Raw genomic sequence first — 70,821 nt, 5'->3', positions numbered from 1 at the left:
TGAACTCCTGGAGACTCTGACTCTTCTTATAAGTCCTGTTGGAATTAGAGTCCCACCCTCATTTAACCTTAATTCCCTTCTTAGTCACAATATGTTAGAGCTTCAACTAGTGAATTGTAGGAGAAAACAATTCCATAACAATGTTGTTGTAATGGTGAAATGATATCCTGTATAAAAAGTACTTGCTATTCATTAAAAACTTAAGAGTAAAAAAATAATAATACATTACAGGGAATCAATAGTGGAGTAGATGATGCAGAAAATCAAATCAGTGATTTGGAATCTTAGGAAGCAAAAAACACCCAATCAGAACAGCAAAAAGAAAAGAGAACACTCTCCACAAAAAAAAAAAAAAAAAATTATGATAGTTTAAGTTATTCTTGTATAACTTCAAGAATACCAACATTTGCATTATGGGGGTGCCAGAAGGAGAAGAGAGAGAACAAGGAATTGAAAACCTATGTGAAAATATAATGATGAAAACCTTTCTAACCTCATGAAGAAAATAGATATTAAGGTCCAGAAAGTGCTGAGAGTCTCAAACAAGATGAATCCAAAGAGGCCCCCACCAAGACACATCATAATTAAAATCCAAAGGCTAAAGACAAAGAGAGAATCTTAAAAGCAGCAAGAGAAAAGCAGTTTGTTAGCTACAAGCTAGCTCCCATAAGACAGTGAGCTAATTTCTCAACAGAAACTTTGCAGGCCTGAAGGCATTTGCAAGAAATATTCCCAGTGATGAAAAGCAAGGACCTACAACTAACATTAATCTACCTTAAAAAGCTATCACTTAGGATCAAAAGACATATAAAGAGCTTGCCAGATAAGAAAAAGCTAAAGGGGTTCATTACCACCAAACTGGTATTATATGAAATGTTAAAGGGCCTAGAAAAAGGAGGAGAAGGAGAGAGAGGTGGAGGAGAAGAAGAAGAAGAAAATGAACAATAAAATGGCAATAAATACATATCTGTCAACAACTGAATCTAGCCCTGGCTGGTTTGGCTCAGGGGATAGAGCATTGACCTGCGGACTGCAGGGTCCCAGGTTTGATTCCAGTCAAGGGCATGTACCTTGTTTGTGGGCACATCCCCAGCTGATCGATGTTTCTCTCTCATCGATGTTTCTAACTCTCTATCCCTCTCTCTTCCTCTCTGTAAAAAATCAATAAAATATATTTTTTAAAAAAATGAATCTAAAAAAACAAAATAAATGAACAAGCAGAACAGAAAAAGACTCATAAATACAGAGAACAAATTGATGGTTGCCAGATGGGAGTGGGGTTATGTGATACGTGGAAAAGGTGAAGGGATTAAGAAGTACAAATTGGTAGTTACAGAATAGTCACAGGGATGTAAAGTAAAGCATAGGGAATACAGCCAATAATCTATATATATAAAAGCCTAAGCGACCAAACAACCAGTTGCTATGACACACACTGACCACCAGGGGGCAGATGCTCATTGCAGGAGCTGCCCCCTGGTGATCAGTGTGCTCCCACAGCAGAGTGCCACTCAGCTAACAGACCCATCCTGGCAGCCCACCAGCCCAGTGGCAGCCACTCCCTCCATAGTCCTGCAGGTCCAATCTCCAGAGAATGGGCCAGGCACCGACAGATCAGTGCTGCCTGCACAAACCTGACAATGCTGCCAGCCTCCTGGAAGTCAGCCTCGTGGCTGCTTCCCTGCCCTAGATGCTCTGCAAGGAAGAAACAATATAAAAGCAGCCACCAGGTGGCTCCCAACAACCGGTGCGAACGTCAGTGGGATGGATCCGGATCCTGGCAGGCAAGGGTGTCCCACGGCCCACCTGCCCAGAGGGCTGATTGTGTCCCAGTGCCCCCCCACACCACCACCACACACACACATACACACACACTCCCCTTGGAACCGGCACCAGACGCAGGGCTCATGACTGGGCGTGAGCTCGCCGCAGGCACAGTGGGCCAGGCTGAGTAGGAGCAGCAGGCAGGATCAGCAGGCAGCATTGGACTGCCAGTTTGGGCCCAATCCCCGCAGGCCACACCGAGGGACCCCACCCATGCATGAATTCGTGCACCAGGCCTCTAATATTCTAATAACTATGCATGGTGTCAGATGGGTATTAGATTTATTGGGATGATCACTTAGTTACATAATGTCTAACCACTGGGTTGTACACCTGAAACTAATATAATATTGTATGTCAACTGTAATAAAAAATATTTAAAGTCCCAAAAATTAAAAATTAAAAATTGTTCCTGTTATTTGCAGATTTTTAATATTTCCTACAACTTTTGTAATATTATACTATGTTAGTACAGTTTTGGTAATATTATTATATTTAAAATCTTTTTTCTTAAAATATTAATATTTATTGAATGTAATATTTAAAATCATGTTTCTTGAAATATTAATGTTTATTGCATGTAACATTATATTTAAAATTATTTTTCTTGAACTATTAATGTTTATTGCATGTAAATGGCTAATTATTTTATATCTACAATCTGGTAATAGATTTATTTTGTATATTGTAAAAAAAATTAATTTAAAAAAACATAAATTTAAAAAAATTTGTCCCTCTTAGAAACAGAGTAGAGTGGTGGTTACCATGTGGTAGAAATAGGGGGAAATGGAGAGATACCAGTCAAAGGGTACAAACTTTCAGTTATAAAATTAACAAGTTCTAGGGAACAAATATATAGCATGGTGATTAGAGCTAATAATACTGTCACGTGTACTTAAATGTTGCTAAAATAGCAGACCTTAAATTTTCTCACCACAAATTATAAATGGTAACTATGTGACGGGCTGGAGGTGGTAGCTAACACTAGAGTGGTCATTCTTTTGCAATATGTAAATATATAGTAAAATCAACACATTTCAAACCTTAAACATACAAAATGTTACGGTATACATCAATTATATATCAAATTAAATGAAAAATTTGTTCCTCGCCAAAACCGGTTTGGCTCAGCGGATAGAGCGTCGGCCTGCGGACTGAAGGGTCCCGGTTCGATTCCGGTCAAGGGCACGTACCTTGGTTGCGGGCACATCCCCAGTAGGAGGTGTGCAGGAGGCAGCTGATCGATGTTTCTCTCTCATCGATGTTTCTAACTCTCTATCCCTCTCCCTTCCTCTCTGTAAAATATCAATAAAATATATTTTAAAAAAAAAAAAAGAAAAATTTGTTCCTCTTATATCATCACATTAAATTAACTCTTTTCTACCACTCAGATAGCTAAGCAGCAATTTCATTTTTAAAATTGAAAACTGGGCTTAGCTTTTCTCTACAACTCCATATAAAGCCTTTTAACTGTGTGATCACTCTGCCATCTAGCTTCCTAAGCCTATATAGCTGTTCGTGAGACTCCTGGGTCATATTAGAGCTAAACACTGCTTTGGTTTAAATGAACTGTTTTAGATCACTTAATAAATGTTCAATGATCACACACACACACACACACACACACACACACACACACAAACGTATTTCTTCCTTTTGAGGCATCTAGTTCTAAAATGTTTTCCATTTAGAATGGGTGAGGGGGGACAGGGGGTACACATCTCATTCCATAATCAGCTCTCAATGATAAATTATAATGGAAGAGATAAATATAAAATAATCAGATATGAAGAGAAACCAAGATGGCGGCATAGGTAAACACCTAAACTGCTGCCTCGCACAACAATTTCAAAACTACAACTAAAAGACAGAACGGACACCATCCAGAACCACAGGAAAGCTGGCTGAGTGAAAATTCTACAACTAGAAGGAAAAAGAAAAGCTCACAGAGAATTGCAGGTACAGCAAAGGGGCTTTGTGCGCGCAGAGAGGAAGGGCGGCTGAGAGCCTGGCTGACTTTCTCTGGCGGAAGGGGGAAGGAAGCCTCCGACCGCACTGAACCCCAGTTCTGACTGCACTGAACCCCAGTTCTGGGCGAACCCCTGGGGACCCACGCTCTTACGGGGGGAGTCTGGACTCTCGGGCGGAGACTCGAGCTGGGAAAGGCAGAAGTCTGAAGGCGCACGCGGGCCAGTGCGCACAAAGGCTGCGGAGGTTGCCACAGGCTTTCCCTAGTGAAAGGGAGTCAGAGGATCCTGACTGCACTGAGCCCCAGTTCTGACTGCACTGGACCCCAGTTCCAGGCGAGCCCCTGGGGACCCACGCTCTTGTGGGGGGAGTCTGGACTCTCGGGCGGAGACTCGGGAGCCAGGGAAGGCGGAGGACTGAAAGTGCGCACGCGCACGCGTGCCAGTGCGCACAAAGGCTGCGGAGGTTGCCACAGGCTTTCCCTAGTGGAAGGGAGTCAGAGGCTCCTGACGGCACTGAACCCCAGTTCTGACTGCAGTGAACCCCAGTTCCAGGCGAGCCCCTGGGGACCCATGCTCTTGTGGGGGGAGTCTGGACTCTCAGGCGGAGACTCGAGCTGGGGAAGGCGGAGGACTGAAAGCGCGCATGCACGCAAGGGCAAGGCTGACAGGAAGCTAAGACTGAGACTCCACCCCATCCAAGCTGAGCACAGAGGCTATTGCAATTTGGCAAGTCTAATCCTATAAGGCTGTCTCCAGCACCGAACTTCTCCCAGCATAGACACAGCTGATCCTTACAGCCAACTGGCCCGGAGGTCAATTCTTCCCAGTGATACCAACAACAATAAAGACTTAATTACAACAAGGCTGTACACACAGTCCACAAAGGGGTGCACCAAGAGTGTCCACCTCAGGTTAACTGGGGAAGCAAACCCACTGGGCCATATTGGAAACCTAGCACACAAATCTACCTTACCAACTCAGGGAATCAATGAAAATGCGGGGTCAAAGAATCAGATCACAAACGAAAGAAATGGAGGAAAACAAACGACTGGATATAGAATTCAAAACTACGGTGATAAGACTTTTTAAGAATATCCTAGAAAAGGCCGATAAATATAACGAGACCCTCGAAGATATGAAAAAGGACCAACTAGAAATTAAACATACACTGACTGAAATAAAAAATATTATACAGAGACCCAAAAACAGACAAGAGGAACACAAAAATCAAGTCAAAGAATTGAAATACAAAGAAGCAAAAAAAACTCAACCGAAAAAGCAAAAAGCAAAAAAAAAAATCCAAAAAGTTGAAGATAATGTAATAAGACTCTGGGACAACTTCAAGCATACCAACATCAGAATTATGGGGGTGCCAGAAGAAGAGAGAGAGCAAGATACTGAAAACCTATTTGAAGAAATAATGACAGAAAACTTCCCCCACCTGGTGAAAGAAATAGACTTAGAAGTCCAGGAAGTGCACAGAACCCCAAACAAAAGGAATCCAAAGAGGACCACACCAAGACACATCATAATTAAAATGCCAAGAGCAAAAGACAAAGAGAGAATATTAAAAGCAGCAAGAGAAAAACAGTTAATTACCTACAAGAGAGCACCCATACGACTGTCAGCTGACTTCTCAACAGAAACTATGCAGGCCAGACGGGAGTGGCAAGAAATTTTCAATGTGATGAATAGCAAGAACCTACAACCAAGATTACTCTACCCACAATGCTATCATTCAGAATTGAAGGGCAGATAAAGAGCTTCACAGATAAGAAAAAGCTGAAGGAGTTCATCACCACCAAACCAGTACTATATGAAATGCTGAAAGGTATTCTTAAAGAAGAGGAAGAAGAAAAAAGTAAAGAGAAAAATTATGAACAACAAATACATATCTATCAACAAGCGAACCTAAAAATCAAGTGAATTAAAAACCTGAGGAACAGAATAATCTGGTGAATATAATAGAATCAGGGGCATAGAAAGGGAGTGGACTGATAATTCTCAGGGGGAAAGGGGTATGGGGGGTTCATGAAGAGAATGGACAAAAATCATACACCTATGGATGAGGACAGTGTGGGGGAGGTAAGGGCAGAAGGTGGGGTGGGAAATGGGTGGAGGGGAGCTATGGGGGGAAAAAGGAGAAATAATTGTAATAATCTGAATAAAGATTTATTTTTTAAAAAAATAAATAAAATAAAATAAAATAATCAGATATGCAATGTGGCCTGTCAGGAAAAATCAGGGAAGACTTTGAAATGAACCAAAAAATCGCTGGGTGGAAAAAAAAAACATAGCTGGGTGTTTTCAATGGAAAATCTATGTTGTTTACAGCACTCCTTTCTGGGTTATCTGATATGGGGTTAGTTATGGGGTTTTATTGCCTTTGCTCTATTCATAAATCTGTAAATAATTGATAGCAGTACAAAGAATTCTTGGCTACAGACATGCAAATCAATTCTGCCTACTGGAGGCACAAAAGATTTCCTTCCACCCATAGAAAAAGCCAGTTAGTTTGCATCTATTTGTAAACTTATTGCATGGCCTATTTGTGCCTCTGCACTTTGAACTGATTATAATATCTTACTTGTTCTCTCATTAATTAGTTATACCTGTAAGAGAGTCATGAATTACCTTTTTTTTTATTATCCTATAAGAGAACTTAATTTCTTTCCAGGAAGCTTGGGAGAAGACTGGAAACCGGTTAGCAGGAGTAATAGGGCCATATGTCCCTTTGGATTTCTCCAAACTCTGAGACTCAGTCTAAAAGAGAGGCAGCACAGTTTTCCAGCCAGGTTTTCAGATCCAGGTCTGAGCCACATAAGCCTGAGTGTCGTTGAAGGGAGACATGCAGGCCGAAGGATCCCTTTGATCTCCTAGTTCCCTGATTAAACCAGCTGGGAAGAATCATGCCTTTTTCCAGCACGGTCAGCAACCTCAGATACTACATTATAGAGTGGCCCAGTGCACAAATTCAGGCACATTGAAAGGAAATTAATTAGAAGAAATATTTTAATATTGCTATTCGCCCTTTCTCTATAATAGACGTGTCAACCAAATTCACGATCGACAATGATAGATCGAAACACACACGTGCGATTAGTGCCAGTGAGAGCTTTAGAAAACCTATAATGAAGGACCCAAGCACAAAGCAATCATTGTTATAATATGCTCCCTTGGTAACAAAGAAGCTAGAAAACTCAGGAATCAGGTAATGAAGACTCCCAAACATGTAGAAAACTTTAAAAGAAATTGTGTTTAAGGAGATCACCTATCAAAAAATCTCCCATAAAACGTTCCAAATATGAATTTATTTTCACAAAAACTTTTCTGTTCTGATGACTGACTACTGTGCTAGATGTGTCCACACTTAATCTTCATGAATGGTAACAGGAGTTAATTAGCATAGAAGGACGAACAGATGCATGTGTCATCATAAAATGGGATTTGTGGATGTGAAGAGAAAACAAGGTACACCAGATTCAGTCTATGAACTTAAACTATCTAAATTGCCAAAAAACAGGTTCCATTCCTTATTTTGAGCTTTTATTGATTTGTCTGTGTTGCCATGAATGCTTATCACTCTGTCAACCAGTCCTTTAATATACTTCTTTTCAATTTAATGTTAAAGTATTACATGTCTCCTTTTTTCCCCAATTAATGCCCCCCACCACCACTCCCACCGAGGTCAAGCTAATATATTCTTTTTATTATTTAGGAAATAAAACTTCCTTTAGCATTAATGTATTATTTTTCATGGGCAACTGTTAGTTTTAGTAATCTACATATCCAGTTCCCTGGAAAGTCTTATTGATTTTTCTAGCCCCAACAGTTAATGCTTGATGTTTGGCAATAGAAGCTCAGCAAGCCTATCTAGGGGTTCTGTTTACACATTCAGCATAATTATTACTGGGTTTATAATGTGCATAAGGCTACCAGTACTTATACTCTTACAGCTTTATTAAACAAAATTGCAACATCTAAAACCATAAACACCCCTACAGTGGTCCTATTCTGAAACCTGGATTACACGCAGTAAGAAGTTACAAAGGCAGCCCTGACTGGTTTGGCTCAGTGGATAGAGCGTCGGCCTGCGGACTGAAGGGCCACAGGTTTGATTCCGGTCAAGGGCATGTACCTTAGTTGTGGGCACATCCTCTGTAGGGGGAGAGGGGTGCAGGAGGCAGCTGATCGATGTTTCTAACTCTCTATCCCTCTCTCTTCCTCTCTGTAAAAAATCAATAAAATATTATTTTTTTTAAAAAAAGAAGTTACAAAGGCAGCCTCTGGAATCCATATGGACCTGTCCTAAAATGTGTTCAGAAAGATCAGTGGAATCATGTATTATGAGGTTGAGAACCCAAGCAGAAAGGTGGCATTTTTCTCGTAACACTAACCTCTTTTCTCCCTTCCTTCCAGACCTCAACAACTCTAGTTAGTGTCTGTCAATGGAAATTCACTCCCCCCGCTTCTTTTTTGTTAATGCTATTGTGTTACTATTTTAACGCTATGAGAATATGTGTCCAGGGAATAAGGAGGCTAACAGGAACAACTGGGTGGGGGCAGGGGGGGGCAGGGGGCGGTGATGAAGTGGGAAAGGCATTGTGGTTCTACAGGTCTTCAGTTCATGCCAGAAAATCCAGCATTTGTTTGCAAATCAAATCAGCTCAATGGAGTGTCACCACTGACATACATAATAGGCTGAATTTAACAAAAAGATTTTTAATAAAAAAAGAAAGTCAGTCCTAACTTGTACTATCAATACACTGAACCTTTAATTTTCTAGATAACCCTTGAGAAACATCTAGTAGCTCAGCCTTCTCTTCCTTTTTTCAACTCATGTGGATATTGAGGAAATACACATTGTTGCACCCTTCATCATAACACTAGAAAGGCTCTGCTCTACTTACCCAAAAGCCCAGATCTCTAAGGCACCATTTATTAAAGATAGTTTTCTACAAGAACTATTTCCTAAGCAGAGGTTGTGCAAAGCAGACAGCTGTCAAGGTCATTAGCCATGGAGGTAGCTGTCAAAGGCCAGGGTCTCTGGACTTTCTATAATGGTGAAAGAGGACCCATAAAAAAGTAAAGTACTGATGCCCAACCAAATTCAAGTCATTACCAAATCTGCTCATTTATTCATTCAACAAGTTTTACTGCATGCCTGCCCTGTGAAATGCTGTCAGGCACTCTCAGGATCCAAACAGTGGAATCAATTCAGAGACCACTAAAGATGGCTCTAAATCAAGCATGTCAAACTCAAAGGCTAACATGAGCCAAATAAACAAGGTTTAAGTTTATGTGGGCCGCATAAAAACAAAAGCTTCAAATTTCATACAAATGTAGGTTTATTTCAAGAGAGACAGGCTGAATACAAAGAGCTGAAATAAATGAGTAATTGTTAACATAAAATAATAGAACATTTTAATGAAAATTAATATTTTTTCTTGAACATTAACTTACCAGACACTGAATAACTGCACAAATTAATAAGTGCAACGCAAATAAACCTATTTTTCTTGTTCTCCAAAAGCGATATATTCCCTGTTGCACATACCAAACAAGTCAGTCCAAGACTAATGACATGGCAATCGGCTGCTAAAATATTCGCTGCTAGTATCAGTGGAGAGAAATGGTGCGCCTGCGCGTAAGGCATGTAAGGGAAATTAATGCAACACGATTATAGTAATCAGTCATTAGCGAACATTGTAGTTCATTATTAATAATATGTATAACAGGATATTATAAAAATTAAGTTACAAAATTTTTATTAAAACGTTTCATACTGTTATACTGGCTGGGTCGCAAAAATATTCGTTGTGGGCCACATGCAGCCTTGTGGGCTGCGAGTTTGACATGTTTGCTCTAAATCATGTCCTATGAGGAACGGTTGAAATAATCAGGAATAGTTAGCCTGAAATAAGATTATGGGAGAACATGAGAGCCCTCGTGCCTACACACTTAGCCTTTTTTCTTATGGAAAATGCATTAGACTTGTTTTGTACAGGACCACATAAAATATCAAAGGGTGTAAACCAGTGGAAGGAAATCATAGCAACACTAAGAACACACTTGCTAATAGTGCAACCTAAGAGCTTTTGGCAGAAGAGCAGAAGCCTAATTAGCAATATTGGTACCCGGGACAGTCAATTTTATAGTCACTGCATACCGTACCCCTAAATAAATCTCACCTGACTACTGCAAATCAAATCACCAGTAATTTTATCACTTCAAGGCAATCACCGCTAACACACCAGCAGGGTGTTTTTCTGTGCATTCTTTTAACAGTGAAATTGTATTACATACACAATTTTCCGGTTTTTGAAAATTATTTCTTTAAGCTATTTTGTAGACTACCAGTATTTACCAAAGCTTTCTCTAGTTGTTGGACATTTACAATTTAATGGTAATAACAGTTCTCAAAGCACACTACCTTGGTTCAATCTCAGACTGCGCAATCCTGGGAGAGTTATTCCTTGTACCTCATTTGTAAAATGGGGTTATACCTGAGTTATATTAAAGCTATTCAAGTAAAGCAGTTAACAGTGCTTAGCACAGAGCATGCACTCAAAAACTTAATCAATATAGGTAAAAGCCTAAAAATCTCTGGAGAAAAATTTTGACTTAGAAACAAATCAAGATTACTGGGTGTCTTTCATGGAAAATAAAGCTTTGTCTAGCACAATCTTGGGGTGGGCGGGGGACTCTGAACCTTTGTGTTTGAGCTATTTTACAACTTTGAAAGTTGTATATAAATGATTTTTTTAGTAGAAAAAAAAGCAATAATTTATTGACTGCAGCAAAAACACGAAAGAGTGAAACAAGAAAGGGCTTAGAAGCAACTGGAGAGCCAAACCTAGGCTGGCTGCTTAGGCTCACTGGAAAGTCCAAGAAAAAGGCCCTTGGAGACAGGTTCAGGGGGTTAGCATGAGATGAGCCCCTGCCCATTGCTCCCCTGGTGAGGGGTCCCTTGGAGTTCAGAAGATATTTGTCAGTGCGGGGAGGGGAGAGGGAAAATAATGGCAAGTGCATGCTCCCTGGAGGGTGAGCCCACAAATGATTCTTGTCCAGACACCCAAATTCTGTCTGGTAGATAGTAACTTATCTCCCCTGCTGAAAAAGCCAATTTTAGGTGTACTTGTAAATTCATTTCCACATCCCTGATTCACATATTGTGGTGCTTTGAACTCCCCTTTAAACGAATTGAAACATCTTATTGGTTACAGGACAAGTCATTTAACTGGTCCCATTCAGCCCTAATTTAATAATTCAAGGCAAGGGACCCACGTCTAAGACTCTGTGTTCCAATGGTTGCTATAGTACTTTGCCATCAACACTGAACATTTTAGGTAATTTAATTCAACTCAACAAATGAGGACCTACTATTAATATACAAGGCATCATGCTATATGTTGTAAATATGGAAAGAAACCACAGTTCCTGCCTTCCCACTACCACCACATATACACAAGGCCAGGGCATGCTAGGTTTTCCCTATTACATATTCCCTCAGGTAACACACAATTATTACAGCATTTACACAGCAATTCTAGACCAGTGGGTTCATCCAAAACTCTCATGCTCAAATCAAACACAACAGGGATCATTTACCTAAATCGCTAGATATGTAAACCTCTGAATTTTTCACAATTTTGTTTTGCCTAGCTGACCAGCTTCTTACCCACCCTACCTGCAAGATCAGCTCCATTACAATACCAGAAACTTTACACCATCTTCAGCCTCTTCTCTGAATATTCTTCCCACCTCCTTACCCAGACTGAACGCTGGATCTTCCTATTCCTGGGACTCAGTATAAGGAGCAGAAGTGGATTTCCTATGAAGCTCTTAAAACTTTAACCTGTGTTCCTAACTTCCATAAGCACCTTCAAAGGCCCTAGAAGGTACACTAGCAATGTGTTGCCAGGCTTTCAAAAATTTTGCAATGATTAACTGCCATTGGTTAAGACATTTATTCCCTACTTCAGCTTCCTCTCTTTCAAATAATGTTATAGTAATAAATTGTATCAGAGGCACACTTAGACTTGATCACTTCCTGCTTGGCTTCTAGTATGCCAATTTTTTGGTCCTTTGGTCTATGTTGCTGTATTCCCACCTATTCTTGGAGTATCTCAGGAACAATCTTCTTTTCCATGTATTTACTCCCTGGACTTTAGGGCAGCCGTGGGCAAACTACGGCCCGCGGGCCGGATCCGGCCCGTTCAGCTGTTCTATCCGGCCCATGGAGCCGAAAGAGCGGAGGGTTCTCTTGCTCTCCCCTCCGCTCCTTCACCAGCAGCAGTGTTAACACGGCAACGTCGGGAAACATGGCCGCAGCTCCTTCTTCTGAGTGGGCGGATTTATATCCGCCCATTCAGTAGAAGGAACAACCTCTCAGTCTTCCAGAGGCTCCTTGTAATGCCCGTGGACGCGTCCCCCGACATCACCCTGTGAATGCGTAGACACGTTATCGTGGTGATGTAGGGAGACACGCCCCTGGAGAGCACAGTATCAGAGCATTAGCTAAAAAGGAGACCAACAACACTGTTCCCACTGAAGTTGATGTTTTAAAGACCAAAAACCTTTCAAACCAGTCTACATTGCCATCTACATCTACGTCCCGGGCATAATTTGGAAGTTGCACTAAAGAAAATGTTTAATTTACTGTTTACACATTTTGTTCTTTTCCATTTGTTTTAGTTTTAAATTATTTTATTATATTTAAGTTTAATTTGAAAGGCTTTTGTACCTTTCCTTTGTTAGGCAATTTTATTTTGCCTTTGCCATCTTCAATATAAGGTATGTTATTGTGCTGATTCCTCCATTTTTTGAAGTTTCAAATTATAATAATTAGTGTTTACATTCTTCTTGTTAAAATGTTTGAAATGAATAAAACTATTGAAATAAAAAAAAAAAGACCGTACCCTTTTATGTAATGATGTTTACTTTGAATTTATATTACTTCACACAAACACTCCATCCATGCTTTTGTTCCGGCCCTGCGGTCCAGTTTCAGAACCCATTGTGGCCCTCGAGTCAAAGTTTGCCCACCCCTGCTTTAGGGCTTATATTTCACCATCACAGGATGAGATCCCAAAGTACCAGATACTAACTCACATTGAGCACAACCAAAGTTGCATCTCCAGTCCCAAGCTCCCATGGATTCCAGAGGAATTTATATCCAAGCATACTTGAGAACTCCACACAGATAGTTATCTAATTCAAGTTTTAAACTTATTTTGCCCCAAATTGAACTATTAACCTTCCCTCAAACCCAATTTTCAGTCCTAACTCAATCGCAACTCTTGCCTTCCAGGTGCTCAGGCGCAAAACCCTTGGAGCCACCATTTTTAGTTTCACCCACATCCATCTTCTCGAGTCACTGTTCTTGATTACCTTAACCACTCCCTTTTATCCAAGGCAAGATCAATTGCCTAAACCCGAGGTCGGCAAACTGCGGCTCTCGAGCCACATGCGGCTCTTTGGCCCCTTGAGTGTGGCTCTTCCACAAAATACCACGGCCTGGGCGAGTCTATTTTGAAGAAGTGGTGTTAGAAGTTTAAAAAATTTGGCTCTCAAAAGAAATTTCAATCGTTGTACTGTTATTTGGCTCTGTTTACTAATGAGTTTGCAGACCACTGGCCTAAACTACTCCAATAGTGGTTTCCCTGCTTCCACCCTTATCCCACTAAAATCTATTTTGCCCACAAAAATCTAGTGAACCTTAAAAAAAAGTTCATAGCACTCTCATCTGTTCACCAAATGGAACAATACCTCAAATTATCTAACCATGTCCTACAAACTCAACAATTGCTAATTTCCAGCTTCTCACTCTGCTCCAGCCACAACTTTGCTGTTCCTACAAAGCTCTATGAATTCTCTCCCCCATAGGACCTATACTTACCTCTGCCTGTAAGTTCCTAGCCTACACAAGCATGACTTCTCAGCAAATGGATTAAGACTGTAATTCAATTTTATACAATCTCCACCCTCACCCCTCCACATGCTCAGAAATTACTGCTTTTCTCAGCAATTACACACTTGACATCTCTAACCATTGCTCCCTTTTGCATACAGCTGTTTGAGAAATTTACAAGCTTTGCTGCATTATCCCAGAAACTAGAACTGCCACCTCTGGGCAAATGCTCAAATTTTAGTGATAAGATTTTTACAATCACGTGACTGTTCCATTCACACAAAAAAAACACTTGTATTTGAAGGGTTTTTTTTTATTATTATTTTATGTACAAAGAGATAGCATTGTCATAAGGTAGATGTCTTGAATGACCCATTCACGGAAGTTCACTTAGTCCAACTGAAAAAAAAAGCAGACAGAAAATGAATTAATTCAAATGCTTTAAGTATCCACTTTACTCACAAAAACTGGCTCATTATATTAGAACTAGAGGCCCGAAGCACGAAACACATGCAAGAGTAGGCCTTCCTTCCCCTGGCTACTGGCACCAGCTACCCTCTGGCACCAGGGATGGGGCTTCCCTGGTGGCCCCAGCTTCTTCCCCGTCTAATGAGCATATTACGCTTTTATTATCATAAATTATTATTATAGATTATTATAGACAGATGCCTACTACAAGCTGTTCCACAAACCTCAACAATTACACTTTCAACTATAAATTTCAGAATTGGTATTCTCACTTCTTCCCTAAAAGATAACTTACCACTAGAGAAATACTACTATAAGCTAGGGAGCAGGCCTGAGTTCATTATCTCATTTATTTGAAATTCCACATTAACACCAAGTACATAGTGGTCAAGAGTAAAAGTCTAAGCTAAGATATTTTATGTCTGCCACCAAAATCTCTCATTAACAATTTATACTTCCCATGTCACTAGTTTTCATCTAAAAAAAAAAAAAAAATCAACTCCCAGTAACTGATTATCAGGAGTTAAGCTTCACATATACATTAATATTTATAGCGCCCCAGTTTATTTTTCACAGGCGGAAACTGAGCTTTAAGTTTTCATCTGGCTCCAATCTCATGCTCACTGCAGTAGAGAATCCTATCCAACATTTCAGGGCAGTAGTCAACACACACATGTATGTGTCTAGGCACAATTAAAGATATCTACAATCCAATTACAGTGGTTCTGAAAAGTGATTTTTATCCAGCATAATACATGGCACCTAGAACTGGCAGAGCTGGGTAAAATGGAGCTAGGGCCTCACCCTCCCTATTCTATTAACCTGACTGCCAGAAGGCTCAAGTGTCACCCGTTGCCCTTCTAACTAAAGCAGAGGAATGCGCTGCTAGTCGGCTGCTCACTAAGGAGCGACCCGCACATTCGCCGCCCAGCCACAGGAGTAGGGCGTCTGCGGACGCGTACCTTAATGAAACCTATGTCCTTCGCGTACTGACGGAAACACTGGCGGCACATGTTGAGGCCGTACTTCCGGATCAGACCGTGGCGGTTTGAGCAGACGCGGCTGTAGGAAGAGATGGCATTACGACAGGTCGCAGAAAAGGAAGGATCCCGCACTCGGGAGGCCACCATCCGCACCGCCGCCTTCCCCGAGGCCTGAAATGGCGGCAGCCCGGCTCCGATTGGCCTCCCCGCAACGCGCCGCCTGCGAGTTCTACACTCGACTTCAAGCAACGCCCCAGAACCAACCTTCTCTAAAACCACATTCTCTTTCTTACCAGGAACGAGAACCCTGGCCGAATTTCCTCGGATGGCTCCAGTAGAGTTGCTGGTGACCCATCTTGCTCACTCCGTAGCAACGAGGCAAAAGGAAAGAGGTAGTGCACGCATGCGTTCTTGATATTTTGGGGACAGTCTCCCAGAATGCAGTGCTGACAAACGACGCATGCGCGATGTCTAGGACCACATAGCTGATGACGTCACCGGCGCTCAGCCTCTAAGGCCGTCTCGCGCCGCTTGCCAGCGCCGGGCGCGGTGGCGCGCGCCTGTAGTCCCAGCTACTCGGGAGGCTGAGGCTGGAGGATCGCTTGAGCCCAGGAGTTCTGGGCTGTAGTGCGCTATGCCGATCGGGTGTCCGCACTAAGTTCGGCATCAATATGGTGACCTCCCGGGAGCGGGGGGCCACCAGGTTGCCTAAGGAGGGGTGAACCGGCCCAGGTCGGAAACGGAGCAGGTCAAAGCTCCCGTGCTGATCAGTAGTGGGATCGCGCCTGTGAATAGCCACTGCACTCCAGCCTGGGCAACATAGCGAGACCCCGTCTCTTTTGAACCCTCAAGGAAAAATAATACGATAGTGATAACTATCGCCTTTTCATTACCTGAACTCCTCATAATTTTTAAATTATTTCTTTTAATTAAAATTTTACACTTGGAAAAAGAATTTTGCCTCAACTCAGCACTGACTCCTACCGGGATAAATTATAAAATAACTTAAAGTCAGCTGTAATGATTAGAAGTCAACAGTAGGAGTTTCTAGTTTGTGAAACAGTATGTTTTCAGTTGTTTTTATAATTGGCATGCTCCTCCTAGAAATACACCTACACCATTCCAGAAAAATGATGCCAGACTTACTATTTGATATTTACATGGAGTTGATTGAGTTTGAACTGAGAAACAAGTAAACGTGAAATGTATATGGCTTTGGCCAGATGATTTAGTGACCAAAAAAAGTGAAAACCAAGTGCCATCTGATAATCTGCTGAAAAATGTCTATAACCACACGGTCATTTATAATGTCTCTAGAAACTTAAAACTGTATATACAGGCTCTAGAGCAGGGGTCCTCAAACTACAGCCCGCCCGCTGGGTGCCGCTGCCTGTCCTGCTAGCAGCCGACTGGCCCCCGTCCGCAGTGCGCATAGGAATTTGTTCATAGTGGTTTTTTTAAACTATAGTCCGGCCCTCCAACGGTCTGAGGGACAGTGAACTGGCCCCCTGTTTAAAAAGTTTGAGGACCCCTGCCTGGAGTCATAAAGGATTAACTTGGCCTATAAACTGTACCACAGGGTATAATAATCCAGGAAACTTTTACACATGAACTCATATTAGAACTGAAATATAACACTTAAAGGTTGTATTTCTTCAGTATTCTGGTGGGATGCCCCTCCCAATCATTAAATTCGGCACTCATTACATAATGAAGGAAGGAAGCAAATCAGAGATTTAAAAGCCAGATATGACTTGATTCCTGCCCTTAAAGCTTGCAGAAGTGATGGAAACAGGATTGTCTCAGCCCTTCCTTCCATTTTCAACGTTTGTGACTCAATGACTTGTATATAGCTAAGTAAGCAGAACATTCTATATTCAACCATGGATGTGCTCATGGAGTACAAGAGGAGCAAAGAAGAGAGAAATTAATTCTAGCTTGGTGCATTTCAGGGTCCTCTGAGGGAAACCTTGAAGAGTGGGGTCTCTACAGACAGCATTTGATGAAGGGAATGCCTTGTGAAAGGAAGTTTGAGCCAAAGAATGGAGTTGGAAAAGACTTGGAGAAAGTGAACAACTTTTGTGTAACTAACTGGAGTGGATGATAAACAAAAAAAGCCTAGTGGTAGGTAAGATTAAAAAGGTATTTTATTTTAAAGCCTGATGATGGAGGGTCAATGTCAAGCTTCAATAGTTTTCCTGGAATTTCTATCAGTCATTGATGTTTAGTTAACAGAATCAATGTGCCTCTCAAAAGCTAATCTATCATTTCCTCACCTATACTGTATACTCCTCTCAGGCTTTACCTAGTTGGCTTCCATAAAAGATAACAATAGTTCTGAGATCAATTCCATAAATATTTTCAACACTTCATATATAATCATTTGGGCCCAGAGATGTGAACTCAAACGAAAAAAAGGAGGAATAAGAACCAATTAATTATACTTGAATAATCTGTTCAACTATCTTAATATTCAAGTAGTTTCTAATGTTTTCTCTGGTCTTGAAAGTTGTTTTTGATGGAGAGATGATTGAACTGCAGTTGAGAAGTTGTACTTCCTCTCAGTTTTAAGATAATATAGCACCATCACAACCAATGGAATTATAACTTTATTTTTTCAATAAAGAAACAGAGTACAGCTTTAAAAGTCCATTTCAACCAAATGTCTATAAAGAGTTTATAGCTCCTAATACTCTTTTGAATTTGGCTTTTAAATACTTTTTTATACACATTTTTTTCCTAATACAATACTTAATGGGTTTGGTTCTATTTTTTTTAATACAACAAAATGCAAAGAAAAAGAAAAAAAATGTGCAATAATCTTCTTGCCCAGATAATCCCTATTAATATTTTCTTTAAAAAAACTCATAAGATTGAAACAACAATACAGAGTATAGACATTATTTTTTAATGTAAGCAAATTAGACTGATCTGCATGTTAAGACACTATTATACAAGATAACTCCTGTTTCCACCCTCAAATTACGTTTGCAATCATTTGGTATTGTATAAGCAAAATTTTATAGTTTAAAGGTCTGCATCTCTCTTGAATTATCTTCAATTTCAGAAGTTTTAGGGATGGAATCATACCTTTTCTCTAAACTTGTAAAAATCAATTTTACTACAAACAAGATCTAATATATATTTTTTACATGTTTGACTATTACAATAATATGAACACTTCAGCTTCATCAGCCAGTTCTTTCCAGCTGGTGAGAATTAATGAAAGTCCAACATTTAATAGTCTGTATAGCCATACATTTCACCAAATATAGATATTTTAATGAACTATATGCTCTAAACTAAATCATGCATACATACATACAAAAATATATTTTTAAAGGTAAATCTCACCTGGCCAGCATGGCTCAGTGGTTGAGTGCTGACCTATGAACCAGGAAGTCATAGTTCAATTCTCAGTCCAGGCACATGCCCAGGTTGCAGGCTCGATCCCTGCTGTGGGACATGCAGGTGGCTTCCAATCAACAATTCTCTCTTATCATTGATGTTTCTATCTCTCTCCTCCCTTCCTCTCTGGAATAAATAAAAATATATTTTTAATTAAAAATAAATTTAAAAAGTACGACTCCAACACAGACCTCTATTTTCTTCAGTCTTCCTGTCTAGAACAACATGTAATCAGTTTTGAGAGGGAATCCCTAAAAAAAAAAATCGATCTTTCTATGTACACTTACACACAAATATATACATATAAGGACATATATATTCATAAATGTGTCCACATGCATATGCTTGTATTTATAACTATATACATTTTTGCATCTCTTTTTATTTACACAAACAGAAGCATACCCTACCCAATGTTTTCACAAATAAATAGATAATAAAGCATCTTAGAAGAGTACAAAAGCTACAGAGAAATATATAACAAAAAATGAATAAAGATGAATTAAAATATCCTTGGGTAAACATTTTTTGCATATTTACATTATATCTATATTTATATAGTATATCAACACAATAATGTATATCTATAAAATAAAATTCTGGAAATGGGACTGCTAGGCCTAAGGATAGTTTTCACATTTTTTAGATATTACCAATTTGCCCTCTACAGAAATTATAACAACTCAAATTCATACCATAGAAAAGTATATTTTCCCATAATCCCCAAACAGCAAACATTTTTTAAATTCTTTATTGTTGGAAGTGTTACATATGTCTCCTTTTACCCCCATTGACCTCAACCCAGCCACGCCCACCCCACAGCACATGCCCTCACCCCCTACTGTCTGTGTCCAGTGGTTATGCTTATATGCATGCATACAAGTCCTTTGGTTGATCTCTTATCCCCATCCCCCACCCTCCCCTGCCTTCCCTCTGAGGTTGGACGGTCTGTTCAGTGCATCTATGTCTCTGGATCTATTTTTGTTTATCAGGTTATGTTGTTCATTATTGTCCACACATGAGTGAGATTATGTGATATCTATCTTTCTCCAACTGGCTTATTTCACTTAACATAATAATCTCCAGCTCCATCCATGCTGTTGCGAATGGTAAGAGTTCCTTCTTTTTTACAGCAGTATAGTATTCTATTGTGTAGATGTACCACAGTTTTTTAATCCACTCATCTGCTCATGGGCACTTAGGCTGTTCCCAAATCTTAGCTATTGTAAATTGTGCTGCTATGAACATAGCGGTGCATATATCCTTTCTGATTGCTGTTTCTGTTTTCTTGGGATATATTCCTAGAAGTGGGATTACTGGGTCAAATGGGAGTTCCATTTTTAATTTTTTGAGGAAACTCCATACTGTTTTCCACAGTAGCTGCACCAGTCTGCATTCCCACCAGCAGTGCACGAGGGTTCCTTTTTCTCCGCATCCTCGCCAGCACCTATCCTTTGTTGATTTGTTGATGATTGCCATTCTGAAGGTGTGAGATGGTACCACATTGTCGTTTTGATTTGCATCTCTCGGATGATTAGTGACTTGGAGCATGTTTTCATGTGTCTCTTGGTGTTCTGTATGTCCACTTTCAAAAAGTGTCTATTTAGGTCTTTTACCCATTTTTTTATTGTATTATTTATCTTCCTTTTGTTAAGTTATATGAGTTCCCTGTAAATTTTGGAGATTAAACCCTTAGCGGATATAACATTGGCAAATATGTTCTCCCATGCAGTGGGTTTTCTTGCTGTTTTGTTGATGGTTTCTTTTGCTGTGCAGAAGTTTTTATTTTGATGTAGTCCCATTTGTTTATTTTCTCCTTAGTCTCCATTGCCCTAGGAGCTGTGTCAGTAAAGGTATTGCTATGACATATGTCTGATAATTTGCTGCCTATGGAGTCTTGTAGGATTTTTATGGTTTCCCATCTTACATTTAAGTCCTTTAGCCATTTTGAGTTTGTTTTTGTGTATGGTGTAAATTGGTGATCTAGTTTCATTTTTTTTTTTTTTTTGCATGTATCTGACCAAATTTCCCAGCTCCATTTATTGAAGTGACTGTCTTGACTCCATTGTATGCTCTTGCCTCCTTTGTCAAATATTAATTGAGCATGATGGCTTGGGTGATTTCTGGGTTCTCTGTTCTGTTCCATGGGTTTATATGTCTGTTCTTGTGCCAGTACCAGGCAGTTTTGAGAACAGTGGCTTTGTAGTATAGCCTGATATCTGGCATGGTAATCCCTCCAACTTTTTTCTTTCTCAGGATTGCTGTGGCTGTTCCTTTCCCCATTTTTTGATTGGATTGTTTATCTTCCTTTTGTTAAGTTGTATGAGTTCTCTATAAATTTTGGAGGTTAAACCCTTATCAGATGTAACTTTGGTAAATATGTTCTCCCTTGCAGTGGGCTCTCTTATTGTTAACAGCAAACTTTCTTACATTTGTCCTTCTGAATTTTGAATTCTGATGAAATAGATCATTTTTTCCTATTGTCGATGTAAGAAACGTCCAAACCTATAGAGAATTTTTATGAGTTTATTTCAGCCAAACTGACAATTGCAGGGAAGCAAACTCTCAATTCATTGAGAAAATGCTTTGGAGAATGGCAGTTTTGCAGCTTATTTTACACAATTAGAATCAAATGGGGAGACATAAGGAGGGTTACATGAAATTCACTTGTGGTAAATTAAGGGGGCAGGAGAAAGCAAAGTGGGGAAATCTCTGGAATTGGAGAAAAACTAAAAAGACACATACTTCTTTTACATTGGTGGGCACAGGATAGTTCACAATTAACCCTTACAGCACATGGAGATGGTATTCAGGCAACAGGATAACAATGAAGGGTTCTGTGGACTCCTTAAGGTAAAGATTTGCCTTTGTCAAGGAAGCTACAGGCCTAGGACCTGACTACCTGCCATGACTCACTTTTAGTTAGGAATGTTTATGTTCAGACCATCCTATGTGGTTACTTTCTTTGTGTGTGTGTGTGTGTTCTTTTTCTTATTTTTTGTTTTCAAACCCTTATGTCAAGGGCTGACTTTCAATAGATCGCAGCGAGGGAGCTTCTCTGCTAGGTATGAAACCCTGACCCAGAAGCAGGTCATCTACAAATGGTTTAGCACCAGGTTCCCCACAAACATGCACTGTGTGAAGGGCGAGGGGGTGGCCCCCTTTCCGGCCACACCCCGTTTCCCAGGACTATGTGGTTACTTTCAGTCACTAAGTTGTAGTGCCCACCATGCTGGCCTCTGCTGAGCTTGTCAGGTTTACTATGTGGACCCTTTTTTGTTGTTGTTTGTTTTTTGTTGTTGTTTTTATTTCAGAGAGGAAGAGTGAGGGAGAGAGAGAGAGAAACATCAATGATGAGAGAGAATCATTGATCCACTGCCTTCTGCAGGCCTCATACTGGGGATTGAGCCCATAACCTGGACATGTGCCCTGACCAGGAATTGAACCATGACCTCCTGGTTCAGAGGTCCACACTCAACCACTGAGCCACACCAGCCAGACTGTGGACCTTTTTTGGTCTACACTAAATTTATAATCCAGCCATGTATCTTTATCTGGGAATTTCTCCTTAAGTCTACAGCCCACTTTGTTAATGTGTTGCTGACTTTAGTTTATATACTTTTAAGCTTACAAGCAAGAAAATGAGCCCTTTGACCTTCATATTGGCTACACTCTTATTTTATTCATCATGTTAGATGGAACAAGGGTCTCAAGGTCTGGGCTGTTATTACTAAATACTTTTCTTGCTACATGTTAAAATGTAGCACAGCGTGCCCTAACCAGTTTGGCTCAGTGGATAGAGCATCAGCTTGCATACTCAAAAGTCCCAGGTTTGATTCCGGTCAAGGGCATGTACCTTGGTTGCAGGCACATCCCCAGTAGGGAGTGTACAGGAAGCAGCTGATCGATGTTCCTCTCTCATCGATGTTTCTAACTCTCTATCCCTCTCCCTTCCTCTCTGTAAAAAATCAATGAAATATATTTTTTAAAAAATGTAGCACAGTGTTTTGCAGATAAAGCTGTAAAAAGAATGAGCTTGATAGGAACTCAATGTGACAAGTGTAGCCAACATCAAAGAAGTCAATGTCTGAGCCTCCCTTCCAGGAGACAGAGCTTTGGATGTGAATCCCTTGTCTCCTTTACTTGCTGTAAGTAAATAAAACTACCTAAGGCAACCACATCTAGTTCTTCAATAGAACATCCCCAGGGGGAACCCCTTGAATTTGGTAACAAAGGCAATCCCGGATTCTTATTTCTTTGTTTCTGGTATATTCTTCCATATAAAACATTTACAGTTTATATATCAAAATTTATCAACTTAATACATCTTTTAGATTTTGTGTCAAAATTATTTAAAATTTCTGTATCTTATAGTACTTTTACATGTTTTTTTTATTTTAAATTAGAGGCCCAATGCACAAAATTTGCGGCCCCGCCACCCCACCCACCTTGGCCTGACGCTGCCTGCATCCGCCGCCATACACCCCAGTTCCGTGGAGCCCCCCTCCCGCGTCGATCGCCCCACATAGGCTGGCCTGGGCCTCCCTCTGCGGGGTGATCCTGGGGCGATGGCGGCCCCCCACCAATCGCATAGGACCCGTCTTGGCTGGCCTGGCACCAGTACGTTTGTCATAGTGTGGTCATCCGGAATGTCGTCCAGACGGTCGTTCTGCTGTCCGGTCTCATTCGGTTGATTTGCATATTACGTTTTTATTATGATAGATTTAATTGATTTGAGAGAAACACCAATATGTTCTTCCACTCACTTATTCATATGCATTGATTGCTTCTTATACGTGCCCTGACCCGAGATTGAATCCACAACCTTGGTGTATTGGGAAGATGCTCTAACCAACTGAGCTACCCAGACAGGGCTTTAAATCTCTGTTTCAATTATTATTATTGCTGAAAGTATTACAGATGTCCCCCTTTTTCCTCCATTGATCCCCTCCACCCTGCTCCCACCCCCTGCCCAGGCCTTTACTACAATATTGTCTGTGTCCTTGGGTTATACATATATGCATATACTAGTATAAGTTATTTGGTTAATCTCTCCCAACCCACCCTGGCCTTCCCTCTAAGATTTATCAGTCTGTTCCATGCTTCTATGTCTCTGCATCTATTTTGTTCATTAAATTACACATATGAGATCATGTGATACTTGTCTTTCTTTAACTGGCTTTTTTTTTTTTTAAATCTTCACCCATTAGTTTTTCCATTCATTCTTTCAGGGAGGGGAGGGAGGAGGAGGAGAGAGAAAGGGAAAAAAACAAACATCAATGTGAGAGCGATACTTCAATGGGTTGCCTTTCCCACACGCCCAGAGCAGGGTCAGGGATTGAGCCTGCAACCAAGTTATGTGCCCTTGACTGGGAATTGAACCATTGACCCTTTGGTCCACGGGCCAACACTCTTAACCAGTGAGCCAAACCTGCCAGGGCTCCCTGGCTTATTTCACTTAGCATAATATTCTCCAGTTTCCTCCATGCTGTCTCAAAGGGTAAGAAATCCTTCTTTTTACTGCTGCATAGTATTTCATGGTATAAATCACCACAGCTTTTTTATCCACTCATCTACTGATGGGCACTTGGGCTATTTCCAGCCTGGGTTCTGGACTCAACCTTCTCAGGGAAAAGACCCTCCCGTAGCCAAGAGTTCCCTCCTTACTCTCATCCTGCTGCTCATGGAAGCTGGGTCAGCCATTTTTAAAAATATATATATTTTATTGATTTTTTTACAGAGAGGAAGGGAGAGGGACAGAGAGTTAGAAACATCGATCAGCTGCCTCCTGCACACTCCCCAATGGGGATGTGCCCGCAACCAAGGTACATGCCCTTGACTGGAATCAGACCTGGGACCTTTCAGTCCACAGGCCAATGCTCTATCCACTGAGCCAAACCGGTTAGGGCAGCCACTCTTGAGACCTCACCCTTCCTTCCAGTCTCCAGGTGTTTTTGTCTTTCCTTGATATGTCTCTTCATCTGGACCTCAGTTGGTAATTTTGAGTGAATATTCCCTAATTTAGTTTTATTTCCAATCTGCCCCCAGCCATGCTGCCACAGCCACCTCCGGTTAAACCCAGGGCTTTAAATCTTGAATCCATCTAAAATTTATTTAACCGTCCCCGGGAGTAAGGGAGAAATCCCTTCCAAATTACTAGCTACTTGCTCCAACACAAGCAATATTAACTGAATATGAACTAATCTGTAAGCTTGCTCTATTCTATCACATAGCAGGTATTGGGCCTGAGCTCCTCTGCCAGCAAAGGGACTTCTTGGATGCGGGGAACTGAAAGAAGACATGAGCAGCCGCAGGTAGATGGAACATGCTTTACTGCAAACAAAGAAGCCAGCTACTGGTTGGTTAGTAGCACCTTTTATACTAACTCAAACAAAAGAGGCTTAGTGCCAATTAGTGACATCTGTGTTACATTAACATAAGTGGGTTATATAAGGGTGAGCCTGAGCAGTATGTATAGTCATTGCTTTCGCACATGCACATGACAAATGGGCCGTTAACATAGTGATACTGCTGTGTTATTGCCTTCAGGCAGGCATATGGCGAATGGGCCTTTAACATCAGACGTACTCTGGTCAGGGCCCCCATAGCAGGCTCTCACAAATATTTGTTAAATGAATAAATGAACAGCATTTTACTCATTCCTTCTACAAGTAACAATTGAGTACCTACTGTAAGGACAGAAAAAAAAGGCCTCTTTTTTGCTGTGACCTTCCATGGTTTGTGAGAAGCACTTGGTAATTAAACCCCGAGGTTGTTGGCTCCTCTGTTCAAATGACTGGACATAATAAGGTACTCTCAAGGTTGTATTCTTACATCCCCCTCCCCCCTGCTATTTTCTTAACTCAGGGATAATTCTCACTAAGGAGTCTCTAGTTAGTAGAAAGTTCCCTCCCCACCCCCCCTCTCCCGCAACCCCCCCCCCCCCCCCGCCCAGCTTCAAATAAGCCTCCTTTTGAACTCTTCATAACTTTTGCTCTAAACATTTTTTACAGGCTTGGGAAAAATACTGACAAGACACCTCCTTAGGACATCTGCTGGACTGACTCCTGGAATGCAAACAAATTTCTCAAGACAACCACCCTGGTATTGAAGCATCCATCTTTTTTTTTTTTTTCAATTTTTTAAAATAAATCTTTATTGTTCAGATTATTACAGGTGTTCCACTTTTTCCCCCCATAGCTCCCCTCCACCTGATTCCCCACCCCACCCCATACCCTTACCCCCCACCACTGTCTTCATCCACAGGTGTAAGATTTTTGTCCAGTCTCTTCCCGCACCCCTCACACTCCCTTCCCCCTGAGAATTGTCAGTCCACTCCCTTTCTATGTCCCTGATTCTATTATATTCACCAGTCCATTCTGTTCTTCAGATTTTTTATTCACTTGATTTTTAGATTCACTTGTTGGTAGGTATGTATTTGATGTCATTTTGTTGTTCATAATTTTTATCTTTACCTTTTTCTTCTTCTTCCTCTTCTTAAAGAATACCCTTCAGCATTTCATGTAATCCTGGTTTAGTGGTGATGAACTCCTTTAGCTTTTTCTTGTCTGTGAAGCTCTTTATCTGACTTCAACTCTGAATGATAGCTTTGCTGGGTAGAGTAATCTTGGTTGTAGGTTCTTGCTGTTCATCACTTTGAATATTTCTTGCCACTCCCTTCTGGCCTGCATAGTTTCTGCCAAGAAATCAGCTGATAGTCGTATGGGTACTCCCTTGTAGGTAACTAACTGTTTTTCTCTTGCTGCTTTCAAGATTCTCTCTTTGTCTTTTGCCCTTGGCATTTTAATTATGATGTGTCTTGCTGTGGTCCTCTTTGGATTCCTCTTGTATGGGGTTCTATGCGCTTCCTGGACTTGTAAGTCTATTTCTTTCAGGTAGGGAAAATTTTCTGTCATTATTTCTTCTAATAGGTTTTCAATATTTTGCTCTCTGTCTTCTTCTGGCACCCCAAAAATTCGGATGTTGGTACACTTAAAGTTGTCCCAGAGGCTCCTTACACAATCTTCATATTTTTGGATTCTTTTTTCTTTTTGTTTTTCTGGTTGGGTGTTTTTTGTTTCCTCATATTTCAGATCTTCGGTTTGATTCTTGGGGTACGTTGATTTACAGTTGAGTTTCTGTATATTCTTTATTTCAGACAGTGTATGCTTAATTTCTGACTGGTCCTTTTCCATTTTTTTAGCATTCTCATTAAGATCCTTAAAGGTCTCACTAAGTTCCTCAGCGGTTTTTAGAAGATTCTTGAGTAACCTTATAAATGTGGTTCTGAACTCTATGTCGTCCAGTAGTTTGCTTTCCTCCATTTCTTTCATTCATGACATGTTTCTTTGTCTCTGCATTTTGCTGCTTCCTTATGTTGATGGAGTGGCTTTGTGTGGTAGGTGACCTATAGGGGCCAGTAGCTCAGCCTCCCCAATCACCTGAGGTGGACGCCTTTGGTACACCTCTTTGTGGGCTGAGTGCAAAGTCTTGGTGTAGTTAAGCCTTGATTGCTGTTGGTACACTGGGAGGAATTGACCTCCAGGCCAATTGGCTGTGAGGACCCGCTGTGTCTATAATGGAAGAACTGCTGTGCTGGAAACACACTTATGGTGCAGGACTTGTTTCAGTGGGGCTTCGGTGCTCACTGAGTCTGCCTCTTGAATGTGTCACTTACGGATGTGAGGAGTTGAAATCTGGTGTCTCACACTGACCACTAGGTACACTGGCTTCTGGATCTCCACTGGGGTGCAGGTCAGCTACTGTCTGAGGCCACCCAGCAGGAACTACAGCGAGAACTACAATTTTCTCCTCTTTGCTTGGGGTTTGAAGGTTTTGGAGCTGTCTGACCCTGGCTGCAAGTTTGCTAGGTTAAGCTGCAATAGGGCAGGCCATTCATATGCTAAAGCCACTGCTTGGAGCTTGGGTGGGTTTGTAGGTTGTGCAGGGCGGGGTCTCAGGGCGTCACTAGGCTAGGGCGTGGCAAACAGCGATGGCGGCCAGTAAGCCGGCTCTGTGTCTCCAACTGCATCCCCATGTCCTGCACCCCAGTGCAGTAAACAATTATTCCTGCGCTCAGCCCTGTAAGCAAGCCACCCTCACTTTCCGACCCGATGGCAGACAGTCCAGCTTCTCCCCATAGGAGTTTGGGTCCCCTGCGTCTCCCCAGAAACTGGAGTTCGGAGTAATCGGGAGCTTGTCTCCCTTTGGGTTGAAAAAAGCAGTGCTCCCAGTCGCCCGCCGCCAGCCCGATTCGCACGCCTCCGTACCTCAGCTTTTCAGCGCTTGTGCATGTCTCAATGCTCTTTTCTCTTTCCTTCTAGTTGTAGAACTTCCACTCAGCCAGCTTTCCCATGGTTCTGGGTGATAGACGTTTTGTCTTTTAGTTGTAGTTTTGAAATTGTTGTGCGAGGCAGCAGTTTAGGTGTTTACCTACGCCGCCTTCTTGGATCCTCTCCACAATTCCTGAAGCATCCATCTTATATAAAAACTGCTGTTTGGCCGAAGCCGGTTTGGCTCAGTGGATGGAGCGTCGGCCTGCGGACTGAAGGGTCCCTGGTTCGATTCTGGTCAAGGGCATGTACCTTGGTTGCGGGCACATCCCGGTGGGAGGTGTGCAGGAGGCGGCTGATCGATGTCTCTCTTTCATCAATGTTTCTAGCTCTTTATCCCTTTCCCTTCCTCTCTGTAAAATACCAATAAAAAAAAATATATTTTGCCGAAACCGGTTTGGCTCAGCGGATAGAGCGTCGGCCTGCGGACTGAAGGGTCCTGGGTTCGATTCCGGTCAAGGGCATGTACCTTGGTTGCGGGCACATCCCCAGTGGGAGGTGTGCAGGAGGCAGCTGATCGATGTTTCTCTCTCATCGATGTTTCTAGCTCTCTATCCCTCTCCCTTCCTCTCTGTAAAATATCAATAAAATATATTTTTTTTAAAAAACTGCTGTTTGAAATTTTAACCCTGCTATTTTGGCTTCTGTAAATGCTTGCTTGCATAAATAATAAGGAAATAAGACTACTCCCTGTTCCAAAGAGGCCATAAACTTTCCTCAGACAAAGTTATCAGTTCTGGCACCAGGCCAAGCCTTTGGTTGAGGTCTCAAAGCCCCAGCACATAGGGCCCTTTAAGAACTTGCAAAGGGAACTGGAAAAATCCTTATTTGGGAGACAAAGAGGGTAAAAACATATAAATACCGGAAACTTCCTGTGTGACTTCACCCAGAATTTGAGAGACATTTTCCTCTGGGCCTGCGCGTAATAATAATAATAATAAATGTAACTCCCATCTCTCTAAGTGTTGCTTGGTTCTTCTCAGGTTTTCTATAACAACATCTGCTCAACATCAACACAGCCCCCCTCCCTTCCTTGTTACTTAGCAACAGCAACTGCTTAAAAGTACAGTTCACTCTATCTTTCCCACCCTGTATGGACAAGCAATACACTGGCTCTTTCCACTCTTGGAAAGTACAATAAAGTGCCTCCCTCCCTGCATCTGTCTCTTCTCTCAGTTGTGAATTCTTTCACAGCCTGTGTCACCAGCCAAACCCTAATGACAGGGTTAACTTGAAACCCAGGCAGATAGGGCAGGGGTCCAGTGGAAAACAAAGGCAGGTGGAACATAGGCAGGGGCAGCCGTGGCAGTTTGAGCAGCCTAATCACAGAAATCTTAAAACCAAACAGAAATAATAAAATGTTTCTGGACTTAAAGCAGGAGGCATGGGAGAAGAAGAGAGGGCCTGCAGCAACAAGGTGTACGAACACATAGAAACAGAGAAAGTTCAGCATAGGAACAGAGAGAGAACACATAGAAACGGAAAGTTCAGGTCCTTTGCTGGGCAAGAACAATTGAGGTGACGACACGGATAGATATAGAAACAGGCTTGTAGCAAATATATACCCCTGGACAACAAGGCTTCAGGGGGGCATCCCATCATTGGTCCTCCTTCCTGTGAAGGGAGTCTGAATCTGCTTGTACTAAATTTTCCACACTTTTGCTTAAATCTTCTGATCCATGGAGTTCATTCTTCAGTGTTGGGAGACACAACCCCAGGCTGGGGCGGAGGTGGGGGGGAACCTTGGCTCACTGTTCAGGTTATCACTAATACCTACTAAATGTGAACACTGCCTTGGCCTTGAATATAACAGCAATGACTCAGAACCTGTCACCAGGAAGCCTATAGCCTAAAGGTGAAGACAGGCATTAAATAAGTAATCATGTAGCAATATTTTGGACAAGCTAATGTAAGAATTTTCTTGCAAAAAGTGCTAGATGAAATATGTTTTCAAGTACAGAGTTGAGCCGTTTTTGGCTCACTGGATAGAGCGTCAGCCTGCGGACTGAAGGGTCCTGGGTTTGATTCCAGCACATGCTGGGTTGTGGGCTCGATCCCCAGTAGGGGGCATGCAGGAGACAGCTGATCAATGATTCTTTCTCATCATTGATGTTTCTATCTCTTCCTCTCCCTTCCTCTCTGAAGTCAATAAAAAAATATATTTTTTAAAAAGTACAGAGTTGAGCCCCAGGGAATCCTAAAGAGCAGATGCCAAGCAGGAACTGAAAAACCACAGAGGCTGCCCTGGGGCGATTTGTCCAGCTACATAATAGGACCTGGATTCCAAAGGAATAAGAGACCAGCCTTTGGGCATTTATGTTTAAATTGCAAAGAATGGGACTCCATGAGAGTTTTGGGGAAGGATTAAGTATAGTATGTAAGATGAGTTCTAGCACTATTTGTTCTAACACTATCTATGAGGTCACAGGCAAGTCCCTTTACTCTGTTCAGCCTCTATTCCCCTGGTGTAAATTGAGAGAATTGAATTAGAATATCTATCTGTAAACTATGTTTTGACTCCAAAAGTTTAGGATTCTATCTTAGGACCTCTTTTTTTAAAATATATTTTTATTGATTTCAGAGAGGAAGGGAGAAGTAGAGAGAGATACAAACATTAATGATGAGAGAGAATCATTGATGGGCTGCCTCTTGCATGCTCCCTACTGGGGATCAAGCCCGAAACCCATCTGTGTCCTTAACCAAAATCAAACCCGTTACCCTTTAGCACACAGGCCAATGTTCTATCCACTGAGCCAAACCAGCTAGGGCTAGGAGACCTCTTTAGAAATTTATTTTTGCAGCAGTGTAGATTGTGGGTTGTTGCTTTAGCTACCTGATAACTGCCTCTGGGTTTGCTCCACCTCCAAAGTAATCTCTTTACTGACCACAGTAACCTTTCCTAAATAGATGTGAATTTTACTCCTTGCTTGAAATTTTGCTTCACTGGTTTTCTAAGGCCTAGGTTTAGCGAACAAATTGTTCTCGTCATCTGGCTACTTTATACTACTCTAATGTCCTCAACTAACATTTATACATCTATATACAAAAGGCTAATATGCTAAGTGTCTGACCGACTGGTCGCTATGACACACACCGACCACCAGGGGGCAGACACTCCCCAAATCACTAGCCTATCTTGAATTCTTTTCTGCAGGAAGTCAAGAACCCACACATCCCAGACTCTGCTGAAGCAGACCTGCCGCCCAGGTCCGAGTCCCTTTCGGAGACAGAATAAGGGCTCCAAAGGGACCGCCCCCTGGTCTTTCCAAGTCTCACACGCATTTAAACAAATTACTCCATCCTAACCCCTCGCAGTTGTAAAGTGGGAATCTGTTCAACAGAAGTTGCAAAGTCAAGTACTGTCCTAACAAGTTCGTTCTGCTGTGACAGGTGTTGTCTCTGGAATGAGGGGAGCCACCAAAAACAAAATACCAGCCCAATAGGGCCAGGAAATGCCCCACCCTAGTTGGCACTGGGCCCCAAGTGCCAACGCTGGGTAAGCAAAGAAATTTCCCTCTTAACAGAGATACCTGCCTTCCCTCGGAAAACTCAGGGGCGCAAAGTGTATAAATAACGTAAAGGAGAACTCCGCCCCCAACGCCAAGCTCCGAAAATCCGGGGAAGGACCACGCCCCCACCCGTCGCTGGTTTCGGGAGGCGCCAGCTGGGTCCTCAGGCTGTCGGTGCCCGCGCCCTGCCGCTGCAGCCACAGTGAAAACTCGACCCTGAGGGAGGGCTCCCGGAGCCCCTGTGCCGAGAGCCGCGACGCTGGCGCGGGAGCAGACAGGCAGGTCCGCGGACAGCCCGCGCGTTCGAGGACCTCGGCGGCGGCGCGGCGCGGGAATCGCAGAGTTTCAAAGTGGGGCTGAGGAGCTGCCGGCCGCCGCTCCGGAGATGAGGCTGCACTGCGAGGTGGAGGTGGTCAGTCGGCACTTGCCGGCCTTGGGATTGAGGAACCGGGGCAAGGGCGTCCGCGCACTGTTGAGCCTCTGTCAGCAGGCGCCCCGAAGCCCACCGCGGCCTCCGGCAGGGCGAGCGGAGGCCCCGCGGTCCGCCTGCCTGCTCGTCGCCACCCTGAAGGACAAGCGCGGGACTCGCTATGAGGTGCGTGGAGCCAGCCGGGGCACTTCCCCTGTGCGCCCTCGGGCCTCGCCCCGGCGTGCCTAGGCTGGAGTGGGCCTGGGGCTCGTGAGCTCGGCCCCTGAGGGCCCCCACACGTTTCCGGGGCCTCCAGCCCAAGGAGGAGGGCTTCTGAGAGTGCACCTGGTGGCTATTCAACTTGCTCATTTCTGCGACTTCAGATTCACAGTAGTAATTCAGAGGTGTCAGGATGGCCGAGTGGTCTAAGGCGCCAGACTCAAGGGACTCCCTCACAGTAGTAATTCAATTCGGGGGGAGAGTAAAATAACTCTTTCCGTTCAATTAATTCTGTTTCTTCCACAAAATTTTCGCTAGCGTAAAAAAAGGAGGGCTTTAAGGAATGATGAATCGTATCGAAGGTCCTAGCAATAGTAAAGCAGTAACGCTTTGGGTTGCATCTTGATTTTTTTTTAAAGTTGGTTACTGCATCTCTCTCTCTCCCTCTGTCTTTCTCTTTCCTTAAATGTGTAATTTCCTAATACCTTATTTCATAGGTCCAGGGCTTTTTCTTATCTGTGTAGTAGTAGTAAACTCTAGAAGCAGTTGGAGGTTGAAATATAATTTTTAGAAATTCTTAAATATTTATTGTTAAAAGTATTACATATGTCCCCCTTTTCCCCCCGTGGACCCCTTCTAGCCAGCCCCCACCGCCATCTCAGGCCTTCAGCACCCTGTTGTCTGTGTCCATGGGTTATGCATATATGCATACAAGGTCTTTGGTTGATCTTGAAATGGAATTTTTAAAGCATGGGTTTTATAAAATCTTTCTCCTTCATTGCCAGGTACTGTTACTTTGTCAAAGTGACTGGACTACCCTGTGTCTATAAATAAAGTTGAGGGTGCAATTCATTGCCCACCCTTATATCAGACTCCCTTACAGTATTGTACTCCACAGGGAATATTTAATTGAGGACTATTACAGTCTCATTCAGAGACACCTAGTGCTTCATGTAAATAGTTGAAAGTGAATAATTTCCTCCTGTTGCTAGAATCAACTCATAATTTTTCAAATCAATAGGACTTTAGAAATCACCCAACATTGTAAAGCTTACAAAATTGTTAGGTGACAAAAACAAACTCATAACTAGAATTTGATCTCCCCAAGGCCTCTCTTTCATGCCTCACTCAGGTACTGCCTATTTAAAAAGTCTGTGATGATGTCTTTCTTAAAACTCCTATTGTGCCCTGGCCAGTGTGGCTCAGTTGGTTGAGCGTCATCCTGTGCACCAAAAGGTCACCAGTTTGATTTCTGGTCAGAGCACATGCCCAGGTTGTGGTTATGATCCCCAGTTGTGGTACTTAGATGTTTCTCCCTCTGCCTTCCTTTCTAAAACCAGTAAAGACATATTTTAAAAAAGTAACCTCCTATTGCACCGATAGTCAATTGCAGGAGGAAATCCTAATCAAAATTTTATTAATAAACCGCTAATTGAAGACTTATTGTGCACAGGGTGCAGTGCTAGAAACTTGGGAGATTGATTTAGTCACTGTCCTTCTGAGACTAGAAAAGAGAAAAAGAAACCATTAACAAGATGGGCTACGATAAATGCTGTAATAAAAGTGGAAGCAATGAGATGAATTCTGATTATTGGGGCTTGATAAAGTTTTGTAGAAGAGAGGTACCACAGGGCTTGGAAAATCATAGGTGCTCAGTAAACGTTTTTTGGATGAATTAAGGTGGTGCTGGTATTGGTCCTGGGCCTTGAAGGGTAGATATTTGTGCTAAGTATGGAAAGTACCATGGGCCTCTTTCTTACACTTACTTTTCTGTCCTATGACTTCAGCTACCCTCCAATTGTGATATCCAAATTTATATCTTTGGCCAGTCTTCTCCTTTAACTTACTTTTTAAAAAATTATTATTGTTTTATTTTATTATTAGTTATTGTTGTTAATCTCTTACTGTTCCTAATTTAGAATTTAAACTTTATCATAGGCATGTATACATAGGAAAAAACATTATATGAGTTTGCCAGTCTCTGTTGTTCCATACATTGACTGGGCATCTTGGAATGTATCTCCCCCTTAGATAAGGGGGGCACAATCGTATCTTAGAGGTGTGTGTGTGTGTGTGTGTGTGTTTGTATGATGTGATGTGATGTTTGCCCACCGTGGCACACTTTTTTCATATTACTTCTTTTTTCACTTAAAAAAAAATGCTGAACAACATTTAGCTTTTTCCCCCCACAGAAATAGTCATGACTCACATCTGACTTTCTAAATCTGCATGACATATTGGTGGAGGGCAGCAAATTGGTGGTCATCAGAAGGAATAGATCTTAGAAGAGCAGTGAGAAACATACTTTTCATCTTATCCAGATAAATATATAAATCCCTTAACTTCTGACTTGAATCCGCTGTCTACTGGAAATCTTCACTTGAATGTGTTGCAGCATCTCACCTCAAAATACCTAGACAATAATTGTCCTTGTCACCCATAACCTGCTTTTCTGACAGTGTTCTACAACTCATTAAGTAGTATTCTGCCTTATCCAGAAATCTTAAAGCCTTTGCCTCTCTGCATCCAATATATTATTGAATCCTTTCAATTCTACCTCCTAGATCTCTTTCAAATTTTCATCCATCCCAGTTGTAGTCTAAACCATCATTATACCTTGCCTGGCTAATCTCTTAAAGGATCACTACCTCTGTTGTTGTCCTTCCCTCCTCCCGCTCTTCATCCCCACCCCTAAGCCCCCAAAGTTCATTCTTACTCTGTGGTTAAAGGGAACCTGTAACGATACATATCTAATGATGTTCCCAGCTTAAAGTCTTTCAGTGGATATCATTGTTAGGATAAACCCAAAATTCTTTTTTTTTTTTAAATTTTTTATTTATCCATTTTAAAGAGAGAGGAAGGGAGGGAGAGAGAGAACAATTTGTTGTTCCACTTACCTGCATTCATTGGTTGAATCTTGTATGTGCCCTGACTGGGGATCGAACTTGAAACTTTAGTGTATCTGGATGATGCTCTAACCAACTGAGCTACCCAGCTACAGCCAAAATACAAAATTCTTGTCCTGGACAGTGTTTCTCAGTGGTTAGATCAGGATGGGCACCCTTTTTCTGTCAAGGGCCATTTAGATATTTATAACATCATTCACGGGTCATACAAAATTATCAACATACAAATTAGCCTGCTATATTTGATCCAACATTTAATTAACTCCCCCCTTAATGCCTTGGCAGGGTCAGACCAAATGATTTTGAGACCTTTATACGGCCCTGCAGGCCAGATCTTTCTCATCCCTGGGTTAGAGCATAGGCCCATGCACCAAAGGCACTTAACTTGGGTTGCAGGTTTGATCCCCAGTCCCAGTCGAGCATGCACAACCAATTGATGTGTAACATCGATGTTTCTCTCTCTTTCCCTCCCTCCCTCTCTCTAAAAATCAATGGAAAAAAATATCTTCGAGTAAGGACTAACAAAACAAAAACCCCCACAATATTCTTAACATGGTTTAAAACATCTTTCACCATTTAATCTGTTTACCTCTTCAGGCTCACTTACCTTTTTTCACTGGAGCTTTCAGCCATACTGAACTTCTTTCAGCTCCTCACAGCTGCCAAGCTTTCTTGCTTTCAAGGCTTTGCATATTGTTCCCTCTTGTTGGTAAGCTATCTTCTCTCACTCCTAGACATGTCCTAATCCTTTAGTTCTCACCTTCAAGGTCACCTTCATATCCTAAGACCCTCTCACTCCTAGACATGTCCTAATCCTTTAGTTCTCACCTTCAAGGTCACCTTCATATCCTAAGACCAGGTAAGATTTCTTTGCTATATAAGGTTTTATAGCAGCCTGTACTTCCTTGTCTTAATAATTGCTTACATATTTGTCTTAATTATGCTTACAATTATTTTAATAAATGTCAGATTGGCAACTGTCTAAGTGTGATTACCATGCTGGTCTTATTCACCTCTATTGTCCCAAGCCCCCTATCATAGTTAACCTGGTATATATTGTTGTTGAAGTCTAAAGCAGAAGCAACATCAGTCATTAAAATATTTTGAGCATCTGTTATGTGTTAGTCATTGTCTAGCTCTGGGGATACAAGAATGAACAAAGGAGACAAAATTCCTGCTTTCATGGAGTTTGTAATCTTGTGGGAGGCATGCCCACCTGTAGGGAGCGGTTATAGTGTTAAGCCTCGGACTGACATGCTGGCAAAGCCGCAAACAAGGCCCAGCTTGGAGGGCACAGCCCTCTTAGCATAATTAAGCTTGATCTTGTGACTGCTCCCTAGATCCTTCCTGGGTAGCTAATGGGCTGTGGGAGGTGCAGCAAGTGCTGCCAAAACAAGTGAAACTTAAAAGAACATTGTAAATTACCTTGTTTACCTCTGACTATAAAATAAAGCATCAGCTTGCAGTCTGGATCTGTTCTGTGGCCTCAGCCAGGCACAGAAGATGTACCTAGACCCAGCTTATTCTTTGTCTTTTCTTCATCCTTCGCCAGCCCTCCCTCAGTCTTGCCTAACCCTTGGCTGTGCTGGCGCAGCACACCCACCCCAGACTAATGGACTGAAATTTAAAAGGCAAGTAATTACTCTTGGCAACTCAGTACAGCTACATAGTTGGAATGGGAGAAGAGGAATATTCTCTCAAAACACGGGATTCTGTTCTCAGAAGAGGACAGAGTTAACTGGACTGATAGAACAGTAGTATCTATCAGAAGGTAGATAAGAAATGTAGCTACCCAACTACTAAAAACAAACCCAACCAAACAAAAAAACTTTAAAACTTAAAACTGTAAAATACCCAGACATAAGGACTAAAAGACAAACCTGACAAAATGACTGGCATATTCTACTTATAATAACTACTAGTATTGAGTAACAATACTTGAATTTGTTCTTTTTTTCCCATTGGTTTTAAGCAGCTAAAGGGGAACATTGAGCAATTCTTCACCAAATTTGTGGATGAGGGGAAAGCCACTGTTCGGTTAAAGGAACCTGCTGTGGATATCTGCCTAAGTAAGGTATGGTATTAAGAACATTAATGTTAAGGTTGGTTGGCTGTATTTTCTTTAAATTAGAGGCTATTTGAGCCATAGCTGGTTTGGCTCAGTGATTAGAGCATCAATGGAGGACTAAAGGGTCAAGGGCACATATTTTGGTTGTAGGCTTAATACCCAGCCTCTGTGGAGGTTCATGTGGGAGGCAACCAATGAATGTGTCTCACATCAATGTTTCTCTTTCTGCCTCTCCCCCTCCCTTCCACTCTCTTAAAAAAAATAAATAAAAATATGGAAAAAGTATCCTCGGGTAAGGATTGACCAAAAATAAAAGAGGCTATTTGAGCATCCTGATATCTTACATAGCTGAATAGGGACGGACTTTTGCAGATGTATTTGAAGAAGTGATGGCAGCTTCCTAGTAGTGTTTACAAGTATATTCCTCTAAAAGGGCAGAGGCAGCCTTGGTGTAAGGCTGCCCTGGATGGGGAGGAAAACTAGGTTTGCTTCTGTACCCAAAATGGAGCCTTCTGGTGTTCTTATACTGGAACTCTTAAGGAAGGTGGCACAGGTCTTCACATTTTGCCAGCTGAATTATAGGTTATCTAACTTTAGTGTTAAAAAAAAAAAAGGATAAAATGCAATTAGAACCTTGTTGGGGTATTTTATTACTATAATTATTTTTAAAACTATATAGACGATTAGAATAAAAAAAGACTGTTTCTTTGTCCTAGCTCCCCTTTTTTTGTTTTCCCTTTTCCTAGAGGGTAGGAGCAATGTCTTATTCATCCTTGCATTATCCTTAACCCCAAGCAAAATGCTTTGCAAACATTAAAAGTTTAATAACTTTTTAAAGTATCTGTGTTGAATGCAATCATTTTGTCCTACCTCCTTCTGTTCTTGTGACTTTTCATTTTCACTTGATGTTTAGCCTATCCTTCCACTAATCTTTTTGTTGTTGTTGTCAATCCTCACCCAAGGATATTTTTCCATTGATTCTTAGAGTGGAAGTGACGGGGAGAGACAGAGAGAAATATCACTGTGAGATATTGGCTGCCTCCCACATGAGCCCCAACCAGGGCCTGGGATCAAGCCTGCAACCGAGGTACATGCCCTTGACCAGAATCGAACCACAGGCCGACACTCTATCCACTGAGCCAAACTGGCTAGAGCACTAACTGTTTTCTTCTACCTAAAAAACAAGTGAAGTGTTACCTATTTAAAAAATAGGATAAACAAATTTCTGGGAAGACAGGGTTAAATCTATTGCCTCCACTTTTCTTAGGATCTGTTTTTACCTTTACTTTCACTGGTGTATCCAAAACACTGCCTCAAAGATCAGTGATCACCGAAACCGGTTTGGCTCAGTGGATAGAGCATCGGCTTGAGGACTGAAGGGTCCCGGGTTCGATTCCGGTCAAGGGCATGTACCTTGGTTGCGGGCACATCCCCAGTGGGAGGTGTGCAGGAGGCAGCTGATCGATGTTTCTCTCTCATCGATGTTTCTAGCTCTCTGTCCCTCCCCCTTCATCTCTGTAAAAATATCAATAAAATATATTTAAAAAAAAAAAAAGATCAGTGATCTTTTATTTGCCAATCACATTGCCATTTTTTTCTCACTTTTTTCGCTCTAGAATTTGACACGGATGACCATTTCCTTCTTAATAAAACTTTCCTTTCTTGGCATCTGTGACAGGACCCTGTCCTGATATACCTTTAGCCACTCCTTTGTCTCTTATCTCTGACAACCTTTTTTCTGTCCCCCAAATAAAGGCTTTATTTCAGTTTTCTGCCATACCTGCCTTCCATTCCCATAGCTCAACCTGTATTGTATGTAACTTCCAAGTCTGTAAGTTGGTACTGTCTACTTGACCAGGGTCTCCAGATTTTTCTCACTCTACTTCACTGTATACTACTGCCAAAATAATACTAAGCTCTATGTAATTCTCATGCTCAAAATGCTTCAGTGATTGCCCACAGCCTGATCATTCTGTCCTCCTTACCTTGACATCAAGCTCATCTAGACTCTATCCCCATACTGTATTTCTAATCTTTTACTCCTCTACCAAGCTCCCTCATTTTAAACAAATAGGATCGCATACTTCGTTTCCCACACTTAAAGTTCCCTATTCCTTCACACGTAAACTTTAGGAAACTTGTAAAGTACCCTGCCAAGTATTTGTTATTTTTATTTGTTTTTAAAATATATTTTTATTGATTTCAGAGAGAAAGAGAGAGGGGTGGGGTAGAGAGAAGGAGAGAGGAAACAGAAACAAACATCAGTGATGAGAGAGAATCACTGATCGGCTGCCTCCTGCACGCCCCCCACTGGGGATGGAGCCCGCAACCCAGGCATGTGCTCTTGACCGGAATTGAACCCGGGACCCTTCAGTCCACAGGCTGACACTCTATCCACTGAGCCAAACCAGCTAGGGCTTGATGATAGTTCATATACCACTTGATTGGTGATTTCTCTGTTCAGTTGGAAGCAATCTCACTTGATTTTGATATTTCCTTACACTCTTGACAGTGCCATTTAGCCCTGCTTTTGATAGACAAGGCCTGTCTTTTCACAACTCCTAATCTTTATGAATGGAACCCCTGTACATTTGACAGTACACAGGGCTGTCTTAGCCTATCGCAGGGGCACTGGAGGTCTGGATGAGTTCATCTTAAACCCAAATCTCAGGTGGAATCTTTTCATGCTTTCCTATTTTATTTTATACTCTATGGTTTCCCCGCTGAACAGTTTTCTTTAGAGTTTGTCTCTCAACATTTAAAAAAAACAACCTTAAAATTTTTGTATCTATATTGAAATTTAGTCAAAAGAGAATAATAAAAAATTGTTTTTATAACCATTTCAGTAATAATTGCATCATTTGCATATATAACTCGACAGAATTTGTTAAAGGCTGAATTAGCATGCATTCATTATCTAAAATGAAATTTATACTTGTACAATTTATTTTTATTTATTCAGGCCAATTCCAGCAGTTTAAAGAGTTTCCTTTCAGCTCTGAGACTGGCTCATAGAGGCTGTGATGTTGAGACACCATTTTCACCCCTCACACCAGTGAAGACTTCAGAATTTGAAAAATTTAAAACTAAAATGGTCATCACATCCAAAAAGCACTATCCTCTAAGCAAGAACTTCCCATATTATCTGGAACATCTTCAGACTTCTTATTGTGGGCTTGTCCGAGTTGATATGCGTATGCTTTGCTTAAAAAACCTTAAGAAATTAGACTTGAGTCACAATCATATAAAAAAGCTTCCAGCTACAGTTGGAGACCTCATTCACCTTCAAGAACTTAACCTGAATGACAATCACTTGGAATCATTTAGTGTGGCATTGTGTCAATCTACACTCCAGAAATCACTTCGGAGTTTGGATCTGAGCAAGAACAAAATTAAGGCACTACCTGTGCAGTTTTGCCAGCTCCGAGAACTTACAGATTTAAAACTTGATGATAATGAATTGATTCAATTTCCTATGAAGATAGGACAATTGACAAACCTGAGATTTTTGTCAGCAGCTCGAAATAAGCTTCCATTTTTGCCTAGTGAATTTAAAAATTTGTCCCTTGAGTACTTGGATCTTTTTGGAAATGCTTTTGAACAGCCAAAAGTTCTTCCAGTTATAATGCTGCAAACGCCATTAACTTTATTGGAATCTTCTGCTCGAACCATATTACATAATAGGTAAGACTTTGGTAGTCATAAAATGTGGTGCTTTTGATAGCATCCTAGTGTTCTCATCATCCTCAGACTACTAGTAAGTATTTAACCACAGCTCTGTGCAGAATCTGACCCCTTGCTATGGTGGCCTTCTTGGTACTCCTTACCTCTGCTTGGAATGCTTTTTCCTCCGGAAAGTCTCATAGCTTACTTTCTTACTTCATCCAGTTCTCTGCCAAGTGGCACCCCAGAAAGGTCTTTTGTGACCCTATCTAAAAGTTTATCCTCCACCCCTTACATTGCCTTTTTTTTTTTTGTCATAGGATGTATTATCTGGCATTACTTTTTTTAAAAAAATATATATATTTTATTGATTATTTTACAGAGAGGAAGGGAGAGGGATAGAGAATTAGAAACATCGATCAGCTGCCTCCTGCACACCCCCTACTGGGGATGTGCCCGCAACCAAGGTACATGCCCTTGACCGGAATCGAACCTGGGACCTTTCAGTCCGCAGGCCGACGCTCTATCCACTGAGCCAAACCAGCTAGGGCTGGCATTACTTTTTTTAACATTTGTTTTCTGTCAGTTTTCCCCATTAGACTGTAAGCTCCATGAGGGCATGGACTTTGTCTTATTTTCCACTGTTTCCCTAGTGTCTAAAATGAGATACCTCCGCTGTTGCCATATATTAGGCACTTAATAAATGCTTGAAAAAATGGCATTGTTTTTCAAACTATGATCTCCTGACCAGCAGCATCAATATCATGTAGGAATTTGTTAGAGATGCAAGTTCTTGAACTCCACTCCAGACCTACTGAATTGGAAACTGTTAATAAGTCCTCCTGGTAGTTCTGATGCACTCTAAAGTTTGATAACTCTAAACTGGTATAGTGGTAAAGTGTGGTCTTTGGAGTCAGACTTTAGCAAGTTATTTAACCTCTTTGATTCCATGTTCCCATCTGAAACAGGAACAGAGTTGTGAAGATAAATGAGCTAATGTAATGCCAAAGCATTTGGCACATAATAGGACTCAATAACTGTTGGTTCTTTTCCTTTTGTCTTTGTACACTAACTGAAGTTGGTTTTGTGAGACAAGGAACTTCAGGTATTCCTTCATTTTTGTTCATGATTCTTTCATTATTGAGTGCCTATAAAATAGTAGCAAGACCGTATTTCAAAAAAGAGATTCTTAATTTTTTTTTAGTAGGGGAGAGACTCTTGAAAACTAAAAAAACTGCCCTAGGTGGTGTGGCTCGGTTGGGCATCATCCCATCCCATGCACTGAAGAGTTGCCAGTTAAATTCTGGGTTGGGCACATGCCTGGGTTGTGGTCTAGATCCCCGGAGCCCATCCATGTTTTGCTCTCACATTGATGTTTCTCTCTCTCTTTCTCCCCCCTCTCTCCCTTTCTGAAAATAAATTTAAAAGAAAATTTTAAAAATAAAATAATAAAAACAGCTGACCAGAATTATGGTCCTAGAAAAATGCACACATGAGTACACACAAAATTTTGCATACAACTTTAAAATGTTCATGAACCCCACTGAAACCCAATCCAATCCTCCTTCCTCTCAATCCATAGCTTAAGAATTCTTATTTTAGAGCTGTAGTTCTCAAACTTTACTTAACATTTGGAATCATCTGAAGAGCTTAAAAATTCTGATGATTAGTTCCCACCCTAGACTTACTAATCAGAATGTCTGCTAGTAGAACCCAGTTTAAAAAAAAAAAAAAAACCCAGGTGATTCCGTGTACAACTAGCTATGATTAAGAACCACTACTTCACACCAGTGCTTCTCAAACTTCAATGTGCATTCAAATCACCTAGGAGTCTTGTTAGCAGATTGTTTCAAAAGTCTAGGGTAGAGATTCTGCCTTTCAAACAAGCTTCCTAGTGAGGCTGAGGCTACTAATCCATGAATCACACTTTGAATACTAAAGCTCTAAAAGTAAGAACTTACTATTTTTAATATTCTTAAATTTTGAGAGTGCATCAGAATTAAGCTTATTGAAATATATGGTTATTAAAGAAGGCTGCTGGATTATTTTTTGAAAAATATTTTTAAATTGGTTTTTAGAGGAAGGGAGAGGGAGAGAAAGAAACATCAATGTGAGCAAAACATCTGTCACCTAGCCGAAACCGGTTTGGCTCAGTGGATAGAGCGTCGGCCTGCGGACTCAAGGGTCCCGGGTTCGATTCCGGTCAAGGGCATGTACTGTGGTTGCGGGCACATCCCCAGTGGGAGGTGTGCAGGAGGCAGCTGATCGATGTTTCTCTCTCATCAATGTTTCTGGCTCTCTATCCCTCTCCCTTCCTCTCTGTAAAATATCAATAAAATATTTAAAAAAAAAAAAAAAAACATCTGTCACCTGCCTCTTGTATGCCCCCTACTAGGGACTGAGGGCAACCCAGACGTGCCCTTACTGGGAATCAAACTAACAACCTTGTCCTATCCGGTTTGGCTCAGTGGATTGAGTGTGGGCCTGTAGACTGAAGAGTCATGGGTTCGATTCCCGTCAGGGGCACATGTCTGGGTTGTGGGCTTGATCCCCCTGTAGTGGATGTGCAGGAGGCAGCTGATCAATAGTTCTCTCTTATCATTGATGTTTCTATCTCTCCCTCTCCCTTCCTCTCTGAAATCAATAAAAAAAATCTATACTAATAAAAGGGTAATATGCTAATTAGACCGGAGACCTTCTGGACAAAGCCATGGTGGCAGGCCGAGGCAGAGGCAGTTAGGGGCAATCAGGCCAGGAGAGAAGGGCAGTTGGGGATGATCAGGCCGGCAGGAGAGGAAGTTGGGGGCAAGCAGGCTGGCCGGGGGGTGGGGGGCAGTTGGGGGCAGGCAGGCAGGTGAGCGGTTAGGAGCCAGCGGTCCTGGATTGCGGGAGGGATGTCCACAGGGATCAGGTCTAAACCGGCCGTCGGACATCCCCTGAGGGGTCCCAGATTGGAGAGGGTGCAGGCTGGGCTGAGGGACAACCCCCCCCATGCATGAATTTCGTGCACCAGGCCACTAGTATATGAAAAAAACTGGCAACCTTTCTGTGCACAGGACAATGCCCAACCAATTGAGCCACACCAGCCAAGGCAGATTGCTGGATTCTTATTCACGAAATTTGGGTTGGGGCTGAAAAATTGCATCTCTTAACTAGTTCTAAGGAGATGCTGATGCTGTTGGTCAGGGACCACACTTTGAGAACCACTGGCATTGACTCTTAATTAGCAATTAAAAACTACCTGCTAAATGACAGTACATGTAAGTGCCTAGAATAGTGCCTGGCTCGTAATAAGTCTCAATAAATATTTAACATTTACATATATTTATTATAATATATGAAATTTGCTTATCTAGCAATTAAAAATCAATGTTATCTTTAGCTGTGGATGAAGTTTTAAATAATAGAGATGAGAAATATCTATGCTTAGATTCTACCTCAGACCTACTAATTCAGAGTTGCCAGAGATGGGCCCCTATTGTATGTTACTTTTTTGTTGTTGCTTAATCCTCGCCCGAGGATATTTTTCCATTGGTTTTTAGGGAGCGTGGAAGAGAGGGAAAGACAGGGAAACATCAATGTGAGAGAAATACATGGATTGGTTGCCTCCTGCAGGAGCCCCAACCAGGTTGGGGGCTGGGGAGGACCCTGCAACCAAGGTATGTGCCCTTGACCAGAATCGAACCTGGGACCCTTTGGTCTGTAGGCTGATGCTCTGTCCACTGAACCGTACAAGCTAGGGCTATGTTACATGTTTTTTTAAATCTCCAAAGATGATACGATTCAGGGTTACGATCAGTGATTTGAGGGAAACTAATTGGTTTTTGGTAATGAGTTGCTTCCGAGCTCATTCTAGGCTTTTTCTGAAATATGTATATGAATATATATGTGTTCACACACACACACCCCCCTTATTCAAATTTGAAAATAATGTCCAAATGAGAAATACTACAAACTAGAGGCCCAGTGCATGAAATTCATGCACGAGGCAGGGGGTGTCCCTCAGCCCAGCCTGCATCCTCTCCAATCTGGGACCCCTCTCATAATCCAGGACTGCTGGCTCCCAACCACTCACCTGGCTGCTTGCCTGATAGCCCCTAACCCAGGGGTGGGCAAACTTTTTGACTCGAGGGCCACAATGGGTTCTTAAACTGGACCGGAGGGCCGGAACAAAAGCATGGATGGAGTGTTTGTGTGAACTAATACAAATTCAAAGTAAAGGAGCGGAGGGGAGAGCAAGAGAACCCTCCGCTCTTTCGGCTCCACGGGCCGGATAGAACAGCCGAACGGGCCGGATCCGGCCCGCGGGCCGTAGTTAGCCCACGGCTGCCCTAACCGCTTCTGCCTGCCAGCCTAATCGACGCCTAACTGCTCCCCTGCCGGCCCAAATGCCCCCAACTGCCCTCCCCTGCCAGCCCAGTCACTCCTAACTGCCCTCCCCTGCCGGCCTGGTCACCCCTAACTGCCCTCCCCTGCTGGCCTGATTGCCCACAACTGCCCTCTCCTGCTGGCCATCTTGTGGTGGCCATCTTGTGTGTTGGAGTGATGGTCAATTTGCATGTTACCTCTTTATTATATAGAATTATTGACTTAAGTCCACAGGCCCACACTCTATCCACTGAGCAAACCAGCTAGGGCAAGGTTGCTAGTTTGATTCCCAGTAAGGGCACATGTCCGGGTTGCCCTCAGTCCGGGCATTGATGTTTTTCAAAAAGACCATAACCAATTGGCTAAATGATTTAAAAAATATAGTCTGATATCCAACATGGAAAAGTGTAGAGTTAGAGGGGAAAAATATATGATCAAGATGTGATGTATAACTAGGTCAGAAAAATAATTTGTTAATGATGAATGATTTGACGTGGTAGTATTTATATTATTTTTCAAGCTTGACTCTATTAATATTGGTTCCTGTAAAGTGACCCTAACCTTTACTAAAGTATAATTTTGCATGTTTTCAGCCCTGTTGTTGTTGGGTTTTTTTTTTTTAATTTTATTCATTTTAAAGAGGAAAGGAGAGGGAGAGAGAGATAGAAACATCAGTGGGGATTGCATACTGGGGATCGAGCCCATAACCCTGGCATGGGCCCTAATTGGGAATCAAACTGTGCCCTCCTGGTTCATAGGTTCATGTTTAAACACTGAGCTATGCCGGCTGGGCTTCAGCCCGTTTTAAAAAGAATATAAACCTAAAGCCATGAGAATAATATTTATTATCTATCTGTTGGTAAATTGTTCTACCTACTGGTTATAAATATAAAGTTAAAATCCATTAGAAAAATATATGGAAATTTAAATTGTTAGATTGATGATACAGCTTTTAACTATTACCTGTTTCCTTAGAATATAACCAATAGCCTAGATGGGATTGATGTAAATATGTGGTAGACACTTCCTGGCACAGATTTTTTTTTTTAAAGTAATTCTTTATTGTTGAAAGTATTACATATGTCCCCTTTCCCCCCCATTGACCCCCTTCAGCCAGCCTCTGCCCCAGGCCTTCACCACCCCATTGTCTGTCCATGGGCCATGCATATATGCATACAAGGTCCTTGGTTGATTACCTCCCACCCACCCACTCTCCCCTCCCTGCCTTCCCTCTGAGATTCCCCACTCTGTTCCATGCTTCCATGTGTCTGGATCCACTCCATTCATCAGTTTATTTTGTTACTTAGATTTCACATATGAGTGAGATCATGTGATACATGTCTTTCTCTGACTGACTATTTCACTTAGTATAATGCTCTTCAGGTCCCTCCATGCTGTTTCAAAAGGTAAGAGATCTTTCTTTTTTACTGCTTCATAGTATTATATGTTATAAATGTACCATGGCCTTTTTATCCACTCATTTACTGATGGGCACTTGGGCTGTTTGCAGATCTTAGCTATTGTAAATTGCTGGCACAGTTTTTAGAAAATAGTTACTTACACAAGCAACAAATAAGTACATGTGAAAAAATGAAAAATTGCAAATAAGGCCAATTTCAAATTCCTTAAAAGAAGTAAACCACTATTTTTTATTTGATGTTTTTCTTTTCAAAAAAGGGTTTTAAACTTTGGTTTAAATAAGAATGGGTTTTATTTATTTGTTGAAAAAGATCTGAACACCTAATGTGTGCCAGCATATAGAAACATCAGTATACGGGCAACTAAGTGCTTGGGGCATTGTTGTATTTAGGGGGAAGAAATTGGACAGTAGGCAGGCAATCTCCAGAGACTGTCTTTTAGTTCTTTGTAGATGAGGGCAACGACTTAGACTTGATTTTAATTGCATTGGGTACCAATACAAAGCAGGAGGGTGAATAATTTAAGCAAGGTGAGGACAGCCTTACTTGCTCAGCCAGTAAAGTGAAACTATTATGCCCCAAACAATGTTTTAAATTTGTTTCACACAGTTTAAAATTTCCTTTTGAATAATTGATGCCTAGGAGAGTATGTGGATTTATTCAAATGTTTCTTCACAAGTAGAAATCCTTAATTCTCCAATTACCATCATGAGAATTGTATGACAGAGCTATATATTTAACCAGTTAACTGCCTCGATGTTTTAAATTTAAACAAAAAAGGTCCGCCACTTGCGTCTGTAGACGCTGGTGGTGTACAAATGGTTAACGTATCATGTTACACTGGTCTTACAGTATATCATACACTGTTTTTTGGAATATTTTCTCCATTACCCAGTTTATAAGATAAAACAATATATTGTGTCATTTAATTAATAGTTTTATTTTTTATGGTTATAATTCTGTGTTCAATAATTCATATCCTAATATGTGAAGTTCTGAATCTAGTAATATATTTTAAAATATTTTTTAAACTTTTTTTCCAATAGGATTCCATATGGCTCTCATATTATTCCTTTCCATCTTTGCCAAGATTTGGATACTGCAAAAACCTGTGTTTGTGGAAGATTCTGTCTAAACAGTTTTATTCAGGAAATGACTACCATGAATCTGCACTCTGTTGCTCACACTGTGGTCTTAGTAGATAATATGGGTGGCACTGAAGCACCCATTATTTCTTATTTCTGTTCTCTGTCGTGTTATGCAAATTCCTGTGAAATGCTAAAGTAATAGATGATACCACAAAAAGAAATTAAAGATCAGTTTAGGACTCATTTATGGTTTAACAATGTCAAATTGGAGAAAGGGAAGCTTTTTTTGCATACATATTTGAGGGGGAGAATGTGTTACTCTGATAACATTTTCAATTATTTGACTGAAAAACCTTGATTCATTAAAATCTAATTTTATTATGGGGCTAACTTTTATGTTTACTGCACTTGTGTTGATTTTAGCCTAGTGAACCAGAATAGATTGTGGGGTTATCTTTTAATGTTAAGCAGATAGTAATCCAAATCACTCTGGTCATAGAGTTTTCTTACCAGCTTCCTTTCATGAAAGAAATAAAAGAAATTGAGTTTTTGTATGCAGAAAATGTTCCTTGGAGAATTAATATTGTCTAAATTATAGTGAAATAATTGGTATGTAAGTTTTGGTATGTAAGTTTTTAAGTTATACCACCTATTCTATATATAGAATTTCACATTCACCAAGTATAAGGTGGGAGTTGCGTTGGGAAAGACTTCAGCATTTTATAAGTTTTACTAGAGGCCTGGTGCACGAAATTTGTGCGGGGGGGCGGGGTGGAGAGAGTTGTCCCTCAGCCCAGCATGCACCCTCTCCAACCTGGGACCCCTTGAGGGATGTCTGACCGCCCATTTAGGCCCGATCCCACTGGGCGGTCGGACATCTCTCTCACAATCCAGGACTGTTGGCTTCCAACTAGTTACTCGCCTACCTGCCATCCTGATTGCCCCTAACCGCTTCTGCCTGCCAGGCTAATCACCCCCTAACCACTCCACTGCCAGCCTGATCGACACCTAACTGCCCTCCCATGCCAGTCTGGTCACCTCTAACTGCCCTCCCCTGCAGGCCTCCCCCCCCCAACTGCCCTCCACTGCAGGCCTAGTCCCCCGCAACTGCCCTCCCCTGCAGTCCTGAATCCCCCACAACTGTCCTGCCCTGCAGGCCTGGTCCCCACCAACTGCCCTCACCTGCAGGTCTGGTCCCCCCCAACTGCCTTCCTCTGCTGGCCTGGTCACACCAAACTGCCCCCTCAGCTGGCCTGATCGCCCACAACTGCCCTCCCCTGCAGGCCTGCACCCGCCCCAACTGCCCTTCACTGCAATCCTGGTCCCCCTCAACTGCCTTCCCCTGCAGGCATGGGTCCCCCCCCCCCCCAACTGCCCTCCACTGCAGGCCTGATCCCCTGCAACTGCCCTCCCCTGCAGTCCTGAATCCCCCACAACTGTCCTGCCCTGCAGGCCTGGTCCCCACCAACTGCCCTCACCTGCAGGCCTGGTCCCCCCCCAACTGCCTTCCTCTGCAGGCCTGGTCCCCACCAACTGCCCTCACCTGCAGGTCTGGTCCCCCCCCAACTGCCTTTCTCTGCTGGCCTGGTCACACCAAACTGCCCCCTCAGCTGGCCTGATCGCCCACAACTGCCCTCCCCTGCAGGCCTGCCCCCGCCCCAACTGCCCTTCACTGCAATCCTGGTCCCCCTCAACTGCCTTCCCCTGCAGGCATGGGTCCCCCCCCCCAACTGCCCTCCACTGCAGGCCTGGTCCCCACCAACTGCCCTCACCTGCAGGCCTGGATCCCCCCACAACTTCCCTCCCCTGCAGGCCTGGGTCCACCCCAACTGCCCTCTGCTTGCCTGGTCACCCCTAACTGCCCTCCTCTGCTGCCCCAGTCAGCCCTAACTGCCCTCCCTGCTGGCCTGATGCACACAACTGCCCTCCTCTGCAGACCTGGTCCCCCCACAACTGCCCTCCCCTGCTGGCCTGGTTTCCCCCAACTGCCCTCCTCTGCTGGCCCGGTCACCCCTAACTACCCTCCCTGCTGGCCTGATCGCACACAACTACCCTCCCCTTCAGAACTAGTCTCCCCCAATGTCCCTCCTCTGCCAGCCCAGTTACCCCTAATGCCCTCCATGCTAACTTGATCACCCACAACTGCCCTCCCCTGTAGACCTGATCTCCCCCAACTGCCATCCCCTGTTGGCCTGGGTCCCCCCAACTGCCCTCCCTTGCAGGGCTGGGTCTCCCCCTACTGTCCTCCCCTACAGGCTTGGTCCCCCCAAATGCTCTCTCCTGAAGGCCTGGCCCCTCCAACTGCCCTCCGCTGCAGGCCTGGTCTCCACCAACTTTCCTCCTCTGCTGGCCCCGTCACTCCTAACTGCCCTCCCCTGCAGGCCTGGTACCCCCCCCCCCCAAACTGCTCTCCCCTGCTGTCCTGGTCCCCCTCAACTGCCCTCCTCTACTGGCTCGGTCACCCCTAACTGCGCTCTCTGTTGGCCAGATCGCCCACAACTGCCCTCCCATGCAGACCTGTCCCCCCCCCCCAACTGCCCTTCCCTGCTCTCCTGGTCCCCCCTCAACTGCCCTCCACTGCAGGCCTGGTCCTCCTCAACTGCCCTCCCCTGTAGTCCTCGTCCCCCCACCACTGCCCTCCCCTGCATGGCTGCTCCCTCTCAACTGCCCTCCCCTGCATGCCTGGTCCCCCTACCACTGCCTTCCCCTGCAGGCCTGGTCCCCCACAACTGCCCTCCGCTGCTGGCCTGGTCACCCCGAACTGCCCTCCCCTGCAGTCCTGGTCCCCCCCCCCCCAATTGCCATCCCCTGCTGTCCTAGTTCCCTCCAACTGCTCTCCCCTGCAGGCCTGGGTCCCCCACAACAGTCCTCCCCTGCATGCCTGGCCCCCCAAACTGCCCTTGACTGCAGACCTGGTCCCCCCAACTGCCCAACTCTTCAGGCCTGGGTCCCCCCCCCCAACTGCCCTTCCCTGCGGGCCTGGGTCCCCCCCCCCCCAAACTGTCCTCTCCTGCAGGCCTGGTCCCCCCACCACTGCCCTCCCCTGCTGGTCTGGTCTCCCCCAACTGCCCTCCTATGCTGGCCCGGTCACCCCTAACTGCCCTCCCTGCTGGCCTGATCACCCACAATTGCCCTCCCCTGAAGCCTGGTCCCCCGCACTGCCATTCCCTGCTGGCCTGGTACCCCCCCCAACTCCCCTCCCTGCAGGCTCGGGTCCCCCCAACTGCCATCCCCTGCTGTCCTAGTCCCCCCAACTGCTCTCCCCTGCAGGCCTGGGTCCCCCTCAACTGTCCTCCCCTGCAGGCCTGGCACTCACCAACTGCCCTCCCATGCAGGCCTGGTCCCCCTCAACTGCCCTTTGCAGGCCTGGTCCCCCTCAACTGCCCTTTGCAGGCCTGGGTCCCCCCACACCTGTCCTCCGCTGCAAGCCTAGTCCACGCCCCCAACTGCCCTCTGCTCACCCGATCACCCCAAACTTCCCTCCCTGCTGGCCTGATCGCCCACAACTGCCCTCCCTTGAAGCCTGGTCCCCCCCGCCACTGCCATTCCCTGCTGGCCTGGTCCACTCCAAGTGCCTTCCTGGGTAGCCCCCAACGGCTCTCCCCTACAGGCCTGAGGCCCCCCCAACTGTCCTCCCCTGCAGGCCTGGTCACCCTCAACTGGCCTCCCTTGCAGGCCTGGTCCCCCTACAACTGCCATTCCCTGGTGGTCTGGTCTCCCTCAACTGCCCTCCTATGCTGACCCGGTCACTTCTGACTGCCCTCCCTGCGGGCCTGATCCATTCCAACTGCTTCCCGTGCAGGCCTGGTTCCCCCCCCCCCCAATTGCCCTCCCCTGCTCTCCTGATTCCCCTCAACTGCCTTCCCTGCATGCCTGTCCCCACCCCCCAACTGCCCTACCCTCCCCCTGCAAATGCCCAGCCCTGTAGGCCTGGTCCCACACAATTGCCCTCCCCTGCTCTCCTGATTCCCCTCAACTGCCTTCCCTGCATGCCTGGACCCGTCAACTGCCCTCCGATGCAGCCTGGTCCCCCGCAACTGCCCTCCTCTGCTGGCCCGGTCATTGCTAACTGCCCTCCCTGCTGGCCTGATCACCAACAACTTCCCTCCCCTGCAGGCCTGGTCCCCCCGCCTCCAGCTGCTCTCCCTGCAGGCCTGGTCTCTCCAGAACTGCCCTGCCCTGCAGGCCTGGTCCCCACCCCCCAACTGCCCTACCCTCCAGGCTTGTTCCCCCTGCAAATGCCATGCCCTATAGGCCTGGGTCCACCCCCCCAAATGCCCTCCCCTGCAGGCCTGGTCCCCACAAAGTGCCCCCCCTCCTGCAGGCCTGGTCCCCTCCAACAGTCCTTCCCTGCTGTCCTGGTTCCCCTCAACTGCCCTCCTATGCTGTCCCGGTCACCTCTGACTGCCCTCCCTGCTGGCCTGATCCATTCCAACTGCCTTCCCGTGCAGGCCTGGGTCCCCCTCAACTGCCCTCCTCTGCTGGCTCGGTCACCCCTAACTGCACTCTCTGCTGGCCAGATTGCCCACAACTGCCCTCCTCTGCAGTCCTGGTCCCCCCCCCCCCCAACTGTCCTCTATTGCAGGCCTGGTCCCCCCCTGCCAACTGCCCTTCCCTGCTCTCCTGGTCCCCCCACAACTTCTCTCCCCTGCAGGCCTGGTCCCCCTCAAGTGCCCTCCCCTGTCGGCCTGGTCCCCCCAACTGCCCACCCCTGCAGACCAGGTCTCCTGGAACTGCCCTCCTCTGCCGGCCTGGTCACCCCCCTCTGCCCACAGCTTCCCTCCCTTGCCAGCCATCTCGTGGCCACATGGGGGCAGCCATCTTGTGTCTTGGAGTGATGGTCAATTTGCATATTATTCTTTTAATATATAAGATTTTAATCACATAATCTTTGTTGTATTTCTAAGATTTCTTTATTTTTAGAATTCGAACAAGTTTTTTGGTTGGGTGAGAGGAGTAGAAAAGTGCTACTTTTTACTGACATTATTTTGTGTTATTTGAGGGTTCTTTTTCTGTTTATTGTTTAAGTTTTTTAAATGTAAAGAGTGGTGGCCATACACCAGCTAAAGGATGAGGAGGCTTTGAAGTAAGGCAGAGAGAATAGAAAAGTAAACAACTTGAAACAGTCTGGAATCCCTAGAACTGTTCCTTCTGTTCATTCCCCTGCCTTTCTTAATTCAACCTCTCCCCTAGATCATTATAATCCTATATAATAAAAGGCTAATATGCAAATAGACCGAATGGCGGAACAACCGAACAAGTGGTCGCTATGATGTGCGCTGACCCCCAGGGGGCATGCGCGGAACATGGCGGGTGTTGGCTGCTGCGGGATGGTGGAGCAGGTGAGCAGGGCGCTGTCATTGGGGCGAGCCTCTGGTGGTTACTGAAAATTCTTTGCTCCTGTGTGCCACGGTCCCACCAGGCATTTGCATCTGTTGTTGGTGCCAGAGCTGTCGCTCACACCCACTGCTGGCGCCCAGTGCCAGCTCGGTGCCGTCAGCAGGTATAAGTGGCAGCTGCCGGCCCCGATTGCCCCTCGGCTTCTCCACCTCCCTTTGCTCCTGAGGGGAGATTGTGGCTGGCAGCCACTTCTTGCACCCGCTGCCAGTGCTGGAGCCACTGCTCGCACCTGCTGCTGGTGCCCGGCGCCAGTCCCAATTGCTTGGCGCCATCAGCAGGTGCGAGTGGCGGCTGCTAGCCCTGATCGCCCCTGAGGGCTTCTCCACCTCCCCCTGCTCCTGAGGGGCAATTGGGGCAGCAACTGCCGCTTGCACCCACTGACGGTGCTGGCCCCAATCACTCTGCGCCTTCAGCGGGTGTGAGCGGGGCCAGCACTATTAGCATGTGGGAGCAGTGGCAGCAGGAGCAGGGCTGCTGGCATACAGGACTGGGGGTGGCGGGGGGAGGATGGGCGGAGACCCGCCCCTGTGCCTACTGCAGCCTTTTGGCCCACCGTTCAAGGTGCATGAATTTGTGCCCTGGGCCCCTAGTAGTTCCATAACTGGTTTCTCAGAACAAAGGGGAGGATCAAGAGTAAAACTTACTGGAGAAAACCTTTTCCAGTAATATATTATTTCTACTTTGGGCTTGGAGTTATAGGTGGAGTCTATATGACTATTTCTTATGACTTACATAACCTCCATTGTCTTCCTAAACTATTTATTTGGGGCATTTTTTCACCCTGAAAATGCAAATATTTTTGAGCAAATACTGTTTTGAATTTTTATTAAAACTATGTATATGAATTGTAAAATTTCTTCTCAGAGCTGATTCTTTCAGACAAGATCTTGGTCCAGAGGGAGTAATGCTTTGGGTAACCTTAAATTTGTATTGCTAGTGGTTAAATTCTTCCTGAAAAAATCATAATTTCTAGTTTTTTTATTTTTAAAAATTACATATAATGCAAACATGCCTAAAATAAAAAGAGTTGCAATTTATCTGGTACTTACTTTGTTCCAGTCTTATATATTTCATTTAACCCTCCTAGAAGGGAGATACCATGAACCCAGATTAGAGATTTAGCCCAAGCTTCATACTGCCTTCTAAAGTTAATTCGCTTTGGTCTCTAAAACCAAGAATTCTATAATTATCTTAGGACTTTCTAAACTTATAAATTGGTGAGGGGTCGCCCATAAATATAAAACCAAATAAAACATTGGTTTTTTAGCCCTGGCTTTCAGTTGGTTGGAGCATCATTTTACACACCAAAAGTTTCATTCCCAGTCAGAGCACATCTTAGGTTGCAGGTTTGATCCCTGGTCAGGGTAAGTTTGGGAGGCAACCGATAATGTATCTCTCACATCCTCTCTCTAAGCTCAGTAAAAACATGGATTAAAAAAACAACATGGTTCCTTAAGGTGATGTTTTACAGCGTATTTAAAATTTGTGTGTATCTGTTGTAGAAAAACAATGACTTTTTCATTAACAAATGCAGACATAATAATCAATATTAGGAATAAGTATTAACCATCTCTTACTCCTACACCCTAGCCCTTTGCCTGTCTTACTCATCAACAAACCATCCCATGTAAATACCCTAGCTGCCAATACAAAAAGCAGAATTTCTTGCCCTCTTCTCATAACCTATATCCTTTCCCAGTTTTTCCTTTCATTTGACACTCAACTTGTTTCTTCCTTGCCTTTCACAGGCAATGACTAGGTTCACTTCTGGGTTTCCACATTCCATTCTATTTTCAATCTTAACTGCTTAGCTTCTCAACTTTCCCAACAGCCAATAAGTTATAACATTTGAGTACATCTCAAGAGTACACAGTCCCCCCTTATCTGCAGTTTTAGTTACTCATGGTCAGTGAAGATCTGACAATATTGAATGGAAAAATTCCAGAAATAATTGTTTTTAAATTGTGGGCCATTCTAAGTAGTGTAGCTATTAATGAGAGACCACATTCACATAACTTTAATTAGTGTTATAAAACCAAAAGGTTCATGCTATCATAGACTTATGGGTTGTTTTGATAATTTTGATTTCAGAGAGGGAGAGGGAATGAGCATTGGAAAGATATAAATGGATTGGCTGCCTCCTGCATGCCCCCTATTGGGGAGCACAACCTGGGCATGTGCTCTAACTGGGAATGGAACCCTGACCTGGTTGATAGGTCAGTGCTCAACCACTGAGACACATTGGCTGGGCACTTACGGGTTTTTGTTTTTTTTTTACTAGCTTCAGAATTTTAGGTAGAAGTCAGTTTTCAACTCCTACCTTACATTCAAGACCGTATTCTAGAGTGCTGTCCAAAAACTGATGGGAAATACTCTGTATCCATGTTGTGCAATAGTATAGCCACTAGCCTTATGGGCTGTTGAACACTAAATATAGCTAGTATGAGGAACTGCCTTTAAAATTTTTTTTTAATATATTTATTTATTTTTTACAGAGAGGAAGGGAGAGGGATAGAGTTAGAAACATTGATCAGCTGCCTCCTGCACACCCGCTACTGGGGACGTGCCTGCAACCAAAGTACATGCCCTTGACCGGAATGGAACCTGGGACCTTTCAGTCCGCAGGCTGACGCTCTATCCACTGAGCCAAACCGGTTTCGGCTTTGCCTTTTAAATGTAAGTAGCTACATGTGGCCAGTGGTTCCTATTACAGTACATTTGCAAAAAGTATGCTTTTTATCCCCTTAGATCCTCTGCCCCACTCAGTCTGCTATACACAGGCTTAGCTTGTCCTCTGCATTTATTTTTCAAAATCTTAAGTTTTCCCAGCAGCTCATCCATCATGATTGTAAATTCACCCAACATATATTTGAAATTGATCAGATAAAGTATCAATATTTTCCCTATTAAGTTTGAGGTGGGACTCTTACCTTTACATATAAAAATTTTCAATTCTTGTGGAACTAAATTTAATAATTTGAAGAGGATTCACTTACAAATTTACTCTTATTTCCTTAATTTATAACCACATTAAACATGAAATTCATTTATATTTCAAAAGACAAAAGATATGAGTAAGAATATCACTGCATTTATTTTCATACAGGTAATTTTTCTACAGCTTTAACATTTTCCTCTCAAAAATAAAAGCTTAGAACTGGATCACTTGGCCCTTTCTCTTCTTATCTCCGCCCAGTTCAAAATGCTTGCATCTCTTAATGGCCAGCATCCTCTTTGATCTGCAGTTAGGCTCTACACATTCAAGCCTCAGCACAATCTTCTTTGTGGTTTTAGCTTTCTTTCGGAAAATCGGCTTTGTCTGCCCACCGTAGCCGCTCTGCTTCCTATCATAGCGCCTCTTCCCCTGGGCATACAGGGAATCCTTCCCCTTCTTATACTGGGTCACTTTGTGAGGCTGATGCTTCCCACACTTCTTACAGAAAGTCCTTCGGGTTTTAGGCACATTGACCATCTTGGCAGCAGAACTGTCTGTACGATGGAAACTGTTGAGATATTTAAAATATGATAGATGTTAAACATTTTAATAAGTAAAAGTACTTTATAAGTATTTACAGGAAAATAACATAAATCAGTAATGTATAAATCCACCAACTACTCATTTTCCCTAAGTGCACATGCAAGTGTGCACACCTTTTTGGAATGCTTAAATCATTGGCACACTTCTAGAAGGAGACTCACTAAAAAATAGCGAAAGCGTATAAAGGGGACTTAATTTACTGTGGCTGCTAAAAAGAAAAGCGTAGTGATGATTGGTTAATTTTCTACCACAGAGAGGGCCAAGACTAGTTTCTTTTCGACGACTCCTCGCACCCCCTTCCACGTTCTAGCTCCTGGGCCTGCCCGGTTCCGTGCGCGTGGAGCCCACCCCCGTTCCTTCTCCGAGAACCGCAGGAGTCTGGTTTCGCATTTCCCCTCCGTAGTACCGTGCACCGTCACCCACCAGCCGCCCTGAAGGCTGACGTGTCCTTAACAAGTGCCTCCCGGCCCAGCAGCGCCATGCGTGAACCCCTTTCCGGAGACAGAAGCCCGTTCTTGAACTCTCTCGAGCCAAAGCAGCGGGTCTCTCCCTCCGTTTCCTACCAGGGCCTACTCCATCCCCGGATTTTTAGCACCCGAGGCTCCCGTGGGGACGCCTACAGCCTGACCTTAGCTTACCGGGAAACTCGTAGACCACACTCTCCGCTTCGCTCAGCTCGCGCCTAACAGGAAATGGAGGAAAGAAGCGGAAGTAGGAACCGAGCCTTGAGCGACAGGGCCATGGACCAATAGGCAACGGGCAGCGAAGGCCGGGCACCTCCGCAGGCGTCTTGGAAGCTCCAACCAACGGCCCCAGGGGCGGGGCGGAGGGTGTGGGCCTGAGGGCCCCGGCGCTCCGCGGGCTAGTCGCAGGTTGTCAGAGCGGTCGTCGCCGGAGTGGGGCGAGCCTTCGTTGCTCGGTCTTGGCCGTCTGTGGCCCGCGTAAGGATGAGAGCGCAGAGGACGCAGGGCCGCTGGAGGTGCAGGTAAAGAAGCTGGTGCGGTGGGCCGCGCGGGGCTTTTGCTGGGACCCGTGTTGAATGGAGAGGACAGAGGCGACCCAGAGTCCCGGTCCCTAGCGGCGGGGTCTCTGTCGAGCTGCAGCTGCCCGACGAGGATGAGTGGAGCCCGGCGGCGCGGGGAAGCTGAGAGCCTGCGGGTCCCAGGACCCCCGGGGCCGGGTATGAGTTAGCGAGGGCCGCCGCGGGGGCCAGTTCCGACTGCTACAGGCCAACGCGACGGCCGCCGCCCGCCCGCCCCTTCCGTGCAGAAGCCGCTAGCTCTTTCCCGCACCGCCTGCCCGCGCTCCCGGCCCCGGAGACCATGAGGTTCCGCATCTACAAGCGGAAGGTGCTCATCCTGACGCTCGTGGTGGCCGCCTGCGGCTTCGTTCTCTGGAGCAGCAATGGGCGACAAAGGAAGAGCGAGGCCCTCGCCCCGCCGCTGCTGGACGCCGAACCCGCGCGGGGTGCGGGTGGCCGGGGCGGGGACCATCCCGCCGTGTCCATGGACATCCGCCGGGTCTCCAACGAGTCGGCGGCCCCGCTGGTCGCGGCGGCCCCGCTGCCCGAGGCGGACAACCTGACGCTGCAGTACAGGTCCCTGGTATATCAGCTTAACTTTGACCAGACGCTGAGGAATGTAGATAAAGCCGGCTCCTGGCCCCCCCGAGAGCTAGTGCTGGTGGTCCAGGTGCATAACCGGCCTGATTACCTCAAATTGTTGCTGGACTCACTTCGAAAAGCCCAGGGCATTGACAACGTCCTCGTCATCTTTAGCCATGACTTCTGGTCAACAGAGATCAATCAGCTGATCGCTGGGGTGGATTTCTGCCCTGTTCTGCAGGTGTTCTTTCCTTTCAGCATTCAGTTGTACCCCAACGAGTTTCCGGGCAGTGACCCCAGAGATTGCCCCAGAGATCTGGAGAAGGATTCAGCTTTGAAGATGGGATGCATTAATGCTGAGTATCCTGATTCCTTTGGCCATTATAGAGAGGCCAAGTTCTCCCAAACCAAACACCATTGGTGGTGGAAGCTGCATTTTGTATGGGAAAGGGTCAAAGTTCTTCGAGACTATGCTGGCCTCATACTTTTCCTAGAGGAGGATCACTACTTAGCTCCAGACTTTTACCATGTTTTCAAAAAAATGAGGAAATTAAAGCAGCAAGAGTGTCCTGAGTGTGATGTTCTCTCCTTGGGAACCTATACTGCCAGTCGAAGTTTCTCAGGCATTGCTGACAAGGTAGATGTGAAAACTTGGAAATCCACAGAGCACAATATGGGTCTAGCCTTGACCCGGGATGCTTATCATAAGCTGATCGATTGCACAGACACTTTCTGTACTTACGATGATTATAATTGGGACTGGACTCTTCAGTATTTGACTGTATCTTGTCTTCCAAAATTCTGGAAAGTGCTGGTTCCTCAGGTACCTAGGATTTTTCATGCTGGAGACTGTGGTATGCACCACAAGAAAACCTGTAGACCATCCACCCAGAGTGCCCAAATTGAGTCACTCTTAAATAGTAACAAACAGTACATGTTTCCAGAAACTCTATCTATCAGTGAAAAGTTTATGGCACCCATTTCCCCACCTAGGAAAAATGGAGGGTGGGGAGATATTAGAGACCACGAACTCTGTAAAAGTTATAGAAGACTGCAATGAAAAAATCACAATTACAAAAGGTGACAGTCTTCTATTTTTGATATTTGTCCCAACAGGACAGACAATTGAATAAAGGAGTTTAGGGATTGGTTTCTGCTTTAATACGAAAAAAAAATTATTGTAAAAGGTATCCAATTATAGTAATCTTTTCCTTTTATGTCTGATTAAGATTTAAAATACAAGTCTTCATTTTGGGAGTTGGGTTTTAAAGCTCAATCTGTATCTGGGAAAGGTAATCATTACTGTGAGAGAAGAGGGGAAATTTTATTTAAATTGCATCTATTAATCTTTTTACCTGGAACTTTGTACACTTTTCCACTTTCAAAACTTAAGTACAGCAAAATTTACTTAAAATTGACATAGCAGTAGGAAGTATTACAATGAAATAAGTATTAATGGAACAAGCCCAGTTTCACTCTCCACAGTTACTAGGAAGAGATTGCTTGGCTGGTTTTATAATTCAGAAGTTATGTTTGTTAAACACCCTGTCAAAACAGAGTCAATTTCAGTATTACAGATTCCTGTATTATTGTGTTAAGATTTGCCTGTGCTTTGGAACCTTCATAGAGCACATTTTCTTTTGGAATGTATTTGATTGATAAAAAATTTTAACACTGTTTTCACCTCAATGTAGAAAAACAGTGGTTTTGTTTCTTTTTTTCTTTTAGTCTGCCAAAATAAAATACTCATTTTTGCATAAAAAGGTTCCTAATCACTTTGCAGAATAAATTTTGTTTACTCTTTACACCAAAATTCAGTAGACATTCTAGAAGTTAGTATTACATCTTCATGTTTACTGTTTGTACGTTGAATTTGAAATAATAAAGAAAACCCAGCTCTTGACAGTGTATTCCCTTTGGAAGAAACTAGCCAGACATAGATAATGAACAATAAAAAGCTGCTGTGAAATACAGCCAGAAATGATACAAAGTTTAGTCACGCCAAAGTGAAACATGTTCTAGTGCCAGCTTTATTTTAACTGAAGTCATACTTTTTAAAAGGACAGATACAGTAAATAATAGGAAAGAGGCTTAAAATTTACTCCACGTTTAATGTAGAAGTTTCCCTTAACAGTATACGATTCCATTCAATCAAAAATTATAGACTAATTTCTGTGTAGCTATTACAGTTATTTCAATCTATGAAAATTGTGTTAAGTGGACATTTTCAAAATTACTGCCTCAAATTAAGATTCATGTTATAGTTGGAAAATGCATCTGGTCATCTAAGTTGGGGCAAATAGTTCTCTTGTTTTGTGAGCTAGCCACATTTATACTGTTCTCAGCCTAGACTTGTTCCAGACTTTACCAAGATTATAAATGTAAAGAAAAACAGCTTTTGGTGTTCTAATCTGACCTCCCCAGTTCAAAGGACTAAAGATACTAGGTAATTTCCAGGACTAAGGTAAAGCCAGAAGTTTGAATTGGTAGCTGTTTTTGGAACAAATGCATCAGGTCATGGCCTTTGGGGTCAGAGATTAGGTCAACAGATATTTTCCTTTCTATATTTTCTTTCATCCTGTCCTAAAAATTTTTGTGAGCAAAAAAAATCTATTAGGATTTTCTTCTGACCTCAAATACAAATACTATTCCACAAAATTAATAACTTAGCCACAGATACATTACCTGCTGCCGCCTTAAAGTCATTACTAATTAACCTGTATTAAATATATATATTTTTTGGTGACAGATGAGAACAGTAAAATACAGAATTGAAGCAAAAATAATAAATTTCAGTGTATCTGTATATAATTTGAATTAATATTGGTTAGTAAAGTTCTTTCATCTAAGAATCTCTATTTCAAGCATAAATACATCTTATTTAGTGATATTTCTAAACACAGTTTTGAGATTCTGTCCCCCTTACAAATGCATCTCATACTTCTAGTTACATTCTTGAGAGTTGCTTTTTGTGACAGACACAACTTAGTGAATATCTTGAAACTTTATTAAAGTGTAATGGTAAACAAAAGAAGCTGAAAACAAACACAGAAGTAAATATATACAGGTTATATTAAAACTAAATGTTTAACTCTAAGAATATACATCTCTCAGAGGAATCACAAAACTTATCTCCCTGAAGCTGTATAAACTCTACATGCAAAAAAATATCTCATTTCCCCATTAGAATCAAAATTGCAAATTTTAATTTCTTGAATATCTTCAGTTTTTAGAGAGTAAACAGAAAACCTATTTTAAATCCAAAATATACTTTCTTGAGTATCTTTGGTTTTAAGGTAGTAGTTTACAGAAATAGAATTTAAGTCCAAAAATTTTCTGCTCTTTTAAATTCTGAAGAATTAATCCAAGTCATATAGCAAAGAATTCTGAAAACTGAATGCACAATGAGTCACATGATCTTTAATAATCTGCACACTACCATCCTGCATATTGGTTTCTTTTATGTTGTCAAAACCAGGTATATACTGAACTGTTAATTCTTCCTCTTTAGTCATTATCGGTTCTTTTAAATTATCTTTCTCCTCACTTGAGTAAACAGCACCTTTTTCTTTTACAAATTCAGGTTCTATTTTTAAGTTGGGTTGCTGAGACTTTCCAAATAACATTTGGGACACATCAAGAGACTCTTGTTGCAAGTATTCAACTGAACCACAACTGTCTATTTCTCGTACTTTAACTGCTATAGATGAATCAGAAGCAGTTGTTGAGGTGGTAGGATGTTCTATATTTTTTTTAGTTGGATGACTTCCTTCGTTGACTTTTTCTTCCTTTTCATGAAGCTGTTCAGAGTTACTACGTTCTTGCAACTATGTCAAGAGAAACAACAAGTTATTAATTCTTTGAAATAAATAGAAAATTAAATTGTAGTACCATTGGGAAAATTTTTTAAGTTGTGAGGGAATAACCCTTGTAGACCTGCAGACAGGCTTCTTCCTCCTCAAAGTCATCCTCTACATGCTGCCAGTCATTTAGTGACAATGCAAACCTGGCCTTAATTCTCTGGTATTCGTTTCAATGACTCATCTCCCTCAGGATAAAATAATCCTGGCTTACAACCCTTTAGCAGTCTTTCTTACTAGGGCATTCTTGAATTTTCTTGAATTTCTGTGATTCAGAGCCACTTTCCCCCACAATTCATAAATGCCAATTGTGCTAGTTAACTAAATTATTTCTGTATTCAATACTGACGACTAAAAATAACCAAACTTAAGATTCAACTAGAAAGAATGAACAAACTGTATGACATAGTTACCATGGTCTTTGGACTAACTTCCCAAATGTCAGTTTTTATCTGTTCCTCATTCGACATTTATTTTGGTATTGAATTAGATAATATATATGAAAATTAATTGCAGAGTGTTTAGCACATAGTGAAATACATGCAAAAAACTATATTCCTCTTCCCAACCATTATGTACACTTAGCTTAAAGTTTCAACATCAAAAAATTAAGTTATTCATTAGGCTTTAACCTTGTCCTAAGTCACTATTCTATAAGACCCATCAAAATCCTTACCTTTGTGTGAATTTGAAGCTTACTATCAGTAACCTGAAGAACTTCAATTAACGGTGAAATTAGGGGTATTGTCTGTTGGAATGGAGAGCTCAGGACCTCTTCAAGAAATTCATTGACATTTTCTTCATTGACAAATAACCTTTCCTAAAATAAAAAAACGTATCTATCTGCTTTATAGGTCATACTTCACAGTGTTATATAAAAACAACTCATAAAAGTTCTCATAGTTCAGGATTATACTTTTAAAGTATTTGTTATTCCTATGCCTTTTTGGCAAAAGAAAACTGTACACAGCAAGAGTGCCCAGCCAGCGTGGCTCAGTGGTTGAGTGTCCATCTATGAACCAGGAGGTCATGGTTCAATTCCTGTTCAGGGTACATGCAGCGATCCCCAATGGGGGTTGTGCAGGAAGCAGCTGATCAGTGATTCTCTGTCATCATTGATGTATTTACCTCTCTCTCCCTCTCCCTTCCTCTCTGAAATCAGTGAAAATATATTTAAAAAAAATAGCAAGAGTACATACCTAAAAGAAAAAGTTCAGTTACTCTTCTTAGTCTCTATTGAATCTAGGTATGTTTTCTCTTAGATAATCTAAATTAAAAATTATATTTTTTTACTTTTTTCTCTTAATATTTTATGAGAAATACATAACCTTTTTTTGTTTTTTGTTAATCCTTGCCTGAGGATATTTTTGAAGAGAGAGGGAAAGAGAAACATTGATGTGAGAGAAACTCATTGATTGGTTGCCTCCTGAATGGGCCCCCGACCAAGGCCTGGGCCAGGGAGGAGCCTGCAACCAAGGTATGTGCCCTTGATCAGAATCGAACCTGGGACCCTTTAGTCTTAAGGCCAACACTCTGTCCCCTGAGTCAAACTGGCTAGGGCTTATGACACTTCTTAATGAGTCAGCTAAGAAATACACATGACAGGATCTATTAAAATTTTGTGTGAACAGTTTGTCTTTTAGTTCTTGTTTAGGTAAGAGCTAAGTGTAATATTTTATGTAAAAGAAGCATATTTTACTTTTAAGCAATGAGATAATCCAGTGTGACACCAGCATATAGCTATTTATAAGAATGAGATAGTTTTCCAAACTATTAGGAAATGCAAAAATCACATTCACAAAAATCCCAAACACAAAGCAATTTCTTCATATTGATGTCAAGCGAATACAGGAATATTGTTAGGGCACTAAAAGAATAACTATATTCATAAAATAAGTTCATTGTTGCCCAAAGTAAAAGTATTTTCCTCTGTACTTTCACATACATAAATTTAAGAAGTTCATTATTTAGTCAAAATGAGGAAAGAAAATATGAAAGAGACAAGTTTCAGGTTTCCTTCTATTAAACAGTGTTTGAACTTGGGAACACCTACCAAACAAGTGAATCTTGGGAACAAAAAAAAATTTTTTGGAATAATTTGCCTTGCTATTATTTGAAGATCCAGAATAACACTGTATTATAAAAACACCCCCATCAAAAGCATTTTTAAGTTTCCTGTCTCTGGAAAAGACTTACACATTAATTGTAAAGATATATACCAAATAGTTTAGTTTTTAGTTTACCTAAGGAAAAATAATATGTATTTAGAATGGAAATGGTTATGATTGAAATACAATTTGCATAAAATTGTCTTCACATTCTGATGACTGATTTTACTATAAAAGATACTGTATTCAGTGGTCCTAAAGCTTTAGGAAAATTCCCAGTAAATATTTAAGGCTTATATAAATATATGTTGTACTTGTTTACGTGTAAAGTAACAATTGTGAACTTGACAGCCACAAATCAACCTTACTTTATAATTATTTTCATATAATATGTGTAATATATTATCTATTTACCCACCTACTATTGTGATTTTTCCTTATTTATTAATTTTCAAGAAAGAGGAAGGGAGAGTGAGAGAGAAGCATCTATGTGAGAGTGAAGAGTGAAACATGGATTGGCTGCCTCCTGCATGCCCCCAACCTTTCCCAACCAACTGAACACCAGCCAGGGCTAGCTACTCTTGTGATGTTTTAGAAATTTAATAAGAGCATGGTCCAGTGACAGTGAACTGTAAAAAAAAACACCAACATTATGATTCTGTCAGCCTTAGGAAATGTGATTATTAATGAAGAAATTATAAATATTTTAGGCTTCAAAGATATAAGACACAGTCGCCATAATCTAATTTTTGTCTGGTTTCTTTGCTAAAATAATTTTATCATACTAGAAAATCAGATTAAAATATATTCTTTAGTATTTTCTCAACTGCTTGTCAGCAAAGCTTTCTTCTCATATTGTGAGTTATTTTCACATTTATTAAGACAATTACAGGAAAGTGACTGCCCTTTCCTAAATTTTCCCTTGGAATGACATAAACAGATAGTCAATTTCCTATTTTATATTATCACAAAGTATTTTACCTAGCCCTGGATACTTACTTTACCACTTTTAGAGGCTTTCAAATTAACCACTTCTCACAGAAGATATCCCTCATAAAATGTAAATGTAATTTAGCAAGTTTCTAGAAAAACAATGGGGAAGAAGTGGAAATTTCTGGCAGGTTAAAGCCCAAGGCTTAAAACTTAATTTTTAATATAATTTTTAACATATAATCTGTGCAATTTGTGTTGTTTCTGGGAATTAAATCCTTGAATATTTTAAAAGAGCTTTAAAATTTACATGTAACACTGATACAGACCTCAATCAAAACCACTAATGGTTCACTTGTGAGTTTACAAAGTTCTTTAGAACTTCAAATTTAATATTTTCAGCACTTGCCTGTAGTTTATATTACACTGTTAAATGTCAGCCATTCTGCAAAATACTAGATGATTAAAACAGATGCAAAAACACATGTAATTTCAATGTAACATAAAGACCACCTGAGTACAACCCTACCAAGATCAGCCACTAAAATCAAGCAGCACTATATGGTCGAAAGGGCAGGGAATTTAGATCGACGCCTCATTCTGAATTCATTTTTCTACATAAGAAATGTGGCTAAATGACTTTTGCTCTCTGGAAGTAAGCTGTTTATTTTCTAAGGTTGGACAATATTACTTACCAACTTAAAATATGGCCCTAACAGAGTGCTTCTCAAACTCTAATTGGTCATCAACCCTTTGAGAACATGACTAAAGTTACAGCCCTTCTGCCCAGAAGAAAGCACTCTCAAACTTTTTGCATACAATCTGAGAGGTTTATGGATTTCTGGGAATCCATTCATGTCCTCAGTCAATGGACTCCAGGGGAAGAAATGCTTTAAGGACAATTTTGAAGGGATGCGTGTGTGTGTTTTTTCAGTATGCGTTTAACGTGCACTGACATCTTTCATCACGTGTATCAACTTCAAGTAATTTCGAGAGAAGTTCTAATGAAAAATACTTTGTTCAGCCGAAAACGGTTTGGCTCAGTGGATAGAGCGTCGGCCTGTGGACTGAAGGGTCCCGGGTTCGATTCCGGTCAAGGGCATGTACCTTGGTTGCGGGCACATCCCCAGTGGGAGGTGTGCAGGAGGTAGCTGATCGATGTTTCTCTCTCATCGATGTTTCTAGCTCTCTATCCCTCTCCCTTCCTCTCTGTAAAACATCAATAAAATATATTTAAAAAGAAAAAGAAAAATACTTTGTTCAGAATGCACTAAGAGGCTGTAATTTTGAAAGTAGGATGGAATATTTCAAATACTAAGACTCGAGAAAGAACTGTTACCTCCAAAGAATCGTTGTTTAAACCATAATACCACTCTCTCCAATGTCCATAGCACTCTGAAGATTTGGCCAGTTCTATTACTGCATTGTTTGAAGAGATGCTAACCACTGGTTCTTTGATACTCAATTTATTTTCTGGAGCAAACTGCAAAAAGAAGGAATAATAAACTAAGTCTTGGGTGGAGAAGCACAATTTGTACCGGAGGGAGCTCACATCCCCTTGAAGACTTTGCGGTTGGATCCGAGGCACTTGAATTAGCAGAGTCAGGGATTCTTCATCCTGCTTACACTGCAAAGGAGGACACAGAGGTCCCCCGCTGTCTGTCCCGGGACCATCCATGGCTGGATCAGAAGGCTCCCTGCCTGAGTCTTCCCAGGCCACGCGGGTCCCAACGCTGAGATCTCCGCACACACTCCTTCCTGCAGAAGGGCCCCTGACTAGGTCCCCAGGCGAGCTCCCTGTTCCGGGAAGCGGTTTCTCCTCGATACCGGTAGTAGCCACCGCTTGCCCGCCGAAGTCCCGTTCCGGTTCGGAGACAAGTTCCTCCCCAGCGGCATCCGGGGTGGTGATCCCGGCGTCCTCTTCCCCGGCACGATCCCCAGCCGGGCCCGGGTCTCCTTTGCGGGCGGAAGTGCAGGCCTCGCTGTCAGTTCCGGCCCCGGCGGACTTTTCCGGCGCCGCTTGGAGCTCCCGGCGTGCCGCGGGCAGCTCCACTGGCAGCGTGACCACCAGCTGCCGCCGGGCCTTATTGAACTGCGCCTTGCCGCGGCTGTCGTCCACCGGGTACGGGAGCGAGAGCCGCAGCTGGTAGTCGGGTTTCCTCGAGTCCAGACACAGCAGCTTTCCCGTCACCTCCAGCGCCGCCTGCTCGGCCGAGCGCAGTAGCGGCAGCTCGATGCTGACCACCAGTTCCTGGGGCACAGGGCTGGGGGCCGAGTCCCGGGAGCAGCGGTAATCCTGCAGGTCCACGCGGTGGCGCTGCACCACACTGTAGCGAGGCTCCGTGGGGGTGGGCTGCGGAACCGCCTCTAGAGCGGAGGGCGGGGGCCCGTGGCCCTCAGAGTTACGGGCGGCTGCCGGGCACCGGTAGGGGTAGGGGAAATCGGGGAAAGAGCTCTCCAGCTCCCCCTCGGGCCGGGCCGGGACACCGCCGGGGAGGGGCGTGCGCAGCACAGCGGCTTCCGGAGTTCCCTTGTACTTGATCTTCAGGGTTTTGGCATTTCTGTGGTCCAGCTTCACGCCGAACTGCTTCTCCACGGCCTCCAGGGCCGTGGCGTCCAGCATCTGGCGGAAGCGCTCGTGGCGCCGTGCCAGCGCCAGCGCGTCTGGGTGGAAGACAACATCGTAGACCGTGTAGCGGGTGCCGCGGCCCCCCGCGTACTCGCGGCCGGGCGCCAAGCTGTACGGCAGGGACCACTGGCTACCGGCCGCCGCGCTCCCTGAGCCGGGCCGGCTGGTGGGCGAACCTACCAGCGCGTTGCTGCACACGTTCACGAAGCAGCGCCGCGCCCCGTCCAGGCTAGTGCGCAGCACGTGGCCGGGCTCCGGGTGCACGAACTGCACCTCCACTCCGCGCTCACGCTCCAGCGCGGTGATCTCCGCTTCGTAGCGCCGCCGGTTCTCGGGGTCCGTGAGCTCCTCGACGTACTCGGAAAACATTCGCCGGAACTGCGGGTCCTGAAAGGCGGAGGTGAGCCGCTGGACCTCCTCTCCGCTCAGATCCAAGTCCTCTAGCGGCGAAGAGGCCGCCGCGTGGGCCATGCTGCTCCTCAGCCCCTAGCCCTCAGACACCTGAGAGAGTGGGAAGCGCCTTGGAGTCGCGGGCCCAAGGCCAGTAAGCGGCCGAGGTCAGCAACTGTCAGAGAATTGTGCTTGGGCCCCGTGCTTATTGCCATGGTGACGCCACCGACGCGCAGGAGGAGGAGGCGGCGGCAAGGAATTGGAGTGGGATGGTGGAAATGCCAGAAATAGCGTCTTAGTTGCTTCAAACTAACCAACTACCCTACAGTCTGTGTTTTTTAGATTCCTGTGCCATGGCGCAGTTACTTTTGCACTAGAAAAACTATAATAATAATTGTCATAATTTCCAGCATATAGATATCATATACGTAGTTCATAACACTTCAGGATAGAACTGATCCTCATTTTACAGACAAGAAGATGGGACCTGAGAAGTGACCCAACCAGGGTAACTCATGCATTCACAAGCTGTGATTCATACCTTTGTTTATCTGTTGTTGTTTTTTTCACTTCACTAACCAATATTTAAATCTTCTGAATATTTTTTGTAATGTATTTTTTATTTCAGAAAAGAAGGGAGAGAGAGAGAAACATCAATGATGAGAGGGAATCATTGATTGGCTGCCTCCCCCACGTTCCCTATAGGGGATGGGGCCTGCAACCCAGGCATTGTGCTCTTGGCGGGAATCAAACTGGCACCCTTCAGTCCGCAGGCCCTCACTCTATCCACTGAGCCAAACCGGCTAGCAGTGTTTGGCAAACTCATTAGTCAACAGAGCCAAATATCAACAATACAACGACTGAAATTTCTTTTGAGAGCCAAATTTTTTAAACTTAAACTTCTTCTAATGCCACTTCTTCAAAATAGACTTGCCCAGGCCATGGTATTTTTGTGGAAGAGCCACACTAAAGGGGCCAAAGAGCCGCATGTGGCTCGTGAGCCGCAGTTTGCCGACCACAGGGCTTGGGCAATCTTCAGAATATTTTACCATACCATTTGCTCTGTAACAACTCTCATTTGGGACAAGAAATATGGGCAAGCTATTAATAAGTAACTAATGATCAACAAACATATAAGACTTCATTAATAAAAATGCCAGTATAAGATACCACATATCACCTATCAAAATGGCAGAGGTTTTTTTTTGTTTTTACAATTACTGTATCCTTTGGGTCATGGTAGAACTTAGTAAAACCTTTCTAGAGCATAGTTTGGTAGCTGTATAAAAAGCTTTTAAGCCCTAGCCAGTTTGGTTCAGTGGATAGAGCATCGACCTGTGGACTAAAGGGTCCCAGGTTCGATTCCCGTCAAGGGCATATGCCCAGGGTACAGGAGGCAGCTAATCAATGATTCTCTCTCATCGATGTTTCTATCTCTCCCTCTTCCTTCCTCTCTGAAATTAATTAAAAAATATATTAAAATAAATAAAAAATAAAATGTTTATAATTTCTTGATCTAGAATTCCAACTCTAAAACATGCTCTAGAGAACTCTACTTACGATTCTAAAGGTTTGGGAAGAATTGAAGGATTTAACAGTGGGACTAGTTGAGCAAATTTTGGTACAGCCATACAATGGGATTCTTTGCAGCCACTCAAAGTAATGTTATAGAAGAGTATCTATTGACTAGAGTAGTTATTAATTAGTAGTTTAAATCCGGTGATTATTTTCCTGTTCTCGTTTTGTTGAAACTCACCAACATTTCACACAATTGATGTCATCTCAGTGACAAAACACTTTACAGACTCCTCTCCTACCTTACCAGACACTTAACACTGCTTTGCAGGTGTTTACCTCTGTTCAGCTTGTACGTGGAAATGCATCATACGTCAAGGCTGGGTCCCCATCTCCTCCATTTACACTCTCTCTTTCACAAATAAATTTACATTCATAAATACCAGACTTACATATCAGGTTCTAAACTCCAAATTCCTATAGTCAGTTGCCCGTTTAAGGTCTCCACTTGAATGATTTCATGCTTAAATTCTTAAAGCTTGAAATGACCAAAAACAGAACTTCTGACCATTTCCGCACTGTATCTTATGATCTCTTGACAGCATTCAAAGCGGTTGACTGTGCCCCCTTGGAACACGTTTCTCTTGGTTTGTAGAATTTCATGCTCTCCCATTTTCTTCTTCCTCTACTTGCTCCCCATCTGCCAGTTCTCTAAATGTAGGAGTCACCCAAGGCTTATTCATCAGCCTTCTTATCTAATCATACTTCTTCCAAGACGATCTCATTGAAGCCCATAGCTTTAAATGCCATCTATGTTCAGATTCATTCAACAGAATTGGACACTTGTTGCACCTACTGTATAGGTAGATAAGTAAGTATGGCACTGTTCTAGGCACTGGAACAAAACAAAACCATTATGCCCCAAACATGTAAAGCAACTGGCACACTTGTCTGCTGGAAGCGTCTATTGAGTCAATCACTATGGAAAATTGCTGTTAAATATAATGTATCTCTTATGACTAAGAAATTGTATTCCTAGCAAAAGACATAGACTAGATTTTGTATATTGGTAACAGCATTATTTTTAATAGACAAATAGTGAAAACTACTCATATTCCCATCAATAATAGAATGTATATCTACAATGGACATGAGTAAACAATGTGGATGAATATCACTGACATAATGTGAGAAACCAAATATAAAATACATACTTATGATTCCCTTATATAATAGACAAAACTTGGCAAAATCTGTTAAAAGTCAGGCTAATGGTTGTCTTATATATATATACACACACAC

The 70,821-nt window shown here is 43.0% G+C and overlaps 5 protein-coding genes across 6 annotated transcripts; 2 read left to right on the top strand and 3 right to left on the bottom strand.

The window, feature by feature from the left end:
* Positions 1 to 13,999: 13,999 nt before the first annotated feature.
* On the bottom strand, positions 14,000 to 15,594 carry RPS29 (ribosomal protein S29). Its single transcript, XM_080658617.1, has 3 exons — positions 15,452 to 15,594; positions 15,138 to 15,237; positions 14,000 to 14,106 (listed from the first exon to the last, which is right to left on the bottom strand). The coding sequence occupies exons 1-3, from the start codon at positions 15,511 to 15,513 to the stop codon at positions 14,098 to 14,100; spliced, it is 171 nt and encodes a 56-aa protein (XP_080514743.1). The 5' UTR covers positions 15,514 to 15,594; the 3' UTR covers positions 14,000 to 14,097.
* A 16,006-nt stretch (positions 15,595 to 31,600) lies between these two features.
* Positions 31,601 to 48,105, top strand: LRR1 (leucine rich repeat protein 1). Of its 2 annotated transcripts, XM_080668572.1 has the most exons (4): positions 31,719 to 32,002; positions 36,917 to 37,015; positions 39,972 to 40,693; positions 47,505 to 48,105. In XM_080668572.1, exons 1-4 carry the CDS (start codon positions 31,793 to 31,795, stop codon positions 47,743 to 47,745), a joined length of 1,272 nt encoding a protein of 423 aa, XP_080524698.1. In that variant the 5' UTR covers positions 31,719 to 31,792; the 3' UTR covers positions 47,746 to 48,105. The 2 variants fall into 2 exon arrangements, with proteins under 2 accessions (XP_080524699.1, XP_080524698.1); XM_080668573.1 differs by lacking the exon at positions 39,972 to 40,693 and having other exon boundaries at positions 31,601 to 32,002; positions 47,505 to 48,103.
* Positions 48,106 to 56,021: 7,916 nt separating this feature from the next.
* RPL36AL (ribosomal protein L36a like) lies at positions 56,022 to 57,222 on the bottom strand. Its single transcript, XM_080668369.1, has 2 exons — positions 57,123 to 57,222; positions 56,022 to 56,449 (listed from the first exon to the last, which is right to left on the bottom strand). Exon 2 carries the CDS (start codon positions 56,416 to 56,418, stop codon positions 56,098 to 56,100), a length of 321 nt encoding a protein of 106 aa, XP_080524495.1. The 5' UTR covers positions 56,419 to 56,449; positions 57,123 to 57,222; the 3' UTR covers positions 56,022 to 56,097.
* A 102-nt stretch (positions 57,223 to 57,324) lies between these two features.
* Positions 57,325 to 59,990, top strand: MGAT2 (alpha-1,6-mannosyl-glycoprotein 2-beta-N-acetylglucosaminyltransferase). Its single transcript, XM_080683249.1, has one exon. It carries the CDS (start codon positions 57,807 to 57,809, stop codon positions 59,145 to 59,147), a length of 1,341 nt encoding a protein of 446 aa, XP_080539375.1. The 5' UTR covers positions 57,325 to 57,806; the 3' UTR covers positions 59,148 to 59,990.
* A 104-nt stretch (positions 59,991 to 60,094) lies between these two features.
* On the bottom strand, positions 60,095 to 69,464 carry DNAAF2 (dynein axonemal assembly factor 2). Its single transcript, XM_080683112.1, has 3 exons — positions 66,325 to 69,464; positions 62,624 to 62,767; positions 60,095 to 61,914 (listed from the first exon to the last, which is right to left on the bottom strand). The coding sequence occupies exons 1-3, from the start codon at positions 68,083 to 68,085 to the stop codon at positions 61,447 to 61,449; spliced, it is 2,373 nt and encodes a 790-aa protein (XP_080539238.1). The 5' UTR covers positions 68,086 to 69,464; the 3' UTR covers positions 60,095 to 61,446.
* Between the last annotated feature and the right edge of the window lie 1,357 nt (positions 69,465 to 70,821).

This window comes from Plecotus auritus, assembly GCF_963455305.1.
Source record: "Plecotus auritus genome assembly, chromosome: 1".
NCBI lineage: Eukaryota > Metazoa > Chordata > Mammalia > Chiroptera > Vespertilionidae > Plecotus > Plecotus auritus.
This window is presented reverse-complemented; position numbering and strand designations above follow the sequence as displayed.

Coding starts and splice junctions, on each gene's coding strand:
- RPL36AL (XM_080668369.1), bottom strand. CDS start 56,418: ATGGTCAATGTGCCTAAAACCCGAAGGACTTTCTGTAAGAAGTGTGGG.
- LRR1 (XM_080668572.1), top strand. CDS start 31,793: ATGAGGCTGCACTGCGAGGTGGAGGTGGTCAGTCGGCACTTGCCGGCC. Junction 32,003..36,916: donor AGCGCGGGACTCGCTATGAG/GTGCGTGGAGCC, acceptor GGTTTTAAGCAG/CTAAAGGGGAACATTGAGCA. Junction 40,694..47,504: donor CGAACCATATTACATAATAG/GTAAGACTTTGG, acceptor TTTTTCCAATAG/GATTCCATATGGCTCTCATA.
- MGAT2 (XM_080683249.1), top strand. CDS start 57,807: ATGAGGTTCCGCATCTACAAGCGGAAGGTGCTCATCCTGACGCTCGTG.
- RPS29 (XM_080658617.1), bottom strand. CDS start 15,513: ATGGGTCACCAGCAACTCTACTGGAGCCATCCGAGGAAATTCGGCCAG. Junction 15,238..15,451: donor GGCCAGGGTTCTCGTTCCTG/GTAAGAAAGAGA, acceptor CTCTTCCTACAG/CCGCGTCTGCTCAAACCGCC.
- DNAAF2 (XM_080683112.1), bottom strand. CDS start 68,085: ATGGCCCACGCGGCGGCCTCTTCGCCGCTAGAGGACTTGGATCTGAGC. Junction 62,768..66,324: donor TAAACAACGATTCTTTGGAG/GTAACAGTTCTT, acceptor TTTTTATTTTAG/GAAAGGTTATTTGTCAATGA. Junction 61,915..62,623: donor AGCTTCAAATTCACACAAAG/GTAAGGATTTTG, acceptor CTCTTGACATAG/TTGCAAGAACGTAGTAACTC.